General features: G+C 42.7%; 4 protein-coding genes across 5 annotated transcripts; 1 reads left to right on the top strand and 3 right to left on the bottom strand.

Annotated features, from left to right (window-relative positions):
- Positions 1-9,967: 9,967 nt before the first annotated feature.
- On the bottom strand, positions 9,968-16,832 carry MEIG1 (meiosis/spermiogenesis associated 1). Of its 2 annotated transcripts, none has more exons than XM_059817149.1 (3): positions 16,764-16,832; positions 12,326-12,488; positions 9,968-10,119 (listed from the first exon to the last, which is right to left on the bottom strand). In XM_059817149.1, exons 2-3 carry the CDS (start codon positions 12,461-12,463, stop codon positions 9,991-9,993), a joined length of 267 nt encoding a protein of 88 aa, XP_059673132.1. In that variant the 5' UTR covers positions 12,464-12,488; positions 16,764-16,832; the 3' UTR covers positions 9,968-9,990. The 2 variants fall into 2 exon arrangements, with proteins under 2 accessions (XP_059673132.1, XP_009812336.1); XM_009814034.2 differs by lacking the exon at positions 16,764-16,832 and adding an exon at positions 14,370-14,473.
- Positions 16,833-17,040: 208 nt separating this feature from the next.
- Positions 17,041-30,278, top strand: DCLRE1C (DNA cross-link repair 1C). Its single transcript, XM_059816997.1, has 14 exons — positions 17,041-17,149; positions 17,241-17,292; positions 19,295-19,379; positions 22,271-22,330; positions 22,936-22,991; positions 23,624-23,725; positions 23,988-24,060; positions 24,225-24,365; positions 24,911-25,012; positions 25,634-25,770; positions 25,935-25,989; positions 27,433-27,521; positions 28,377-28,477; positions 29,287-30,278. Exons 1-14 carry the CDS (start codon positions 17,041-17,043, stop codon positions 30,276-30,278), a joined length of 2,154 nt encoding a protein of 717 aa, XP_059672980.1.
- Positions 30,279-32,113: 1,835 nt separating this feature from the next.
- On the bottom strand, positions 32,114-43,347 carry SUV39H2 (SUV39H2 histone lysine methyltransferase). The gene is made up of 6 exons (XM_059816937.1): positions 43,299-43,347; positions 41,932-42,077; positions 40,265-40,936; positions 38,325-38,471; positions 36,629-36,758; positions 32,114-35,285 (listed from the first exon to the last, which is right to left on the bottom strand). Exons 1-6 carry the CDS (start codon positions 43,315-43,317, stop codon positions 35,176-35,178), a joined length of 1,224 nt encoding a protein of 407 aa, XP_059672920.1. The 5' UTR covers positions 43,318-43,347; the 3' UTR covers positions 32,114-35,175.
- Positions 43,348-44,589: 1,242 nt separating this feature from the next.
- HSPA14 (heat shock protein family A (Hsp70) member 14) lies at positions 44,590-61,372 on the bottom strand. The gene is made up of 14 exons (XM_059816743.1): positions 61,316-61,372; positions 61,031-61,111; positions 60,860-60,942; positions 59,789-59,837; positions 58,869-58,962; positions 58,660-58,750; positions 57,558-57,662; positions 56,596-56,757; positions 55,541-55,696; positions 54,139-54,241; positions 51,044-51,259; positions 50,487-50,660; positions 46,840-46,910; positions 44,590-45,253 (listed from the first exon to the last, which is right to left on the bottom strand). Exons 1-14 carry the CDS (start codon positions 61,370-61,372, stop codon positions 45,175-45,177), a joined length of 1,521 nt encoding a protein of 506 aa, XP_059672726.1. The 3' UTR covers positions 44,590-45,174.
- Positions 61,373-70,420: the final 9,048 nt, after the last annotated feature.

Below are 70,420 nucleotides of genomic sequence, written 5' to 3'. Positions count from 1 at the left end.
TAAGCTCGTGCCCTAGCCAAAGGTCCTTGCGTGCTTCTCTCAGCTTATAGCAACTTTCTTTGAGTCTCTGCCTTACAGCTTTCAGAGATTTTCCCTTAAACAAGGATTCACGCATTATTTAGTGTTAATGGAGGACTCGGTGGCAGTGGGACCCAAGGGGCAGGTGCCACGCGGGGGAACACAGCACTGCTGGAGTGACCAGCACCGGCACCGTGGGGCTGGGGCTGACACGAGCAGCCCGTATCCACCAGCTCCCTGGACGTTATGGTCGTTGCTTGGGACATGGGGAGGAACATCAGTCTGACAGGAGGGGAAAAACCGATCACGGCCTTTTATCGTTTGCAATCCAGGAGAGGTTTGGGGGAGGCAGTCAGCAGAGGGAGGCATGAGCTCACGGATTCAGTGCGAGTCTCGGGCCGTGGCATCCCTTCGAGCTGGGAAATACAGGCAGCAGGCTTTGAATGGGACCGCAGAACTATTTCATTCTACTTCTTCCACATTTATGTTTAGCTCTTGGAGACTGGATAAGAGATTGAACAAATGAAGAAGTTGAAACGTTCAGAGTCGGGGATGTGTTGTTGAAATTATTCATTATAATCTTCCATCTCCTGTGGATTTTCTAGCAATTTGAGTTTGACGAGGATTGTGGATTCTCTCTCTTTTACATTATCTTATTTAATACATTACAGAAGCTTTCCCATCTGCTCCGTCATGCTCCAAAACCTCAACTGAAAGAGTCACGACTTGATAGAAGATTTAGAGAAAAAATATCTTCAAGATTCTTTTTGGAGAAAAAATATCTTCAAAAAGATAAATGTTTCATTTAAAAATATATTTTTTTTATATGTATATATAATGAAAATTTCCCTTCTGAGCCTCTTACACGTGTATAAGCAATTTAGCAACATCCAGTTCTTCTTTCAGGTTGGTGGCAGACTTTAAGTGGGGCAGCACCTGTGAGCCCGCTTCAGAACACCCCTTTGAAGAGCAGGGGAAAGACGCTCAAACTGCCACCGGTCCTTTCCGTCTCTGGAGCCTGCGCAGCCGCTGAACGGCGAAACCAGCCCTCTCATCTGCTGCGCTTGCCAACTAGACATCACTTGTCAGCCCAGGGAGGGCGGCAGTAACATCACAGGGGAATCTGGATTGTTAGTGGATTTTCAAGAGGGAAAAAAAATGCTACTTTTAACAAATCACAAAAGCACATAGAACAACAGTATCACCTCCCGATTCTGCAGGTTTTCCATCTTGTCATTTAAGCTTTCCACAGCAGGATGAATAGAAAAGAAAAATCTCTCCCTCCTTGTCCTTCTTCATTATGTGCATATGGTCCCCCTGGCACCGCCACCTCCTTGAGATATGGACTTTTGTGATGTTCTCTGCGGAGAAGTGAGATGAAAGACCTTCCTCGCCCACAGCAAGCATGCTTCGCCGTGCCAGGAGAGGCCATCCCACCAGCAGCCAGGGTCTGCGTGGGTCCTGCATCTTCCCAAGTCACCTCAAGGCTACCTGGCAGCCAAGCGCATCCAGGAGAAGGAGGTTTCCTTCCCCGAACTCGGTGTCCCTGAGGCACACACTCCATTAAACGATGGTTAGCCATGGGATGACTAAAACACCTGCCTCAAGTCCAGACTGCTGCCTCCTGTGCTGGCACTGCCAGCAAACACAGGCTTTTTCCTCTCCGTGGGCTGTGCGATTCAAAACCTGCGGCAGCCACAGCCTCTGAATTGAAAAGCGAGTCGTTTAAATCCTGTTTGCACAGGGGAGCTGTTATCTTACTAAAAGTTTATGGATTTCACAGAGGCTGAGGGTGGAGGGCTCCATCCCACGTGAGAGGTATGAACCTCTCGTCTCGGGGTCTCGCACAGCACCAGTCACTGCTTTTATTTTGGTAACTCTGGGCTGAGATGGATGATAGTGGTTAGAAACTGTGTTACTCCTCAGTCGATAAAATAAGATGTTCCAGAAACAAAACCTCCGAAGCACCTATTTCTTCATCTTTCCTGTGGTTCGTCGCTGATACTTCAAATCAGACAAGATGCATCTGATCAGCTGAGCACAGAGGAAAATACTTTCTAATCCCTTTTTCTTTATTGACAGAGTCCTATTGTAACCACTTCATTAATGTATCTCTCATTAGAGTCTGTTTACCCTGTCTAGCATCAGTCCTTTTCCTTTTAAGTAGCTGTGCTGGTTTTGGCTGGGGTAGAGTTCATTTTCTTCATAGTAGCTGGTATGGGGGTGTGTTTTGGATTTGCACTGAAAACAGTGTTGATACACAGGGATGTTTTAGTTACTGCTGAGCAGGGATCACACAGAGTCAAGGCCTTTTCTGCTCCTCACCCCACCCCACCAGCGAGTAGGCTGGGGGTGCACAAGAAGTTGGGAGGGGACAACTGACCCCAACTGACCAAAGGGATATTCCATACCATATGATGTCATGCTCAGCATATAAACTAGGGGGAAAGCGGGCTGGGGGACTGCAGCTTGGGGACAGGCTGGGCATTGGTTGGAGGGTGGTGAGCAATTGTTTTTGTTTGCATCACCTGTCTTTCTTGGCTTTGATATTTTTTGTTGTTGTTGTTGCTATTTTCCTTTTCATTACAATTTTCATTATCATTATCATCATTATTATTATTTTGTTTTATTTCATTTCATTTATTAATCTCAACCCCCCGAGCTTTCTCACTTTTACTTTTCCGATTCTCTCCCCCATCCTGCTGGGGCAGGGAGCAGTGAGCGAGTGGCTGCGTGGTGCTTAGTTGCCGGCTGGGGTTAAACCACGACAGTAGCAGATCATGTTGACCCTCCGTCAGTCCTCTGGCACCTCTACAATTTCCCAAAGTTTGTTAAGATCTAAAAATTAGTAAATTAGAGGGTCCTGACCTACTGGTCTTAAGACTGGGAGTGTACCTGATCCCAGACTTCTCAACTGGAAGTGTTTATATTGAGCAGGTGATGCTTCACATCCTCCTCGGTTACAGATGGTAAATTATTTCATCTGGTGTGGATGGATCCTCCTACGTTGCTTTGATATAGTAAAGCAGGAATTGTGAATATTTGGTGAGGGTTTTTTTTTTATCTGATGGATGCAAATGGTAAAACTGTAAATAACAGAGAAGCTCTTCCTGAACTACGATTCCCAATGACATTTTAATGTCTTCTTACTGTCTGTGGCATACTTAAGTTTTTATATTTCTTCTATTTCTTTTGCCTTGCATTCTCAATAATCTGCTTGCAATGTGCATACTACCAATGAATATCTCTTCTAAACACCTCTTCTGAACTCATCCTTCGGATACATAAATCTTACTTCTCTGTTGAAATATTATTCTGGTCTGACAAAATATTAATCCAATGACATTTTAAATAAATCTCTGTGTTTGTAGTTGCAAGGGTCGGGATCTTTCTCACTTTTTGAGACCAAAGTTGTAAGTGACAGGTTGTCAAAGAGATATTTCATGTTTTTAATGAGCGTCTCCACAAAACAGTGATCTTTCAGCCCTTGGGACATAGACCTCCTTCTTTTTGAAGAGTCAATGGAGAGAAGCACTTGCGACTCAAGTTCCTTCTGAATAAGATGAAGATGGATCTGTTGGGGGGGTTAGGATCAGAGTCAGCAGGCTCTACCCACCGCAGCCGCAGAACAGGGCCACAGACCAAGAGCTCCACTGTCTGTATCTTTAGGAGACCGGAGCCATGGAAAGAGGCAGATCTGCAGGGCCACCATGCTCTTCCCTCCAGAAACACTCCCCCACACATCCCTGCATTGAGCATGCCTGGCTCCAGCCCATCTCTCCATGCACAGCACCCTAGCACCTATCTCCTAGCACCCACAGCCCACCTGCTGGCTCTTACCCGCTTGCATCCCAGCGTTGGCTGTTCCTCAAAAACATCGTGTATTTGGCACAAGCATGTCCCCCAGGGCAGTGCAGAGCAGCTGACATCCTCTAGACACCCTGGGCAAAAATGAAGAACCTGCCACGCATCCAGTCCGCCTACCTTTTGCTCCATCCCCCTTGCAAAACTAAGCAGCTGCCAGCAGCTTATCCACCCAAGCAGGACACCTTCCCCTTGGCTCAGGCATTCGGGTGCTCCTGCCAAGGCAGGATGAACATCTGCAGCAAGATGCTGGGACCGCATCCCACTTCCCCAGCCAGCAAGAGCTGAGCTACTGCCAACAAGGGAGGAGGTTTCCGTGGGTACCAGATCGCTGGCAAAATGCTGATGCATCTGCGTGATTGACTCCCTACACACGCTCGTCCTTCCCTGGACTCGTGTGTCCTTTTTCCCTCCCTCCCCCATCCTCCTCCTCCTGTTTTTAGGCATTCCCTTCCCTTTGTCTCCACGTCCTTAGAGCTGCCACCTGCCTGGGCATCTGCAGCAGCAGGACAAAGGTCCTGCTGAGTAGGTGCCTCTACACAGCATCATCCTTCACATCACAGCCAAGCCGCCTGCCTCGGGGAGGTTGGCGTGAGGACATGTGAAATATGAGAGCATCTGGTTCAGTACGTTATTTGGTTAAGGACTATTCTGTACCATAGAAGTAACAAATAATAAGGAAAATGCTAAATTAAACAGACACACAAACATTAATGAGTAGGTGATGAGAGAGAGAATAATGGAGCCCAAAGCCTGCCAGGCACTGACTGATGGGCCGTTAAAAGAGCTACTCCAGCCTTGGAGAGGGTCATCCTCGATTTTGTAACAACTGGTAAGAAGGAAGAAAGAAACATGGTTAGCATGAATATTAAGGGATATTTGAGGGGGTTTGGGGGACTGCACGAAACTTACTCTGGGATGTTATGGGGAAGGACCTCAGACACAGAAAGGGGAGGATCAGGGTGGAACAAGTATGAGAAGATGGTGAGGAGGGAGGATGGTGGGGCCAGACATGTGTGAGCAGGCTGTTGGGCAGGACGTTCACCTGACTGAGCCCTGCCCCTGGTCCCTGCAGTCTGGCCTGTCTTCTCATTAAATCCCAGTCTTTTAATTACCTTTTCTGTGTCATCTCACTGCCTATCCTGTGTGCCAGCCCCTGGCACATAGTCACCAGCCACCCTCCCAAATGCTGTTTGCGAGTGTGCTGAGCTTCAGACTTGAAGTAAATGTAAAGTCTCAACTGTAGCAAGAAAGAAAATGTGTTTTATTAAGTAATTACAACTCGTCAACAGCTGCTCAGCACAGGCAGGCTACTAAGAAAGCAGCTCCTACAAATAAATACAAATCCAGTGGAACTAGGGTAGTAGGAGAGAATCTGCAAAGTCCATAAGGCAACTCCATTCAAGCTGCTTTCAGACAGACTTCACTTGTACCAGACAATGTGAGGACCAGTGGCATCAACAGCTGTGGAGTTACAAAGCCGTCTTTAAACAGTTTGAAGCCGGTCAATCATTTTCAACACCTTGAAACAAGGGAACCACGTTTGAAAACCAAAAAGTTGAGGTTCAGGTGTCTTCAGAGCTGGTAAGACAACTGTCCACTCAGGTACCAAAGTGAAAATTAAAATGCTTATACCATTTGTTTGTGCGGTGCTTTGAGCTGCTGTGACTGTAAAGCAATCAAATAACCATAGTATCACATTCAGACAATACTGTTCCGTAATGAATTCAAGTAAAGGCTGAAAACATAGAAAACCAGCCTAGAACACAAACGCAGCCTTCACTTCCCCCGTGTAACTGGATGAATTCAGAGAGGTTGCACCCTTGCCATCTCACTTGTAGCTGTCAAACACAAAGCCTGAAAAGTAGGTCTCAGAAAAGTTTGGTCTACCTCCTTTTATGAGCTTCAACATGCACAGAAGGCATTTACCCTTGTCTTGTACAAAGCCATGAAGTGAATTAGAATTAGCCTAAGTACATCAGACTTGGGCAGCTGGTAAGCCCTTGCTAGCAGGGAGCCTTGCCATCATCCATTTGCTGAGCTGCTGCAAATGGTCACTGAAAGCATTCCCTGATAAGAGGAATACCAACAGATAAGAAAAGTACATTGGAAAGTATTTTCACATAATTACTTTTTATGAAGACTCAAATCAGCAAAATGACACATATTTTCATCTCTAGGCAATAAAATGGAGAGATGTGATTTTATCTCTATCTCTTTAAAGTTACTAAAGTTCAGTAAAAAAAGTTTTTGTAATGGTGTTCAGAAATAAGTTACTTATCTTGGTATGAACTGCTGTGTCACCCTGAAAATGAAGCACAGCTTCCAACACTTTTTCACAACCTAGCGACCTTAAGTTAAGACACAAGCAACCTAACAGTTCTCAACACTCTTAAAACTGAGGTGACAGACATTTCAGTTACAGATTTATCAAGTAAGATAAAATACTGACACATTAAATTCCTTTGACAGCTTTTTTGACTGAAAGAGATACATCCAGCATAACGGTAGCAGAGGAAAACCTGTTAGCACTCACGTATCAGCTTCATGCTCAACAAGCACAGCTGAATACCAAGGCCACTTCTTTGCGAACTTTGAGAGGCTGGAGGAGTGGGTCTGTGTGAGCCTCATGCAGTTCAACAAGGCCAAGTGCAAGGTCCTGCACCTGGGTCGGGGCAATCCCCAATATCAATGCAGACTGGGAGATGAATGCATTGAGAGCAGCGCTGCGGAGAAGGACTTGGGGGTACTGGTGGGTGAAAAGCCGGACATGAGCCGGCAGTGTGTGCTCACAGCCCGGAAAGCCAGTTGCATCCCGGGCTGCAACACAAGAAGTGTGGCCAGCCGGTCCAGGGAGGTGATTCTGCCCCTCTACTCCGCTCTGGTGAGACCCCACCTGCAGTACTGCGTCCAGCTCAGGGGTCCTCGGTACAAGACAGACATGGACTTGTTGGAGCTGGTCCAGAGGAGGGCCACAAAAATGGTCACCTCTCCTATGAAGACAGGCTGAGAGAGTTGGGGTTGTTCAGCCTGGAGAAGAGAAGGCTCCGGGGAGACCTTATAGCAGCCTTTCAATATATAAAGGGGGCTTACAGGAACAATGGGGACAGACTCTTTACCAGGGCCTGTAGTGACAGGACAAGGGGTAATGGTTTTAAACTGAAAGAGGGTAGGTTTAGATTGGATATAAGGAAGAAATCCTTTACTGTGAGGGTGATGAGGCACTGGAACAGGTTCCCCAGAGAGGTGGTGGATGCCCTATGCATGGAAACATTCAAGGTCAGGTTGGAGTGGGCTCTGAGCAACCTGATCGAGTTGAAGATGTCCCGGCTCATTGCAGGGGGGTTGGACTAGATGACCTTTAAAGGTCCCTTCCAACCCAAACTATTCTGTGATTCTAAGAGTTAACTCAAGCAAATGCCCTTCTATTAGATTAATGTTATTTTGTGATCACAGACAAACTTGAACTCAGGCAAGAACCCCTGTACCTGTTTCTTTTTAAAGAGAGGAACCCCTTTGGCTTCATAGCTAAGGCCATCACACAGCTAAAGTCTTTAAAAAAAGAGAGTGGTTTTAAGTAACCTTAGGTTTAGCATGAATTGGAGTGAAATATGGAAACGAACTGAATGTCAAAGGACAATTCTAACTGAAACTGTCACTGCCAATACAAAACCTGCTATTTTGCTAAGAAAGTGAGTGCACTCCCAAATAAAGCATTAGGGCTGACAAAGGCTATGTCTGTAAACTGGTCTCCAGCACTAATTATAAGGCTTTTCTTTCCTTTTCATCCCATTAATCTTTTAAATATTACAGTGAGATTCAACCTTTTAGCACACTGACAATGCTGCAAAATGTAAGTAATAAAATGTAGGTAATTCACTGTCTCAAAGTGAGAAGAATCTGCCAACTCATACAAAATCAGCATTTCGGAAGTGGAACATGAATTCCCATGCTACTTGTTTGAAATGAAAAGAAATCTCCATGGGCTGTATGAAATGCACACTCATTGTTTTAAAACATAATAGAAGAGAGAGAGCGTCCCGCAGTATTGCAAAAACATTGAGGTGTCGTCAGGTAAAATGAGAAAACCCAGAATAATCTTTTACATTTGTTTCAATTTTTAAAAGTCTTTCTTTAAAAAAAAAGTTAAGCTCTAAAAAGTTACCTACAGTTTTAATTCCTGTTCTTTTTTATAGACTGAGAAAATGGCTGTACCAAACATTCTCACTTATTCCGTGTGTGCGGATAGCAGTAATTTCTGTCAATAAATTTGAGATGGCTATACAACACATCTATTTTTGTGAATTTTTCAAATGCTCTTTTCATGTCCACTAAAAAATTTCTTTTTTTAGGAATCTGTGAAGTTAACAAAGTGAGATCCATTAAAGTGACAAAATAGATGCATTATGCTGATAATTGTTCTGTTCTCACTATTTGATTGCAAAGTATGCAAAAAGTCCTCTCTTAAAAAGTACATCCAGAGCAATCCAAATAAAAAAGAAATCATAATGAAAATCTGAAGTGAAATTTACTGTACTGATGCTTTATTTCTGTTATTGCAATAACTCTGTATTTATATGCCATTAAAAACCTTCCCGGAATAAAAAAGCTTCACAGTTGCTTTTGAGTACCTTTCAGTCATTTCTCTAACAGAGCTGATACAAATTTAATCTAAAAATTTCCAAGTAGTCTAAATAAGGTGACTAGATCATCGTCACCTATTGTCAATGAGATCTTTTGAATATTGCATCTATACTACTTATTCCAGCTTGGAGCTGTAAGTCCTCTATTTCACATCTTGAGTTGGCCACCATTTTAGGTTCAAACGAAGGAAGACTATACGTAAGAGCATGGTCAAATGTACACTGCTAATCCATGCCTAAAACTTAGTTTAGACACCCCTTGGTTTGCAGTCTAGAGACAGGAGATAATAACATTTCTTCTGTAACTACCATGAACACACCTGCTGGTTTACACAACAATAATCTGTTCTACTGCTCAATTGTCTAGACTTCTGGCATCTTAAAGTATTTTACTTAAATTCCCTAATGAGTGAAGGCAAGTATGGTACTTCGTGTTTACCATGTGTCTCAGAGTAGCACACGTATGGACAGCTTCTGCAGAGCTGATGTCACAGCAACATGTTCAAAGCAAACGTTACACATCTACATTTAGAAGAAATCAATTGTGTCCAGAAGAGCCAACTTCTCTCCGTTCAGAACAAAGGGTGTCCAAACGACAAGGCCAGGTGTAGGTGTTGACAATGTGACATATGAAGTTAGATGAGATGAATTCTGCCCAGAAATCCCACATATCATCTGCATAAGTTACCTAACCTTAAATATTACATGGTATGGATTTCACGTTCTCCCTGCAGTTTTGTACTCCCTGATCCCACCATATATAAATCCACAATCTTTTTTTTTCCCTCTCCATAAAAGGCATATGCTACCAAGTCAATTAATACTTCCTCCTCAAGTAATTAATACTTGCACCTGACAAAAATACTTTGGGAATACCTTACCTGTTGCTCAGAAAGACATTTTTGTTGTGACTGTTTCTGTCACAATAACTAGTTTTTAAATCTGCAGCTTAGCACTGGTCCTTGCTACTTGATTGTCCGGTGCCCTTCAGTGAATTCTCTGCTTGTTATTCTTGCTATTCTCCAAGGAAACTTTAGCCTTTTGGCCTTACTTTGGCCCTTTGTAGTCTCAGAACCTTTAGGTGTACCAAGAGACTGTGGTTGACATTAGCCAGTGTCAACAAGATTATATTGTTCTGAATAAAGATTGATGCCTTTATTTACAATGGACTTTGCACACAGTTAAACCAAATACATGATGCCCATTTGCCAGCTTTTTAGCTTTCTGATGTCAAAACATTTGTAACTAGGAAAATAAGGGATAATAAAATTTTCATTTATAGCAGGAAAAAACTGAAATTCCTATGTCTATAGTTCCAGGCTTCTCCACATTTCCCGTATTCCCCCTTCTATCCAAGAATGACATCGATACTTAAAGTAAGTCAGATTACACAAATCTCATTTACTTACAGATTCTAACAAACAAACAGATTTACAAAAAATACAAACAAATTAGAATAATAAAACTAATACACATAAATTTTCACTTTATGGACTTCTTTGTCTTCGCATTCTCTTTGTTTATTGTAATAAAAGAATGTATTATCCCTTCTCTGAAGTTTCTTGACAAATCCAGTTTCTGGCCAACACTCTACCTATGAATAGAATAAAAAGGATATATATTCACCTGAACATGCTCACATTGAACAACATTTGTGCATTAGATTGGAAAGAATATAGGATATACCTCCATGAGAAAACCTCATTTGCAACTGAACACTACTTTGCTATTAATTTGCTTAGCTTTTAAAAAAAGATTAAAAGCAAGATGTCAGAAACCAGTTTTCTGGTCTAGTATAAAGAATTTTGTGATCAGAAAAGTCTAGAAATAAGGATCTAAGAATATTTGATAGACTAGAATCATTTAAAAAGTGGACTAGTCAAAGCTTTTAAAATACATTGTTTAGGTGTGCTGGTTTTGGCTGGGATAGGGTTAACCTCTACCTATTAAACTGTTTTTATCTCAGCCCACGAGTTTTCTCACTTTTACTCTTCTGATTCTCTCCCCCACCCCACCTGGGGGAAGTGAGTGAGCGGCTGTGTGGTGCTCAGTTGCCAGCTGGGCTTAAACCACAACATTAGGAAAACAACATCGACGCTATTCAGTATTCTGAGAGGCTAAAAGATTCCACTTCTGTAAGACTGACACACACTTTCTACGGGATCCTTCTGACCACAAAAAATGTGTACATTGTGCTTTTCATTAGCAATTTCATAAAAATAAAGTGAGCTACATGTATCATAGTCTCAAATACAGCAGGATCAGTCCTGCAGGAAACCAGCACCATCCTGGTGCTCTTCAGTGTGAAGCTTTAAATGAAAGGCTTGAGCATTTGTACGTTCAGCAGCTTTATGGCTTTAGTAGCTATCTGCAGCTTGAACACCTATGAGTACTTCTGATCAAACTGAACCTTAAAAATTAGGTAATAAGAATCTTATTTCTCTTCCAGGCAGGGTTGACAATAGGATGTCAAACTACAGCATTCTCTAATTGCAGAGTCCCAGAAGTGGTAGTTTCATCACTTTCCTTATTACTTTAGACATACAGCTGATTTATTTGCATTCTCTGTCTAAACATAACAGCCTTAATATTCATTCCACCATATGATAATTGCATAATTAATAACAAATGCATTATGGAAACATAATATGGAGTAAACAAGACATTTCAAAATGTGTAAATTGAAAGAGAACCACTGCCAGATCCTGGCAAGTTTGAACAGAATGCACCCTCATTTTACATTAAGTAAGAGGTGTTCTTTAACTTTTATCAGGGTTTAATTGTTTATGGTTATGCCCTGCCATAAATCTTAAACAGACTGATCCTACCACACTAATTACAGGATTTCCTTTTGCACAGTTAAAGGAATTTACACCACAGCTTTTACAGCGTTATCTGAGCCCACAACAAAAGAATAAACTGCATCTTATTATGCACATCAACGTTTTGCTATATTTCGTGTTAACTGGATGAGGAGTGACTTTCTTAAGAACATTCTGCACTTACGTGCGCAGGAGATTAAAATCTTTTAAAAGTAGATTTTTCATACTATATATGCTGCTTTGGAAGATAAATTACAGACCTCTAATAAAGAAAATATGTTGTTTGCGGTATTAACCTCTTGGTTGCTATTTTGAATCTCTAGTAGCCACTGAATACCTGGCCATTATTCATGAGCTCATTTGATGTGGTAGGGAGCATTGACACCAACTGTAGTGAGCAGAGGACCAAGTCCTCGATGTTCTCAGTTGATAAATGCCTGTGTCACAACTGCCTTTACCACAGTGCGCATCAAATATTTCTATTGTGGACAGTTTCAACAGAAGCCAAATTTTGAGTGTGCACCAAGTCTGATTATGCTACCATGCAATTCAGCTGTAAAACTGGAGTCGGTAGCAATGACACAGGATGGGATCCCTGGACAATGACTGAGTTTCCTGTCAGGTCTATTGGCAGAGTAATGGGGAAACTTCACAGAGAACTCACTTTGATAAACTCCTTTCCTCAAAACTGAATTTTCTTTTAGGTAGCACCATTCGAAGAGATCTATAATGCTTCTAAATGCATAAGAGAGGGGGAACAAAAACACAGGCTGGGTAGTGTTTCTGTTTAACTTCTGTGAAATAAGTTATTCTGCACAGTTAATAATAGCCCAAGAATTCAAGTCAGACCTGGGAGAAAAAACTGTATCAGAAACTAACCTAAATGAAAGGAAATAAGTGGCACCTCCATTTCTATTTAATTGTTTAACATGAGACAGACGTTTAAAGTCATAACCCTTGCAGAGTTCTAAACCTTACCATATCAACTTGTTTTACTTGTTTATATTCAACCTCATCTCTGTATCCAGCTTGCTGAAATCTGTATAAGTTCTCTACATCATCTGACCATGTTTTGGCGTGATGTATAAATTTTGGTTTGATGTCAGCTTTAGCCATGACTCCAGAAACTTCAGACTTTTTCCTGAAATTAGATTTTTAAAAATTAAATAGGGAAGATGGAAGCAAGCAATTTTATTAGGGACATATAGAAATGGGTAGAACAAAATTTAAAAACAAAGGAATTACAGACAGTACAATATTATCTTCCCCTCAAAGTCTGAGGTTAAAAAAGAAAAAAAGTTATAAGTAGTTGGAATCAAATTAAATGCACGACTTGATCTCAAACAAACCAAACTCATCTGTACTTCTATATACACCTCTACACCTTGACTTACCCTACCTAAAATTTATTTGTGCATATTGATGCATTAAAAAAAAAAGCAAAATACAGTAATTTTTTTAATTTCACATCTTCACAGTTGCTATCCCTTTGGGGCAGGCAGTTTTTCAAGTTTTTTTTTCTTCCTACGGAAGGGACACCAAAATGGGAACCACAAAATGAAGAGCTGGGCTGTTGCTGAAGAACAGCAAACACTCAGGATGGAAAGGAGGTGAAAGGAGAAATGTACTGCCAGTCACATGGCCACAGTGGAGATGACAAAGAATAGGTCTTAAGAAAGAAATCGGATAAGGAGGCAAGGCACACAACCTACTAAAATTCATCCTATTCTACCCTTGCCCCACTGAAACCTGCACTGCCTGCCACTGACTTCCTCCTCCCACAAAACCCATTTCGTCAAGCTGCTGAGAAACAGTAAATAGGTTAATCAACTGCTAAACCTGAACAGAGCAGAACAGGGACAAGATGAAATTCAAACTGGGAAAAAAAAAAAAAGAATAAAATAAGCAATTAAAAAAAATAAATTGTGGAGTCAGTAGAAACTCACCAGGGATGGATTTGAACTACATTTCAAAAACATATGAATCATTTGACTTCTGCCTTGTATCTGAATTTCACTGCATTTGCTTTCTTGAGTGTATCTTATTCTGCTACTAAAATAGAACTTTATGCTGCTTCTGCAAGCAAAACACACAGAACACTATCACGCCTAGCAGATATGATCAGAAACGAGTCCTTTCCTAGTTTTGTAATGTCACCTAGCTTGAGCTTCATAATTAGGAAAGTATCTTCAAGGAAGGAGAAAAAGCATCTGGATTTTGTAGTCAGAGGATGAACACAGCCTCATTCTCTGTGGGTAGTATGCCACCACCAAATCCTGTGCACAAAGTCAAATTTCCTTACTTATCAAGTTCCTCTATGAACTGAGAGCTTGAAAAATTGAATGCTGATATCTTATCAAATGCACAAATGCCCTTAGTCTGTTAGAAAGGCAGAAAAGAAGAAAAAGAAAATTGCACCACAGCATACAAATCTTTGGGAAAATGATATCAAGAATTATTGTTACCATAATATGGAAATAGCAGAAGTCTGCATCTCTGTTGTCTACCTGCATGAGAGCCATTAGCAAATAAAGAAAGGGCCTTTCATCTTTTACTGCATACACTTTAATAAAGATCGATAAAAATATGCACAAGGTTTCTTTTCTGGCAACACTAAACTACTTCTTGCAGCTCAGCACTTCCAACATTCTTTTACCAGGCTCTGCAGCATTTTGTAATTGAAGGCAGCCATTTACCAAAAAAAAAAAAAAAAAGGCAAGCTAATTCTCCCACCCAGTTATTATGACGTGTCACATACAAATTAACATGATAAGCATATATCCTTATTGTAAATATTTAGTGTAGTCTTTGAGAGATTTATCTCAGCATATTTTTTTCTCCTTCACTGTAAAGGGCCCTTTTGTAGCTATTACAGAATTTTTCATGCCCTGTATATGCTCATCAACGTTTGATGACAACTGTTGTCAATCTGGGACTTTAGATAGTCAGTATTATTAGCAATAAATTTAGATCTTAATAAATGCTACACTATTATGAATTTAAGTGATTTATGATAACTTACATGTTATTAATGTTAAGTACTTCTTTATAGGATGTACTGAATTCATCTAATGAGTGTGCGTCTTCAAGACGTCTAGATACGCATGGTACTTCCTGAGTCACCATTAATTCAGATAGCCTGTCCACAGGCGTTCCTGCTCAAAAAATACATATCAAGGTCAAATATTTAAAGTGCCAGCTTGGTGACTTCACATAATAAAAGCACCATCCTGATATTTTTAGGCTGCTATTCAAGCTCTTTAAAAATTGTAGTCTTTGTCTATTGTAGTGCCTCTGGGTTCCAGGCACAGAGCTGGTTTCATTGTACAAGAGCACAAGACGAGCTGTACTCCAGACAGCCTGCAATTTAGGGAAAAGACAAAAGATAGCACGCAGATATAGGCAAATGAAAAAATGCAAGAGAACAGTAAGAAAATATTCAGAATACTACTAACATTTTTTATTTAAAGGGAAACGTTGAACAGTGAAGTGGACTTTGCTAAGACAACAACGTTTGCCCACTCTTAATTTAGGGGAAATATGAGATTTTATATATCTGTGTTTTGGATTTGGGAAAACTTCCATATGGTAGTTTCCTTAATGCTTATACCAGTTGTAAGGGCATGTGGGAGGACAGTGTCTGCTCCTTTAAGGGTATCTGGTCAAGGACCTTTTTCAATGCAACAAGGGATAATAAGAAAGGGAGGAAGCCATAAAACAAGAACATATGGGGACACAAACCTGACCAGCGAATTATGAGGGAGGCGGTGATGAGAACCAAAGCTGGTCAGTCACACTAATTGATGGGGGCATGTGGGAGTTTGAGAATGTTTATTCCAGCAAGGTTATCTGATCTGGGACCTTGTCAGTTGGGAAACTAAGGGAAAAAGAGGAAACCAGAAACAAGGACCTGACAAAACAAACACAGAGACCATGACAAGGAACAAACCACACCACTCACACTAATTGATGGGCTATCAAGAAACTACAGGCCTGCTTCCAGGAAGATCAACCTGGACCTTGCAACTGATAAGACTGTAAACCAGAGGGACCCCAGACTCGGAGGGGTGCGGGAATTGACAGAGCTGTACAAACCCGTGAGGGATGTGCAGGGGAAGGGGAGCAGGGAAGAATAAAGATGGGAATAGACAGAAAGGAGTATAAAAGAGGCCAGTTTTGTGTAAAACAGGGCCAGTCAGCATGCTTGCCTGGCTGAGCCCTGCGCCTGGTCATCACAGTCTGCCCTACCTTCTTATATCTGCTTATTAAATCTTAATCATCTCGCTGTGTAATCTCACTTTCTAACCTGTGCGTATGCATGCTGCATGGACTAAGTGCCAGCTATTGGTGAGACCTGTGTAAGAGAAAACTGGTGCCAGCTCCTGGAGTCAGACCAGGGATATGGGTGCCCTGCAGCCTCTGGTGTCAGCTGCTGGAGTGAGTGGGCATCCCAGCATCAGTAGTTGGAGGGGTTGTAGTTCTCTGGATCTAGGGAGGGTCCTACAGACTTTGTGCCTGGAGTGTCAGCTACTGGGAGAACTGGCGTGACTGGATTTGGTGCCAGCTACTGGAGTCAGACCAGGGGTGTGGGCACCCCTGGCCTGTGGTGTCAGCTACAGGACTAGCTGGTGAGTAGGGGGACCTTGGGTCCAGGGCAGGATATCAAAGCAGACGGGGGGGGGGGGGGGGGGGTGTCAATGCTGGTACACCCAAGAGGACTTGTGAACGTGGAGTGCATGAGGGACAAGTGCGTAAATACATGTTTGCTAGTGAGTATCAAGCTGGACTAGTGGGCAAGTAGGGGGATCCATGAAGCAGGTAAGGGGGCCTAGGATCTGTGCAGGGGTGCTGGGCAGACAGAGGAGCTGTGCTGGTGCTCAAAGGATCCACAAATGAGTGTGTGCTTGTGAGCCTAGAGAGTGGTATGTGTGTGGCTGCACTAGCGAACTTCTATCACCACCAGTCAAAGAGGAAGAAAGGGACTTCTCTGCATTTATGTTTTATGCAAGTCCTGTATGTAGGTGCTGTTGAAGGCAACACCTCATCTGCGGCAGCCTGTATGACCAACCATGTCTGTAACACATGCTCAGTTTTGTTACTGGTCGAGTCTGCAAACAGGAAAGCAGCAGCTGCATCCCTCAGCCCAGGTCCCCGGGCGGGACTGGTTCTGGGCCAGAGCAGCTGGAGGAGAAGGCCACGCTTCTTAGGTCACTTAACAGGAGTCGGCATTCACAGGACCTATTTGGGGTCCTAGAAGAGTCGGTAAGAGATTTCCAGCAGACTTCACATGAGAGCTTCTTGTGTTTGCCAAGGTGTTCAGGCAGACGCCTAGGCCCTGGCCCGAGTCACCCTGTAACCCCACCCTGCTCCCACCGCCATGGCCACAACCCGGCCGCCCAGCCCCCAGACGACCCACCTCGGTGCGAGGGCCGCAAAGGGGGTCCTCTTCGAAGGCGGGCGGCGCGGAGCGGACGCGGAAGAGCGATGGCGGCGTTCCTCGCGGCGCCAACGGTCACCGCCGGCCAGCGTTGCTAGGCTACCGCCCTCCACTGCCTCTTTAAGAAGCCGTTCCCGCCTCTCCCGCCGCGCGTCTGATAGGCAGGCGGGAGGCGGGGCTCCCTAACGATTGGCTGAGGGCCGGGGAGGCGGGGCCGCCGGGGGAGCGTGGCGGAAGCGGCGCGCCATTCGCCGCCATGAGCCGGTTCGGGGGTCGCGTGCGCGAGTACCCCGCGGTGTCCATCGACCGCTTCGACCACGACAACCTGCGCGCGCGCGCCTACTTCCTCTCGCACTGCCACAAGGGTGAGCCCCGCACCCCGCCCGTCCCCATGGCAACCGCCGGTGCCCTCCCACCCGTGTCCCCCCGAGTGACGGCCGTGCCCTGTCTCCCCAGATCACATGAAGGGGCTGCGGGCGCCCGCCCTGAAGAGGAGGCTGGAGGGCAGGTACGGGCTGGCGGCGGGGCTGCCTGAGGGGGAGAGGGGATGGGACGGCGGGGCCCCCTGCCCTGCTGGGGGATGCTCCGGCCCGGCCCGGCCTCAGCGGCTGCCAGCCCGGCCCGGCCCGCGCCGCAGCGTGCAGGGCCAGGAGCCCGGAGGAGGAGGCAGCTGGTTCAAAGCAAAGCGTGAGCAGAGTAGGGTAAAGAAACTGCTACGACCGCAGAGTCACTGAATCAGAGTGGTTTGGGTTGGAAAGGACCTTTAAGGACCATCTAGTCCAACCCCCTGCAATGAGCAGGGACATCTTCAACTCGATCAGGGTGCTCAGAGCCCCGTCCAACATGACCCTGAATGGTTCCAGGGATGGGGCATCCACCACCTCTCTGGGCAACCTGTGCCAGTGTTTCACCTCCCTCACTGTAAAAAATTTCTTCTTTATATCTAATCTAAACACACCCTCTTTCAGTTTAAAACCTTGTTCTGTCACTACATGCCCCAGTACAGAGTCTCTCTCTTATAAGCCCCCTTTAAGTACTGGAAGGCTGCATTAAGGTCTCCCTGGAGCCTTCTCTTCTCCAGGCTGAACAACCCCAGCTCTCTCAGCCTTTCTTCATAGGAGAGGTGTTCCAGCCTCTGACCATTTTCATGGCCCTCCTCTGGACCCACTCCAACAGGTCCACGTCTGTCTTGTACTGAGGACCCCTGAGCTGGACACAGTACTGCAGGTGGGGTCTCACCAGAGCGGAGTAGAGGGGCAGAATCACCTCCCTCAACCTGCTGGCCATGCTGCTTGTGGTGCAGCCCAGGATACAGTTGGCTTTCCGGGCTGTGAGCACACACTGCCGGCTCATGTCCGGCTTTTCACCCACCAGCACCCCCAAGTCCTTCTCCTCAGGGCTGCTCTCAATCCGCTCATGCCACAGTCTGCATTGATATTGGGGATTGCCCCGACACAGGGACACTTGGCCTTGTTGAACTTCATGAGGTTTATGAACTTTATGAGGATCCTCACCGCTATTATTCCCTGGGAGTGTGTCGGTGCGTGGAGACAGCGCTGTGTTTGTGCTGTGAAGGAGGCCAGCTGCGCTCTGAGCTGTATGAGCAAGCAGGTAGCCACCAGTTTGAGGGAGACAGTTATTCCCCTCTGGTCAGCACTTGTGAGACTTTGTCTGGAGTACTGAGTCCACTCATTGGGTCCCCTGGACAAAAAACAACATCGGTGTTTTGGAGCAGGATCACCAAGCTGGTCTGGGGCTGGAGCATGTGCTGTGTGAGGAGAGGCTGAGAGCTGGATGTCTTTAGACTTAAGGGTAGGAGACAACCATGTATCACTGTTTGCAGGTAGGGCCAGAGAAGATGCAGTCAGACTCTTCTTGGAGGTGCATAACAATAGGGCAAGGGACGCCTTTTCTTTTTCATCATGAGGATGGTCAAACACGGGAATGGGCCCAGAGAGGTTGTGGGCTGATTTCTAGGCACAGTTTAATTTATTGGAGTAGATGTTGCATCTCCTCAAATGCGAGTAGAGAATCTCTCTTTGCTCATCAGGTTTCTTTGTGCACCGTGCAAAAGCTAGAGCTTTATAGGAAGTATTCCGTGTTCTGCTGAATGCTAACTGTCCCAAATGCCTGTTGCAGGGAAAGCATGCACGTCTGAAACAGACCTTGGTTGGTATAGAAACAAGCAATGATATGTGCACTTGTGACCATGTACCGCACACTTTATTTATTTCTGCATAAAAATGCACATGCACGGGCACACATAGGTATATGTCTTTGGGTTTGCTGTGTTGAAGAAAATCCTTCTCAACAAGGTGGAGTAATTCACCGTGATCCTGTGCAGGCTGGGGCAAAACTGCTCCTGCAGGCTTACTGCTCTGCAGGTCTCTTCAGATGAGAGAGGGGTCTGAGGGCATGTTTTGATGTACTGGGTGCCAGGTGCTGATGCCTCGTTAGAATGTTCCCTGCCTCTATTTTAAAACACTCGTGTGTGTTTCATCTCCTCACAGCTTGAAAGTTAAATTATACTGCTCACCGGTAACTAAGGAACTGCTGCTGACTAGCTGGAAATACAAGTTTTGGGAGAATCACATTGTGAGTTTTTGTTTATTTTTAAATTATAACTTTCCAAATAGTGATTCTAGGGAAGAAGCAGCTTCCCTGCCTCAGAAATGTCTAAATGTTGGTGTTGGTGGTGATACAGTGTTTCAGGGCTTAAGTACTGACATCAGTATGCCCTTCCTTGCTGCCTGCTATGTGGGATTGGTTTATTGTTGTTTACTGTTTAATCTTATTTTTCCCTCCACAAAATTTATCCTTTTCTCTCAACTTCCGCTTTAAATGCCCTCTGTCTGTACATTGATCATTTGTATCGCTCCTTCATTTCCTTACCTTGCTCATGTCTCTTTGTTCCTGTCCTTATTTCATTTCCCTTTTGCTTCATTTAAAGTCTTGTATTGCTTGGAGTATGTATAGTCTTTTAGTTATATTGTTTTCCGTTTGCTTTTTGGAAAATGGAGTATTTAACATGAAAATGTTTTAGTGATGTAAAATCACTGAAGAACTTAGTTTACTTGATTTCCACTATTTGGAGCCAAAATTCATTTGATCAGTGGTCGTGTACAGGTGTGACTTGTAGTTGTTTATTTCCTTCCCTTTGCAGATGTGGGCTTTGAAATTGAACATGTTTCTTTTGACATCTTACTGTATGTACATACATCATCACATAGTGTAAGGATTTTGCTGTATCCCCCAAGCAAGGACAGGAGAGTTTTCTAGTCAACTGGAAGGTCAAGAAGGACTTCAGGCAAGCTGAAACTTTTTTTCCTCGAGGGAGTTACGGCTTAGAGTTTCCTTAAATAGGTTGTAAGTGTGGGTCTTAAGCTCCATATCCAAAGAAACTCGTGTGAGTGAGACCTAGGAGGTAAGTCTGGGTAAGAGAAAAAAGAGAAGTAGGGGACTTTTCTGTTCAAGGTTCTAGTTTAATTGTGAAGCTGAGGGAGAAGATAACCACCTTTGTGTGAAGCCTTGAGAAATGGAAGGATTTAATGATTTTTACAGGGCTCTGTAAAAAAGACTCTGAACATCCCTTAGGCACGTTTGATGTGTGAAGGAGCACAGTGTGCATAGGTGACAACTTTTCTAAGCCTGTAATCTTCTGTGACTAGCAAAAATAAAATGTGGTGGGTTTGTGGGGGCTTTTTTGTTGGTGTTGGTTGTTTTTTTTTATTTTTTTTAAGCTTCTGTCTATGTGCTTCCAGTATCCCTTGAGTTTAACCTAGAAGAAGAGGTCCCTTGTGGGGAGATATCTGTAAACTATTAGGAGTTTGTATGAGCAGTAAAAGGGAAGTAGGCAATGCTAGTCCTGACATGGCTTTTTGAGAAATTCTTAATCTGGGAAGTGATGCCAGAGGTACCCGTGGTACAGTCTAAGATGAAGCACAATTAACACAAATCAACACAATTAAAAAAATACATAGATGTTTGCAGCTGCTGCACCCAGGAGTGACTGCTGGTAATGGCATGAGCTGCACAGGCCCTAAATCAGATAATAGCTGTTGGATGTCTTGTTCACAAGCTTTGTCTTACAATAAATAAGCTTTCTACTTGTAGCTGACTGGGAAATGAATTAACAGCTCTTTGATATTCACCAGACTGAAAGAAGCAATCACAATGTCAGCTTCCAGACAAATGTTTTTATGATATCCAGTCTGACCTTTATTTGTACGTATGGCATGTGAGGCTCTTTGAATTTGCTGCTGGCTTTAACGTTTAAACTATCAAAGATGAGGGGAGAACTCTGCTGGAGATATTATCGTTTATGGTTATGAAGTTAAACTGTGGCTGTCAGTGAAGAATTCTTCAGGCAGTTTAGATCTAAAACTTGACAGTTGTTTCGCTGCAGTAGAAAATTTGAGAATTACTGAGAAATATTGAGCATGCAGCATTTACATTGGCCTCGAGTTTATGCAGCTTCAGAAATTGTAGGTGATAAAATTAGTACTGATGTTTAAAAAATCAACTCTTGCTAGCGGCTTGAATTCTTAGTATAAAATATTTTTTGACACACATATCTGTATTATTGAGAAAGCTCTGAGTTTGATTGGTGGTGTGGGTCCTGGTGGAGAAGCCAAATATTACCACCTTTGCATGACTACCAGCTGAATGGATCTCATGGAGCTGCTCAGAAATTTGCAACGCGCTGTCTTGTGAATCCATCTAGTGCAGTGAAACCCAAGGTGCTGAGGAGACTGCTCAGCTGAGAAGCTGGAGGAGGTTATACCTAAGGAGGATAATGACAGGAGAGTTTCCTTTCACTTCGGCTTTTTTGGGTAGGAGAACTATATACAAATATTGTCTGAAACAAAGGAAAAAAAAAAAACAACAACCCAGGAGAATGGGAGAGGAGCCTGCATAGCAGCGCTAACCTTGCAGACTGTCACAGAACATGTATGTTGCAGGACTCTTTTGGTAGAGGATATGGCAAAACGGGATTAATTGCGGTCTGTAGATTAATCACCCCTACACAAACACGGAAATATGTGCTGCATGTGATTTGTGGGCTCTACTTCTGGTAATAGGGAACAGCGAGAAGTGCTGCAGCACTGAGATCTGTCCTAGCAAGATCCTCCCGTGTGTTCTGGGGCTGGGATGTCTTGGCCTTTGCAGTCATCCAAAAGTAAGGCATATGATCCAGCCACAGAAACCGGAGCTGTTGCTGTTACAAGTCCAACATGTTCTATCCTTTTTAGGCATGCACACCTTGATTGAGGTATCTCCATTTGATTTTTAGACAACTTTTAAAAAACTTTTTTTTCCACTGGAAATGGAAACTCACCACTTACTACAGGAAAATGGGCTTAATTCTACAGGCTTAGCATTAGCCGCAGTGGGTGCTAAAGATGTCTGCATAATAAATACTTAGCCATAAGCATGAAACAAAAAGTTCAGTAAATCCTGTAAAGCATTTATTCATTTTGTTACAGGTTGCATTGGAAGTTGAAACTCCGACTCAAATTTCTTTAGTAGATGAAACATCTGGTGAGGTAAGTTACAAAAAAAAGATACATATATTTGTAATGAGCAGTAATAATGTTTAAATGAGCATGGGAAACAGCTCTTACATATGGTCAAGCTATTTTTGAAATATATGTTCCCCTTCTCTCCAAGATGTGCAGCCACATGAATTCGTCTTCCCTGCTTTGTCCTTGTTATCATAGCATTTCTTTGGTAATGGTGTTAGTGATCTCCAATTTACCTCTTTCCCTTGTGGGTTTTTTCACCTTGTATTTCCTGACTTATTTTAGCAAGCTTTAAGTGCAGGACTTAAAGGTCTGGTAGAGCATCTCCAGGCAAAGTGTATTCCAGGGTGTTTCTGTGGTGCTTGTTCACCAGGAACCAAGGATGTAGGACTGTCTTCTGGCTGAGTGGCTTTCGTGAGCACTGTACAATATGCAGTCATCTCTTCTGGCATGACAGGCTGGTCATTGCTGTTCAGGGCTTGTTGGAATGGGAAGAGACTTTCTCTTTGTTCAAAAGCAATGCTAAATGCTGCAAGAGGCTATGGGGAGTAATGCATTGCTTTCACTATGTCAATGAAAGTACTGGCAGTAGTTATCAGTGTCAAAATAATGCTAACCATCTCTTCCAGAAAGAAGATATAGAAGTGACACTTCTACCAGCTGGTCACTGTCCGGGATCAGTCATGTATGTCCTTTCAATACTCTAAATATCTCCTGCTGAGGAATTTGTCCTATAGAGTTCTCACTAAGTACTGGGGGTTTTCTAACTAGAAAAAGCTAGTGAATTTAAAATTCTTACTGGGAGATAATACTGTTGTGGCAGAGCCCACCAGCTTTGGTCAAGGTTGGAAAACCACTGTACTGTTTGGGATCTGTCCAGACAGAAGTTTTTGCCTTGGTGGGGAGATTTCTTTTCCCCATGCCTATGAATGACAACTTTCTTGATTTCAACTGTACTTAAAAATGACATACAAAAGTGTGATTAAAAATAAGTCCTCCATTTCTTAAGTATGACATTAAAAAGAAGGTGCCCAGCTTCCTGGTACAGGTGCCTAATAGATTTCCTTTGGCTGCAACAGACAGATGGGCTACCCTCACAGAGTCTGTGAGGCTTTTGTCTTCAACTCTGGCCAGCCTAGGCACAGGTTATTTTCTAGACATACTAAGTCTGAATTACTGGGTTTATCTGAAATTACTCTAGGGCCAGATTGAGCCCAGTATTTCTATTCCATCATACAGTAGTCACGTAGACTGCTCTAAGCAAGGTAACAAACCTGGTGTTTAATGCTTTACATTGTTGAGTGTTTCTGTTTGTAGGTTTTTGTTTGAAGGTGAAAATGGCACTGTGCTGTATACAGGGGATTTCAGGCTTGCAAAAGGAGAAGCAGCCAGAATGGAGCTTTTGCATTCAGGGACCAGGTGAGACTTCATGAGATTTAGAAAGAATAAAAGATCACACAGGCATGGACAATTCAGAAATAACGTACTCTTTTTTCCCCTTTTTTTATTCTGGATTAAATATATTTGCAGTCAGGCAATACTGCAGTTACAAGCCCCTTTTGACTTGCTCTTTGTAGTGAAGAGGAAGAATTGCCTCCTTTTGAAGAGAGGGGAAGGGGAAGTGGTACATGTTAGTACTGTGATACACTGCTCACTCTGGTATCACATTTCTCTCTTTCAGAGTAAAAGACATCCAGAGTGTGTATTTGGACACCACTTTTTGTGATCCCAAATTTTACCATATACCAAGCCGGGTAAGTCTAAATCAGCTGTGAGAAGAAAGGTCCTAAAGCCACTAATTAATTAACCACCCCTTTGTTCAGTAAATCTTGCGAGGTAGTGCCGTTTTGCATTACCAAATCACAGCACTTTGGAAGTATTTTCAAAGATGATTCACAACACTTTCTAAACTTTTCAGGAGGAGTGTTTAAATGGAATCTTAGAGTTAGTGCGAAGCTGGACCTCACTGACTCGCTATCATGTTGTGTGGCTGAATTGCAAAGCTGCTTACGGATATGAATATTTATTCATAAACCTCAGTGAGGAACTTGGAATCAAGGTAACGTTTCTGTAATTGTTGCTTTAGAACAGATCCTCAGGAATGATTGCGGCCAGTCACCGAGCTGGAAATGCCTGTTCAGAGGACTGCTGTGTGTGAAAGATATGTGTGCTTTCATTAACTGCACTTAAAAACCTACAGTTGTGCCCAAAATGAGTTAACTAGTTGATTTCAGTCGGAACATCTGGGCTTTCCAGGGAGAAGTTAATCCCCAGTTTTCAAGCTCAGTGTTTACCTCTCTCCCTTTTATCTTGTGAATGATAAAAGCCTTCTCATTTACTTATGACATTAATAGTTAACAGATATATTCTGACTTTCTTTGATGAACATTCATCCCTCTTCAGCATAGGAGGAATGTTCTGCTTGTTCTAGATGTCCGAGTTACTTTTGGCTAACACTTCTCCGCTTGGACATTATTAGTGGGTAGTAATTGTTTAAATGCCTAGCAGCATTTGTTGAGAGCAGAACCACATCTGTGTAGTTGCGCCAGCCGCAGTCTGGTAAACACCTTGAGCTAATTAAGAGTAAACTCTGCCCTTCTCTAGGTGCACGTGAACAAACTTGATATGTTCAGAAACATGCCAGAAATCCTCTACCATGTTACTACAGACCGACGCACTCAGATTCATGCCTGTCGACATCCTCGGGTGTGTATCATTTCGCAAAGCCTCTGCTAACTTTGCTGTGAAAGACTGGCTATAAGTGCTGATGTTTTGGTCCTATGGTGCTAATGAAGACTTGGGCCAAATGGTGGCTTAATGCAAAGGAGAGTGAGAACTTTAGTTAGTGGGTTAAAGTTTTTTTTTTAAAAAAGAAAAAAAGGAAAAAATATATTAGCTGATGCTAGAAATAGTTTAATTGTATTTGAAACTTGAAAATCATATTTTAAAATGAAGTAAGACAAGCAGCAGATTAGATCAGTCAGGTATTATCCATTTAAATATATCAAAAGCAGCTCATATGATGCCTCCTGCAGCCACACACCATGTGCCTGTAGTGTATGGCCTTCCCTTTCCAGGACGTCTGTCAAGCTGACGGCCCCAGCCTGGAGGAGCACAGGTAGAACTGGAGATGGCACATTGGGGCATTGGTCTCTGTGATTGATTTACTTTGTCAGCTGTGCTGTGGAAGCAAGATGCAACAGCAAAGAGTGTTTCAAAGGAGTTGGAAGTGAGATGAAAGCTTGGTCTGGCTAGATACTATGTTGCTCAATTTCTGGGGGGGAAAAAAGATCAGGATTACACTTAATTTTATATTGCATTTGACAGGATGATGACTGCTTTCGAGGCAACAGACTGCCCTGTGGGATGACTTGCCAAAGTGGTACTCCCTTGCACATAATCAGCATCAAACCCTCCACTATGTGGTTTGGAGAAAGGATCAAGAAAACCAATGTAATAGTGAGGTGAGCATTTGGGCCGTGCAGAAACCAGTTGTTTCGGGTGCATATCTTGTCTGACGCTTGTATAACTGAATCTCAAAATGGACTTTTTAAGAGTAAGTTATGCTTGCCTGTTGGCTGAGGATGAAGAGCAGTTACCTAACTTTTGTGCCTCCTCTCTTTTTTAGGACTGGGGAGAGTACATACAGAGCTTGTTTCTCTTTCCACTCTTCATACAGTGAGGTTTGTATACTTGGTAGTACTGAGTGTATGTTGATTAAAAAAAAATCAAAGTAGTTTTGATTATTGTGGAGTGGATGACGTGACTTGTCCCAATTAAAAAAAAAATCTTTTCAGTAATAAGGCATAAGGAGATAGGAAGTTTTGGATGCTGAAGACAGAGAAGTCTGTTTCAATATAGCTGCAGAAGAACATGTCAAGGTAGGGCAGGATTACAAGCCTATGTTTTTGTTCCCTTTTCTCAAAGTATAGGTCACTGCTACAATTGTTTTGACTGCCTTTCTATTTTAGATTATTGTGTAACTATGAAATGCTTAAACCTTGGAGTTCTGGTTTTCAATACATTGTTTATCTGTTGTGACTCAGTTTTGGGTGGGTTTGCCTTCTTTTCCCTGCCCACACATTTAAACAGAATTTTCTCACATTGTAGCTGCCGCTGTTACTCCTATTTCTGTGTTAAAGACTAAAAGGAAATTGGTCATGGCAGCATTCGCTTCAGAATCACACACTTTCATTTAATATGACTCGATCCAGTTCTTAAAATACTCCTCTCTCCTAAGAAACTGAACTGAAACTGGATCAGTGCTAACAACCAGTCACAAAGCCTTGCACATACAAAATAGAGATTATTCAAAGCCCTAGGAAGGCAGTCCTGTTTTTAAGATCCTGATTAAGTTTTAATTATTTGCTCTGTCATGAAGAATTTTAAATGGAGGTACTAGGGTAGTACATAAAACATGGCAGCTTTGCTGGCAGAATATGGGGGGTAGTGTATTGTAACGGACTGAAACCTCCATATGCAAAAATTGATGGGTCCTACTGGTCTGTATAGATGGGAGTGTAATCTGCAAACTTGCAAGTGTTTTCGGTGCTCAGCACTGATAAAGCCTCAGCTGGAGTGGAGTGCCCCAGACTGGACATGATTCTTCAAGAAATTTACTGTCTGGAGAGCATCTAGAAGACAACAGTATAAGGCTTGGAAAAAGTGGCGTGTTGTCATGATGGATTTTATAGTGAACTGAAGGGAGACTTTAGGAAAAGTCTTTGAGGAAGGGAACACCTGATATGTACAACTAGGGACTTGAAGTCCATTAAGAAAAATGCAGGTCTGAAAACATCTACAGCAGTGAGGGCAGTGAAACACTGGATCATGTTCCCTAGGAACAGGTTTGTTTAGCCTGTTCTTTGAGAGATAGTGATGGCCGGCATAGTAGTTGGTAATTGCTGTGAGGTGGTTAGGTGAGGCTGCGGTCTCGGCATCCTTTCAGACCTGTTTTCCTGTTACAGAGCTATCCACTTTGACAGAGTTTGGCTCATGGGTCATATCAGTCTTTACATGAGACAACTGGTAGTACTTGTGGGCTGCTTTGACCAGCGCTGCCATTAAGTGAAATTATTAACTGTTGATGTAACTTGTTAAACTGCTGCTTCTTTTCTTCAATTTAGATTAAGGATTTCCTGAGCTATATCCGCCCTGTGAATGTGTATCCCAATGTACTGCCAGCGGGTGGGACGGAAGACAAAGTTATGGAAATGTAAGTGACAAGTGGCAGCTGAATGGAGGTGATCTGGTCTCTGTTCCTGTAAGGACAACCCCCCGCCTGAATCCCAGCCTCTCAAGCAGGCCACTGCCTTTTGCTGTACTTGTCTGATACTTCAGATTTTTTTTTTCTATATTCAGTCCTGCAAATTTCAGCTTTCTGAAGAACACTTATATGTTGTGCTAAGTCTGAGAGTTTGTATTCCACACGCTACTTATACGTATGTATAGAGGCTTTGCTGCTGTTAAGCTGTTTGGGTGGATCTGAACACAGGTTCATCTCGCTTTGTTCTGTGACCGATTTCTATTTGTCATTGCTACTTCTCAGAAGTTTCTTTTAAAGAGGGTTTCTCTGGGGACTTGAACTTCTGCCCTCTGTTCAGCATCACAGAGGCCTGTTCTCTTGTGCTGTTACAGTTGTCGGCAGCTTAGAAAGCAGTCTTACGGAGCAGCAGAGCAGTGGTGTCACTCTGAACAAAATGAGGACTCGTTTCTTTGTTCCTTTTTCTATTCCTCCTTAGTAAGAAAGGAGATACTTTACAATTGTTGAATAAAATCGCAGTCAGATTTTGAACCCTGTCATCTTGTCTTCTCTAAGCAACTAAAAGTTTCCAAATGCTGTACATGTTTTAAGGTAAATATATAGAAATGACAGATGTCTATATTTAAGCTGCCTAAGCTCACGTATGAATTAAGAACTTCTCCCTAGCTATTGCTGCCTTTTAACACTTGCTGCAGTGCCTGTGCAAGGCATGAAGCAGTGCACTTAGACCAAGTTAAAAGATTTACTTTTGCTCCTGGAAGTATCTGCTGAGTTCTAAGTATTAATTGCTTTTCTTATTCGCCTCAGATTAAAGCCATTATGCAGGTCGTACAGGAGAAACATGGAACCCAGATACAAGCCCTTAGGAACACTGAAGAGAGTCCACCAGAGAGACTTATCTGATACAGGTAAAGGTTCTGCTTATGCTACTGTGCCTTAAATGAAAGTCTGAGACTAAGCAGAGGTGCCAAAAGCCATGGTGTTCACGACCGTCTGTCTGTGTTCAAAGCAACAGTTAGAAATATAAATTAAGTGAACTTAGGCTTTAGGAGGGTGAGGGAGCACTAACTGTGTAAAAGTGTACTTGTTTGCAATCTTAAAATGTACTTAATGCTCAACAGCCCTTTAAGTTTCTGGAAGAGTTCCATTCCACAGTCCTAGACCATCCATAGTAAAGCTGCTTCTAACAGAACTTTACTTGTATCACCTCCTGTGTTGTGGGGGACAGAGTGCTGTATCAGTGGAATCGCTCCTCTTCATTATCTCACACTGCCGGCTTTTTAGCACCTAGTAGCTTTTTTAATTTATGATGGTAAAGGGATGCTGTACATAGCCTCTGGAAAGCCACTTGAGAACCAGAAGACAGCTTTGGGCCTGCTGCATTCTCTTTGGCTATTTCTGAAGTGCCAAGTATGGAAGGGTGATGTGGTCCTGGCAAAACATGTCAGAGGCCCAAATGATCGTGTCTACCAGGGCTACATCTGATCTGCTCTATCTTATATGGAGGATGGCAACTAGCAGCTTTCCTTGCAAGGCACTGTGCTAGACAAGGCAAGGCAAACACTGTCATCACGTCCTGCTACGTCTCCATCTGGGTTAAAGAACTTTTTCCTCTCTTCATACTAAATGAATTTTTATCCAAACTTTGCTCTCAACAGAATTTTATCAGAGATCGGAACTTTTCCTAGTGGTTTTTTTCCTGTTCTTTTCTTGACAGATGAAGATGATCTCTTTGATTCAGAATTAACTTCTGCAAGGCCCAAGATTCCAAAACAGCAGAGAGAAGAGAGCAGGCCCTGCAGCACCAGACAATCTGAAAATGCTGAAGGAAACTTTAATGAGAGCTCAGAAAGTTACAAAGTGACCACAACTTACACCTCCCCCAAGGTAGACTTTATGGACTGTGAGGAGTCGAATGATGACGATGATGATGATGAAGATGACAAAGAAGAAGAAGAATCTGAAATAAATATAGTTCAAGTTCTTTCCCCTGAGCCAGATGCCACTTCCACGTCAAATTTCAAGGGAGTCACTAGTGACCAACAGGAGTCTAATGCCGACGTCCCTTGCTGGGATGCATTTTTTAAGTGCAACAAACTAGAAGAAAGCTCTGAAAATGAGGACAACCTCCTATCTTCAGCAGATGCCGGTGGGTCCCAGTCACTCTTCAGTGATTCAGATGGAGTAAGTGACTCGACACACATCTCCTCCCAAAACTCTTCTCAGTCGACACACATATCGGAGCAGGGGAGCCAGGGCTGGGACAGCCAAATGGACACTGTGCTCATTACCTCCCAAGAGAGAAATGCCTTGGACTTCAGCTGCTTCAGCAGAGGTGGGAGCAGAACGGTTGTTTCGGTATTGCAGGAGACTGCCAAAGACAGTCAACCTGACAACAGTAGGTGGAAGCCACTGGGTCAAAACAGACCTTGTGCCTACGATGTTGCCTGTGACTTGAAAAGCAAAGACTGGGAGAAAGATGCAGAAGCTGGCACTGCTGGCACTGCTCACGTTCAAGATGTGCTGGTGGAAATAAGCGACAACTCCAGGACTCCTGATCTAGAACTGAGGAGGGACTCCCAGGGCTCCTCTGACTTCGAAATTCCCTTGACGCCTGATGCTGAAGTGCCTCGGCCAGATAAACTGCACTGCTTGTATAAGAAGCTGGCAGCAGGTGAAAACATACTCAGTGAGAAAAAAGTCTCCTGAAGACAGGTGTAACTGATTACATCATGCCAACAAATACGGACATTTGTTTATTAAACCCTGAATTATTTTTCTCTTTAGTGCTGATTACTATCTGCAGCTATGCTAATTCATGACATTTTTTCAGAAATACGTTACTGTCAGAACTAGGAATTTGCAGCCTATGTGACTTTATTGTTCCTTCCATGAAATGCTGAAAAGGAATTGTTCCTAGGAGGGACTGTAAAAGCCTTCTGCCTCCCAAGGTTCAGTTCTCCAGGACTGTAAGTAGACAAAAAAATGGACCAGACAAAACTAAGGGTAGAACATTAAATGAAATTTAGTGTTTCTCTTTATCATAAGCTCTAAGAGTTTGCCTTTGACATATATCGTAGAATGGTTTGGGTTAGAAGGGACCTTAAAGCTCATCCAGTTCCAACCCCTCTGCCATGGGCAGGGACACCTTCCACTAGACCAGGTTGCTCCAATGTGATCTCAGGTTTTAATAAAATACCACATTTTTAACTGTAGGGAGGAATATGACATCTTTCAGGAACGACCATGCAAACAATGCAATAGTTGCACTTTGACTTTAATCCTGAGTTTTCACTGCAGTTATTTTTAAAAACAACTGCAGAACAGATTAGAGAATTGCTCAGAAGTTTTAAGAATCAGCTTGTTCTTTTCAAGCAGTCTCTCTTTACACTGAGCAAATGTTGTCACGCAATTTAACTCCTGAATGAGGTACTACTGTCTATGGTTTAGATCTAAGTCATTGCAAACAACTTGTCATCACTTCCTCCGTGTTTTTATTTGTTCCGAATGGTTTTTCAGAACAACTTAAAAATAAGCCTGCTCTGGAGGTTAACTCACAGCAACAGAATCTAACCTGGTATCCTGGACAGGTGGTTGTTACTCGAGGCTCTTTCTTATGTTACCAGATTTCACCTCCTCTGCAACATTCTGTTGACTTCACTGAGTTCAGACATACTTAGATTTCTTTTTTAAATCAAGACAATAGGTCTGCCATGCATATGTGCCATCAGAACTAACTCTTTGCCAAAATTCTTAGCTTCTGAAATGGAAATGTAATTCAGGTTTTTGTTAAACTGCAGTGCCTATAAAAATGCCTAAACAGCAGAAGTCATCTAAAAATCCATGAGGTTTCCCATCCATGTGGTCATGAGTCCCAAAGAATTAAACAGACTTTTAGTATGATAGCTCTCCCCTCTGAGTAGGTCTTCAGTCTTTCTGCCTTCTTCAGCAATCTGTGAATGTTAAACCAGCCAGCGTTCGGCTCTTGGGAACAGTGGCAGGAGGGGAGGGGAAGAAAAAAAGAAGAAAAATTGCTATTGTCTGTGTATGGTTTTAAGGATATTCAAGCCCAGGTATTTCTCCACTGTCACCCCTTGCCCACTCCGTTCCTGGGATTTGTTAACATAGTTTCCAAACGTGCTCTATCAACTGGCCTTTTGCTTAGCAAGCTTGAGCAAGTGAAACTGCTGTTGTAACTACCTCCGTCAATAAAGTCATACAGAGCAGAATTTCTTCTGTTGGCTTGTTTCCTTAACTGTACTATGCATGTAAGTAAGTTCAGAGCTGCATTTACAGTGTGCTTAAATATACAGGAACCCCCAGGCAACAGTATAAATTTATACCAGTTCTTATCAGCCATAAACTGAAGAGGAAACACATGACTTCCTTGCGATTGCTCTACTGAAGTCCCTGTAGTGCTAGGAAGTTTGAGTACAGGACAGGAATGAAGAGGTTGCAGTCTTAAAGCAAATTCTACTGCTCCAGCTACAGCTAATGTTGACAGGCTAAAGATTATTTTTTTTTTTGTTAAGAATGACAACAACAAGAGAAAAACTAAATTTAATTTATTTTATCAAAAACTATAGGAAGATAGCAATACTAGAGATCACACATTATGAAAAGAAAATGTTCCTGAGCTTACAAACTGCATATTCTAATGTACACAGTCCTAAAACATACATTAGAAATAACCAAAAGATTGATTGAACTTTGAGATTAAATAAATACAGACAATAGCTTTTCTTACAGGTGATCTTACAGCTTTAGTTTTGCTACCAAGAAAAAAAGTTAAACCCAACAAAAAAGAACAGCTAGAGGACAGACCACAGGTTACCAGTCTCAACGAAGTGCATATACACAACTGAACTGGTGGCTGTGATGATGCTAACAGACCACAAAGGAAAACAAAGGCAGAAGCTAGGCTGCTTTAGGCTCCTTAAGAAATTGAAAATAGCTTTTTCTCCTTTTCCAATTTGGCAATTTTCCCCCAAACTCATAAAAACAGCAAAAGGAGTTTTAAAAGTGACACAGTGTCCCATTAAGCCAATTCACTGACTGCAATCCAAATGGACTGTGAATATGTAAATACAAAATACTGTTCAAGGCTCTAAATTGGAAACTGGATACCTGGGTTCACTTCAAATAAATACAAAATACTGTTACCTCCCAGAACAGAAATTGTCGGTCCTTTATTTATCGCACAAGAGGTAACACACACATCCTTAAAGAACAGCAGTGTTATTCCAATGCTGGTGGTAACGTACACTGCCTTGGGAAAATGGCAGACGCTGAACTCAGGTACAACTTCTAAGATTTTTATCTTTTAAAATGCATTTACTTGCCATTTATAAATCAAACCAGACATGGACATAGACAAAGAGAGTGTCAAACCAGCCCTGTGCCATCTTGCACAGGAAAGGCCAGGGAAACCGATTTGGTAAGGAATCCATTTCTTGCCGCAGCCACTCTCGCCATCCTGTACCAACAGGGAAGGCTGCGGACTGCAGCGGATTAAGGAGCTGGAGATTGCAGATGCCATCCACGTGGAATGCACAGCTGAATCAGGCTACATGCAAGAGAGCACTAATGACTCCAAATGATGTCAGATCATCTAGAGTTTGCTAATGTTAAAGCTCCAGATTCCACTTAAACTTTATATAAAAAAAAAATCATTAGAGTGTGGCATGATAAAAATTTACTAGATTCAGCATTTATTTGGATAAATAAATGTGTGTGGATACAGGTGAGCCTGGTGATGTCAAATACTTTTAAATATAAGCAAACTTTCTCCTATTCATTAAACCATATAAAGTATCTATTTCAACATGTATCTCTCTGTATTGCAGATTACGAAACTCACACAGCACTTTCAATGGCCCATGCTTGTCACCCCAGCTGTGAAACTGATTTTGGCTAGTAGCATATAAAATTTCACTTTCTGCCAAAGAGCTGGATCACCTTCCGTGCAAATGCAACCATGCTTCTTAATGAACAAACAACCTGTATTGTCCTTTAAAACACTCTTCTTGGAGTGCTAGTCATTAACATGAAATTTAAGGCATTTTCTAACAAATTAAGTAAACAGTTATATGCTGGGTACTCGACTTCATTCACCTGAGCCAACAGCTGTGCACCTTATAAAGGTAACTAGCTGACCTATGATACATAGCTAGCATCCATTTCGGGAGCATCCATTTCGGGAGCAACATTATTCTGCCTGACCCTGTCGACATTTACATGATTTGTAACCAATATGCAAGTTTTACAAGCTTTTAATCCATGAGAATAAAGTACTTAAACCACCCCTGGAGCATGGACCTTGGCTGTAACTCCACTCAAAACCTACTTAGACTGCTCTTCAGTGTTTCTGAAGCCAAGCAAAACTTAGCATACATTATGAATAGATTGAGACAACTTTAAGATGATCAGGAAAAAAAAAATAAAGAAGACTCAAGCAGCTGAAGAACAGTACATTTCTCAGCCTTTACATTCAAGAACATCTTACAAATGTCTACAGCAAATGGGTAAACTCACCCCTAGTCTAACTTCACTGAAGTCAACATTTTTGCAACAAGAAAGAACAGGCCTAGTATCTTCAAAGTCTGTCACTAGAGAAAAAAAGTCACAGTGTGTAAAAACTTAATCAAAACCAGTTGTGAATACAAACAAATTCCCAGGGTATTTTTGCACCTAACAGATAACCGAGCATATCTCCGTAACGTATCAACTTCGTTAGACAACGGGCTGCTCTCCCTATTCTTTTGTTATCTATTTCCAAACTGTAGCCAGTAATTTGTTTCAGCAATGACTGCCAAATTTCTGCAACGAAAACAAACAGCGTATGTTACTACCGACAACCCGGTATTTACAAATTCTCTGTAGAACTGCAGACCTCCTATAGCATCCTAACTAAAAATCAGAACATAACAATTGAAAAAACTTCTATACGTAAAACTTCTAAATAACGTAACATCAGCTAAAAACATTCGAGACCTTGATCTTACATCTGGAATCCACTAAAACCCAATTGCTTTACTTGCGTGGACATCAATGGACATTTTACAATTTGCATTCCTGTGAACCTTCATTTAGACACAGTCTGATGGCTGACCTTAATCCTTCACCCCGGTGCCCTAAGTGTTACTGCTAATCTCTTGAAGCTTTTCTTTGTACAACAAAAAAGCAAAAGAACTGTCAGCTATGACTTAGGACTTAAATGGCTCCAGACTTTTAAAGGTATAGAAAATATGTAACATCACTTCATCTCACTGAAATCAGTTCCTAAAAGGCCTACAGCTGTAAGCTCACACTGGAATATTCAAATCAAGGTACGTTTTAAAGAGTTTTCTTAGCATACATTTTACTGCTTCCTAAATAACAGTTCTAGAAAAATCAACTTTTAATCCCCGTTATCAGTTCCGTATTTGCCGGAAACACTAAATCTCTTTCTTTGGCCAATGCCATTTCAATTACAAATGTAATGCCTTGTTTTCATTGTACTTATTTACATTAGATGTAAGAATACTAGAATATATGTGTGAAAGAAGAGTCGTCTTAAAACACATTTAAAATAGAACAAAGTATTTGTGACTTTGGATACCCGAACTCAGTTGAGATAACCTCTGCAACACACAGCTCCGCATTTACAGACAGTTCTGATCCTCTTTCTGGATGGGCTGAGACCATCAGCAGAGTCTGAAGTCAGATCTATTGAACCTGTGACACAGATAAACACGAATAAGGACGTTTTAAGAGACAGACTGAAACTGTGCTAGGCATTCACATGGCTTCAAAAGCCTTCTACCACCCCAGTTCTTAAAAGAATTATGTGTGAAGCTATACTCAAATCTACCGACACCCACACTACAACCACTTACACAACACCTAGCATACATATCAGAAACCAAAGCTCAACAGACTCAAGCCTTGTACCCTCAGGGCTGTATCCAAACTGGTCAGCTGAGACTGCAGCCTGCCTTGAACGTTAGTGTCACAGACACCACAAAAAAAGAGGAGTTTTAAGAATTTAAATAAGATCAATTTGTCAGTACTAAAAGAGAGCTTCTGCAAGAACAAGGTACAGCTCTGGAGTATAGAGATGCTCCTCTGAAAACTAAATAGCGGGGCCAGCAATACATTGCTGTTGTGGATAAAGGGTTTGCACGCAGTTTGACACACACAACACCCCTGCCAGCAAACCTCAAGAAATTTTTATGGTATTGGAAAAAAATGAAGTCACAGAATGGTTTGGGTTGGAAGGGACCTTTAAAGGTCATCTACTCCAACCCCCCTGTCGTGGGCAGGGACATCTTGCACTAGATCAGGTTGCTCAAAGCCTGACCTTGAACACCAAATGGAAGATCAATTATCAAAGAATCATCAAACAGCCCAGGCTGGAAGGGACCTCAAAGGATCATCTGGTACAACCTTTCATGGGAAAGGGAGCCTAGATGAGCTTATCTAGCACCCTGTCCCATCGCATCTTGAAAATCTCCAGCAGTGGGGACTCTACCATGTTCCTGGAGAGGTTGTTCCAGTGAGCGATGGTTCTCACCGTAAAAAACTTTGGACCGTCCTTCTTCCGTCCTAAACAACTGTCCCATAGGACCTGCATCCACAACTGAGGCCTACAGACACCAGAATCCAAAGACAAACCTATGGTGCCTTAGACCACTCAGCTGTTACAACTGTCTTTATAACTACCACTATCAGATTACTTAGAAAGCAGTTTACCTGAAATGCCAATCTGAATAAAGGAAAGCTTTTTTTAACGGTAGCCTGACCATTCCTTTGAGCATTCTTGTGACAAATCTTATAAATAATTTGCCTTGTCAGACATTCCAACCACAAGCCCTTGCTGTGAGCTAGGAATGCTGAAGGAGGTAACGCACCAGAGGTGTCTGTTCTAGAGCTTCAATGAGCTAATTCTCTTCTAGAATCCAGAGAGCTGTGCTAGGGAGATGCAGTGCCTAACCTGAAACGCTATCATCAGTCAGGCTGCAACAAAACCCACCGGTGCCCTGAACCTCCCGCAAAAGCAGTGTTAAAAATCTGCAGACCTTTCATCTGATAGTCAAAGGTTAGCTCTTCTCCAGCCTTGATGGTTCGTGTAGAAAACAGCGCTATTCGAGGAAGACGCAAGTCGAGGTTATCAATAAACACATTGAAGACTTGAAGATTTGGATCACACTGTAAGGCAAAAATTAATGTCGTTTCTGTTAAGAAAAACGCACAGTAAGTTTCACTGAAGTGTTTAAGTAAACCAAGGTCGCAAGAAAGGAAGAACTCGTTCTTCTCTCAGTGACAGAAGTCTCAGATCAAGTTATCTTCTGAAATCAACCAATGACGTTCTTAAAATAGTGTTAAAGGAGAACAGTCATAGCTTAGAGTCAAGTCTTTTCAAGAAGGCAACCTTCACACAGTACGCAGGCTACACTAATATGCAAAGGCCCATTAAAAAAACCAATGGTACCTTCAAAAGATGACAACAAAAAAAGATGGCAAAGCAATTAAAGCTACATTCTGAGGTTAGTATTTACCTACAAAACCCACAAAAAGAATTAAAGTTAAAAGAAAAGAAAAAACAACCTAGCATTTCAAGCCACACACACTCACTACTCTGTATTTAGGTTTAAGCATTGCTTCCAGGCCAGAAATAATATTTTTGTACTATGAATAAATTTCTGTTTTCAATTGCTAACCTGCTTGGCTTCTGAATTATCTGCTCTGGGTCAAGGATACTAAGCAGGAACTAGAAACCACTTTATCGTTTCTTCTGGATTAAGTGTCAGAAGTCAGTGCCCACGGAGGCAGTCTGTAAACTCTGCTGGCTTCTTTGCTCTTTAGCGGTAAAATACATCCCACGTTAAAGAATCAGAAGTGAAGTTAGACATTTAACTTTACACTGAAGAGTGAGAATACTTCACTCCCATTTCCAAAAGTGAAGAGCAATTGGTTGTATCTAAAACTCTTCTTCATCCTTCTCCCTGGCAAGCCCGCAGGAAATAGAAATGTCATCAGCTCACAAGTCTAAAGACATGAACTTACTGTATTTGTAGAACACTGACTGCATACCTCACAAACATTACATCAGTAAGAACTTTTAGTTCAGGAATGATACATAATTCCTTTACAGATGCAGTTCAGTCTTCTTGCTGTCAGTACTCCAGTTGAACAGGAAAGAAAACACTACAAAAACTTCCTGTTTAAAATTTACTTTTGAGTTCTCTGGCAAGTTTAGATTTGCTATGAGGAGGGAAAAAGCTATCAACAGGGGAGCGATACCAAAGAAAGCACAGGAATTTTCATTTTTTCCTCTACCAATGTTTGAAGGATGGAATTCAGCATAACCCCCCATCCTGCCCTGCTACAAAATAATGCATCAATTCCTATTGTCTTGCAGTCTTCACTAATTTTATTAAGTACTTTTCACGTGTTAGGTCTTTTAGTTACTTGGAAAAAACCCAAACCAACCCTATTTTGGTTGGTTTGCAGCAGATTCAGCAACAACCCCAGTCCTACCAGATGCCCACTTCAGGCAGCATCTCATTCCCAGATTTTTATAGGTAGCCCTACTCCGAGTAAGGCTAAGTATTCTCTTCTATGTATTATGTCATCTAACTGACTGGACTATGCTGGGATGAAACATAGTCCAGAAAAACCGTGAACATGGTAAAATATTTACAGTAGGAGAAGGTATTTCTGGCACAATTAGGATAATTCTCCAAATCCTTAGTACACAAAATAAGGTCTTACGCTGTGATTCACAAAGTGGGACACATTTCCATATCGAGCTGCATCTACTGTAAATTCATCTGAGTCATAGTCCAAATCAAACAAGTATGTATTTCCCTGGTTGTCATAGAGCTGGCCTCGTCTCTCTGCTTCCTCACTTGTAATCACCTAAAAAAAGAGAAAAAAGAAACCTGCATCATATTATTAACTATTACTAAATTAAAACAAAAATTACAATCAAGTTAGAAAGAAAACTTTACTTTGTAAAAAATACCACATTAACTTTTTGATGTCGAAATAGCATCCCATCTCTAATGAATAAAGAACATGTACATACAGCTAAGCTAATTAGTTAGTGACTGAGGCTTCTCTGGATGTAATTTGTCAACAGCTGATGCACAGCACTACCTTGTCTCAGGAAAAAAAAATATCAGCACCTTCTATTAGAGTTTCGATGATGACAGATGCAATCAACTGTTTCTACTTGAAGTTTCTATACACACAGTTTTTTCATTAGACCCAAAAAGCATTGTTTACTTCACATAAAATAAAGTTTCAACTTTCTCCCTTTGCACAGACGAAGATCAACAGGTATCCGCCTTTACAACCCAGTCACGTTCACAGTCCAGTATTCATCTCCTCCCTCCCTAGAAGCATCTCTTCCTGCTACTTTTGACTGCAATGAGAGATCCTATTCATGACAACTCAAGAGATACATCACTTCACAAAACTGAATCTATGCAATTAGGCTAGCAGGTACTAGCACAAGGGAGAAATCCAGAAACTCCCCAAAGGAAGAGAACAACTACGGTCGCTTTTGACAGAAGAAACAGCTTGGACAACTTCATCTGCAGCCTGTTACGTTAAATGTATTCTGTTGTGCAGTCTCAGCAAAGAAATCACAATTTGACAGCAAGACAGATACAAAATGTGGTGCGATAGGACAAAAAACCCCTCTAAAACTTTTCAGACAGATCAGATTTGAGAACTTACTCAGCAGCAGGGAACAAGTAGGTTCAGGTGAAAGGGTAAATGCGCACTCTTTCCTTTAAGCAACAACACTACATAATCATCTTTCTGCATTAACCCCTCAACAGAGATAATCTGAGCGACTGACCTCTTGTATGTTTACAAGAAAGCTATGACCATGAGAAGTTAGAAGACTTGGGGCAGGAAGGATGGAGGAAATACAATAAAGACCATAAACATTTGTATGAAGGGACAGAAGGAATTATTTTGAGTCAAGCCAGTAGCAAGCCAGATCTGTGGCAGCAATGCAATAGACTGGATCAGAGAGGCTGCCAGGAGCTACTGATGTAGAGAGCCCTGAAGCAGAGCAGAGGTTGAACCAGATAAATACAGGGCAATACAAAATCTCAAGAGTAACTCAAGGTCTGCATTTTAGAACATGAAAGTTCTGTTTGAAATAGTATGAGATCAAGTAAACAGATAATGTCTATATTGCAAGTCTTATCCCTGACCTTAATCACAAGTAGTAAGTATGTTTGGAAATACTACCTTAAAATTTCAGACAAAACAGAAAGGGACTGACAGACGGGGTGGGGACTTTGGTAACAACTGTGCCTGGGGAAGAGCAAAAACTACAATAATAGAGATGATCAGGGAAGAATGAAGAACACGACTGCCGTGAAAGAAAAGAAGGACTTGCCTTTAGAAATACTATTGGGGAACATATCTAAAATAATTCTTTAGCGACACACAGGATAAGTATTCTCTTTACATGCAACCTTTTACAATCGCTCTGGAATAGATAGCATTCTGGACAATATAATTTTTCTGTCATCTAGAATGTCTATTTATTGTATTCTTCTACTCAAAAGTAGACTTATCTATTATGTAGCAGAAGTCAAGAAGCGTTAAAACTGAGAGAAAGCTCATCAAGGTTTTCTCCAGCATTTCCTTTATTGTAAATAATTCATCTATATGAGATAAATACATACCTCTCCAACGTACTCCATCACAAAACTGTTGGTTTTAATTTTCTGGAGGGTTTTTACTCCCCAACCACGGCCATTGTTAGTTCTGAAGATGCAAAGGGAATACGGTGTACCTTTCTGCACTATCCTATTAGGGCAGTCAGGCCCACACCTACAAAACGAATTGCATTCATAGATGGGCAAGCCAGGCTGGATTTTCAACTTCTTTCGTTTATTGTAAGCCAAAATAAATCCAGCCTCCTTTGGACAGCATTTCTCAGCAGGGCAGTCAGCACATTCACAGCCAGTCGTTATTCCATTTAATACATTTATTCCCGGAGCAGGTTTATACTCATTAATGTAGTAGAAGTCGAATGGAGGGCCTTCAAGATCCACAGTGTTTTCTACCAGAATCATGGCTTTATGATTCTTTTTCCGGTTGAGTTCTTCTTTCCATCTCTGCAGAGCTATTCTTTGCTTAGCCTTCTTTACAATGTAATCTGCAACCGCAGGTTTCAAAGCTTTAACATGGTTTCTCACTTTCAGTGCTTTGCCTTCCCTCACCCGAGACAAGTATTCATCCTTGTCACTAAGAAAGTTTTGAAGCAGCAATGGGCATTTCAGATTTTTCTGAGGTTCCCAAGTATTTGAAGATTCTGGCCATCCTTTCCATTTCACAAGATAGTATTCTGTGCCCTTGAAATACAGAAACAGATACAGATTTAGCCACATTTCGCCATGCTGAAATCCAGCATCACAAAGTACACAGACAAGCACAAAAGTGCTCTCGAGTTAAGAAATGGCATACAGTGCAGAAGGTCTTGATGTCCCCATAATGATTAGAATTGGGGAGAAAGAGAAAAATCAAATTTTCTGTTTGCAAATTAACATACAGCACAACTTTGGCTACTTTACATAACATCTCTAAGGGGCAAAGAAATAAACTGCTGGGATGAACTCTGATCGCTAACGGTATACCTGGAGGAGACTAGTTTGTTAAGGCAGTTACATAAGTTATACTAACTAGTTGTATGACTCGTATGCACAAGCAGAAAGTAGTCATATCACATACAGAACAAAAAAAAATAAATTCTAAACTTAGCGAAAAAATATCTAAAAACCACTATTTGTCATCTCAACCACCCTCCCAAAAGAGTAATCCATTCAACACACGTAATACTGTATTTATAATCAAGAAGCATACATTTTGTACTTATTTTAAAAAGGCCAAATAACTGTAACAAGGCCAAATCCTGAGACTGAATTTCACTGGCACGATCAAGCCGTAGGAATCCAGTTGCAGCACATGGCCCTAACTCTTCATCAAACAGACTACAACAGTCAAGAGAGAAATATAGACTGTTACCTGCAAATAAAGGAGAAGCATCATAAAACATACCAAACTACAACCTAAACGCATCAGCATTTTGCTTAACTTCTAGATACGCAAAGGCGAAACATTTCATATTCTAGCATCTCTGTAATTTCAGAAAAAGACCTTCCTTCAACATACCAAAAGCAGTAGTTATACCGCTTTCTGTTTACAGTTCAAAGTTCAAAAGATATTTCATTTGATGTCAGCAAGAGCTTTGACCTCACAGCCTGCTACTTTATATTATAAGCAAAACTACCTTTGACTCGCTTCCAATTTCAGCTGAAAGAGTGATCAAATTGGTCTGTGTTTCTCTTACCTCTTCTACCTTGTAGTCACACAAATATTCCACCTCATAACTCTTTAGATTCCTGTTGGTGATTCCAATGGATTTACATCTGAGATTTTCCTTCCTACATAATTCTTGGAGGGTCTCAAGTGAAGCTAGACATGGCACATACCAAGCTACAATAAGAAAATTGGTAAAAAATCCTATTTAATGTCTCGGCTAAATTGAAATCATTATGCCTTATCCCAGAGTCCCCACATTACCATTTGTGATAGCAGTCCACAAGTCTCTTGTACAACTACAGTGTCTCACAGAGTCAAACTCAACCCTTCTCTAACGGGTAAAGTGAAACACATCAACGATTCCCTCCCTGCACCTTCATTCTGTACAGTACATACATTCATAAAGAACAACAAATATTTTGGAGGGCAGAGACTTCCACAGGTGAAAGCTGCACTAAGAACCGAATAATTTTCCTACAATTAAAGCATCCCGTAACTGAACTACGGCGACAAGGAAACCTCCATTCTTTCCTAAGACCGCCAAATAGCTGTAGTTAGTCAAGTGGAATCGAGCACTTGCGATGCAACCATGGTGACTGGACGAGGAAAGATGCACAGCACTCTTCCAGAAGGATCGCAGGTGCCTTGTCAGCCAGGCGGATTTAAAGGGACGCGACACTCCGCAGAGCGGCATGGCGAAAGGGCCAGCTCCCTGCCAGAGCCCGGGACACACCGCCGGGGTGGGATGAAGCGTAGAGCAGGAGCCGCGAGTTGCGACGCGGCGAGGGCCGTGCCCCCCTCCCCTCGGCGCCGGCCGGGGCACGGCGGGGCTCTCCTGCCGCAGCACCCGCCGGCAGCGCGCAGGGCCCCCCCCGCCCCGGCTCCCGGCCCCAGCCGGGGAAGGGCCGCCGCCGAGGAGTTCACCTCCGGGGCGCACCGCCAGAAGTTTGGCGAGGCGGGGAGGGGGCGGCGACCGCCCTTCCCGCGGCCGCCCCGGGCCCCTCAGCGCCTCTCCCTACCCCAGCCCCCCCCGCCATGAGGTAAATACCTCAGGCGCCTCCCCGCCCTCCCCCCGCAGCCTCCCCCGGGCAGCAGGCAGAGCCCCCGCAAGGAAGCGGGCAGGGTCCCCAGCCCTCCCCGCCCCGCCGCCGGGCCCCGCTGCGGCCGGGTGGCGGAGAGCGGGGCGGGCGGCGGTGGCAAAAGTCCGAGCGGAGTTGGGCGAGGGGGACCGGCAGCGGCTCCCCCACCGCCGAGAGCGGACGGGAGGCCTCCCCGCGCCCTCCCTCTCGCCCCCCCCCGCCCAAGGAGAAGGGAGCGAAAGCCCGAGCGAGGCGCTCCGGTCGGCCCCGTCCCCAGCCCCTCCCACGGCCCGAGTCGCCGCCGCCGCTACCTCACCTCCTCGCCAGCCCTCCATCTTAGAGGGGGCCGCGCTCGCGGCGGGAGGCGCCAGCCCCGGGTCCAGGCCCGCGCGGCTCCGCCCCCCTTCCGGAAGGGGGCGGAGGGGAGAGCGCGGCGCCGGCGCGCGCACGCGGCTCCGCCCCCGCGCGCACGCGAAAGGCTTTGGCGGCAACGGCGGCCGGCGGGGCCGCCCCAGCGGGGAGCTGCCCGCCCCAGCCCCGCCGGCCGGGCCTCGCCGTGAGGGGGGCGCCCAGCGGGAAGGGGCTGGGAAGGAGAGTAAAAAGCGGCGAGGCAAAATTTAAAGCGATTTCTCCTTGTTCTTTTATAGCCGGGCCCGGGGCAGCGCGAGGCACCAGGCAGACTTCCCCCAGGCCCTTCACCTCGCTCTGCCAGCTGCACAGCAGAGCAACAACCTCGAAGAAAGGTTTCAGACACTTTATAAAAAGAAAAAAAGTTACCCTCTCATCACAGCACACTTCTCAGAAGTGTTTCTGATTAATACAGCTTTCAAGTTAGCCCCAAGCCCCATAACCCCCCCAGTTGGTACTATTACACACAACAAAACATCCCCTCAAGATGTCTGGCCACTCCCGAGTGCTTAAGTGTCTATTTACTTGTATTTATGAGGGCTGTGGGGCTCTACTGCCCCAACGGAATCAGACTTCGGGTTTTTCCAAGACCACTTTTAAAAGTTTTCACGCAGGAACTGCTAACTATATGCTTATTTTCCAGAGATCAAAGATGCAGGGGTAAGGGAGGCAGAACTTTCCCCTCAAGGAAGCCTCAGAAGGTCAAAGCCCGTGTCTAGGCTGGTGAGCCACACAATACAGACATTTGTTCGGATTGCAGCAAGATTTCTATCTTACATGTAGTATCTATTGCTTTTGTGAGGTAGGATGAATATTGAAATACATGTTCTGCAAACGCAAGACAATTTGGGAAGCCTGTAGAAAAAAATGGTAATGGAACACAGGTCTCTACAAATCCAGGCAGGCATCCCTTGCTCTAGTTTCTGCCTCTGATTTTGAGGCTCTGCTGTGTCACTTTGAATGTTTTTACAAGATAACATCTGACACTCAGGGCTGAACTGTTGCCCCTTAGCTGCACATTAGGCTGAGATCCTCAAAGCCCGTAACTACATTTGCCTGCTCTGTCTCCTTATCACTCCCCTACCTAAATTGAAAAAAGCTGCCAGCTTGTATCAAAACAAATATATGATGACATACAGATTAGAACAGTGCCATACAGAATGGAGGATGCCAGGATCTGCATAAAAAACATACTTTATTAATAACACATAAATAAGCACATATAACCCTTACAACACATTTTTCAGGTAATACCACAAAACCATCTTACAGTAACTTCAGAAAAAAAAAAATCCCGCTCAAGAGGCCAGCGCAAATGGGCATCACCTTCATGGTTTCAGGCAACATCAAGACCATGCAGGATTTCAGTACACTTTTGTACAGTTTTTAGAGCGGATTTTCACCAGTCTAGCTCTTGCTTGGTCAATGCTATGCTGCTGAGCCACAGATACACTGGTTGAATGGGCATACGACCTGATTAGTCCAAGGAAAAATCTTTAGACTACGTAATACGCTTGTTGCTGAACCACAGCATGAGGATTTGCCCTTTGCATTTTTTAAAACAGGTGCTGATAATTCAATGCTCTGCTGTCTGGATGTCTTAATTAACATTCTGCACCACGCTTTCCACTCCAAACAGAATTGGTGGAAAATTAATGTTTTACCTCACTTTATTACAGTCCTGTAAGAATCATTAAAGACATCTCAGAGAGAGTCACCACTTGGGCAGAAAAGCCAACAAGAGACAAAAGTCAACTTCGAAAAATGTTGCCTTCCAAAAGAGACTATGACGCCACTTCAACAGTGATGATTTCACACTTTCCAGTATCTTGATCTGTGCAGGTAACGTGCAAGGACCCATCCCTAGATAAAAGAAAAAGGTATGTTTAGGACTATCTCAACACAACACTTAGCATGTTACTGGACATTCCAGAGAGTATAAACAATAGTCTTCATGCAGACGAAAGCAAGAAAGATGAGCATCAAAATATCCAGGAAAGAACATGCTTCAACATTGATGAAACTGATTTACGAAATTCAGTTTACTGAGTATTTAGATACGCACTTCTTGCTCTCCATTAAAGCATGTATCTTCTCTACATATGGTAGAACAGATTCAGGAATATGTTTAAATATTGTAACTAAGTTTATTTAGTACAGGTTTGTAAACAGAATATGCAGTAATATTATTCAAAATATTCATCTTGAGAACTCTGAGTAACAGCAACGAACAGATAAGAACGTTTTTCCAAAGTATGAGAACTTGACTTTTTAAAAGTAGAAGTCTTCAAATACCAAGGATCTCCTTCAAGGAGGAAAACCTTAATTTTCAAAATCCAAGAATTAGAGACAATATTGAATCCTACTTTATCTAGACATACAATAGTCACATAATATTTAGATAGAAATAGATGTGTTCTAGTGAACTTTCCCTAATCTTTTTAATCTAAATATTACTAAAACCCCCTTTAAAATAATGCAGGTTTTCTGCACTACACAGTTGCATATATAATCCCTAAGATGTTTTTCTTATCAATGCTAAGTGCAAATCTCTGTATGACTAACAAGGTATTTTCTGTGAAGTCTATTAATAGAGCATTAATACACCTGAGTTAACATAAGAAAATTAAGTATTTTGAACTCAAATAGCAAGCAGGGATTTAGTTTTTCAGCAACACCTAGACAACTTTCATACTATTTAGAAAAGCAGTATGAACTTCTGGACAGTCCTCAGAAGACAAACATACTTTGACTACTTAGAATTCCACCATGTGATATCTTTATAAACTATTTGGACTATTTCAGCTGACCCCAAGCACTCCTATTAAGGCTTAAGAAAGTCAGAGAAATTTCTTCAATATCATGTCATCCCCATTCCCCACCCTGCCATAAGATACTCCATATTTTCCCACAATAAATGGCTAATTCCGTAAAAAGTAGATTTATGAAGCCTGATTTCCTGTGGCATTGTTTCTCATGCTTAACAACCCTGCCTCTGAAAGGACAGAGCCACAGGTTTTCATCACAAATGCTGCATATGAGAAGTGCTTCATGGATTCCTTAGCAACTAACGAAGACATGTTCTACTTCAGTTTTTCCTCAGAGCGTGGGCATTCAACAGAACTACCTGACCCCTGTCAATGGGAAATTTGAGATCCTGACTGCTTTCAAGCATCGTTACAGCGATCAACAGTTCAAAAGTTGCTAGAAGTCATCTATACAATTGTGTTAAGTTTTATTTCTTTAGCTATCAAACAATGAAAGCACAGAAGGTACTGCATAAAAACCATATACGTACAGAATTTACTCCTGCTAGGACACAGCCTTATAAGCAATGAAATGCTGAAATTTCTCAACACAAAATTGAACATTCTGTAACAGGAGAAAAGACCACTTCTCAGAAGTGTGACACAGCAAATTAATGGCAGAACAACAAGTATTTTGGGTACCTTTTCATAGTGAGGACAGTCAGTATATCATGTAGGCCATCCTCCTTTTTATCTAAATCCTGGAGCACAATCTATTTAAGAAAAAAGATGTTAAGTTATAAACTTCTCTAAATCCTTGCACAGCAGTTTAATGGAAGTGACACACAAGCTAAGGTGTGCAATTCAATCTGTTTAGCACCTGTGCTGGTTTTGGCTGGGATAGAGTTAATTTTCTTCATAGTAGCTGGTATGGGGCTGTGTTTTGGATTTGTGCTGGAAACAGTGTTGATAAAGCAGGGATGTTTTAGTTACTGCTGAGCAGGGCTCACACAGAGTCAAGGCCTTTTCTGCTTCTCACCCCACCCCACCAGCGAGTAGGCTGGGGGTGCACAAGAAGTTGGGAGGGGACACAGCCGGGACAACTGACCCCAACTGACCAAAGGGATATTCCATACCATATGACATCATGCTCAGCATATAAAGCTGAGGGAATAAGGAAGTGGGGGATGTTTGGAGTGATGGCGTTTGTCTTCCCAAGTAACCGTTAGGCATGATGGAGCCCTGCTTTCCTGGAGATGGCTGAACCCCTGCCTGCCGATGGGAAGCAGTGAATGAATTCCTTGTTTTGCTTTGCTTGTGCTTTACTATTCAACTGTCTTTATCTCAACCCATGCGTTTTCTCACTTTTACCTTTCTGGTTCTCTCCCCCATCCCACTGGGAGTGGGGGGAGTGAGTGAGCAGCTGTGTGGTGCTTAGCTGCCGGCTGGGGTTAAACCACAACAGCATCTCATCCTAATAATTCAACATCAAAGCATGCCCTAGTGGACTTCATTCATCTGTAGGGCAAATCTATGCATTTTTAGCTATCTGCACTACTGTTTCAGTCATTTTGTTTCAGGATCTATCACTAGGATAGCTAGAGTACCTGCAACTCCCACAGACTACAGTAAGAGCTGAGCATGTTCCTTTACTTAGGATCAGGTCTCTGATTATTAGGTAACATCCTTTCCCTGTCCCCTTAAAGATCTTTGGGCAGGACTAAGGTGGAATAACAATTTTCTCAAGCATTTAATCCATTTCAGCCACATCTGCCCCCTCCCTGGTGCTGTAAGGGCACTGAAGCCACAGTAAGCACATCATCCCTGTTTCAAACAAGCTGCGTTCTCTCAATAGGTTGACTGCCAAGTAGTATCTTCATATCGGGTGAGGACTTAATCATAACATCTTAACACTGTGAAAAATCAAATGTGGTATTTAAGACCAAGATCCTGTCCTATCTAGGAAGATCAAAAAAGTAATCAACAATACATACACCAGCTACATCATTACCTCCAGCAGTTTTATTTCTAAAATGTCAGAGATCTGTGTACTACAGGGTTATGATCTCTCATCCCAGGTGAGCTTACTACAGTAGTGTCAAATGTCAAACACAGCCAGCCATTTAGAAATTAAAAAGGGAAACTTCAATTTCTTTAAGAGCTTCAATACTTCTTAACACATTTATAGAAGAATGCTTAAAGACCTTTTCCAAAGAGATGCATGTAATTCTAATTTTGTAACAAGAAGTTTTTGTAGGGGTAGGATTGGTTTTGGTGTAATTTTTTTATTTTTTCAGAGCCACTTGATTTCCAAGTGGTTGCCAGAAGATGAGCCAGTGGGGAAGACGACCGGCCTGGCTGAACAGAGAGCTTTGGATGGAACTCAGGAAAAGGAAGAGAGTTTATGACTTTTGGAAGAAGGAGCAGGCAACTCAGGAGGACTACAAGGATATTCTGAGGTTTTGCAGGGAGAAAATTAGAAGGGCCAAAGCCCAACTAGAACTTAACCTGGCGACTGCCATAAAAGACAACAAAAAATGTTTCTATAAATACATTAGCAACGAAAGGAGGGCTAAGGAGAATCTTCATCCCTTACTGGACACGAGGGGAAACATAGTAACAAAGGATGAGGAAAAGGCTGAGGTACTTCATGCCTTCTTTGCCTCAGTCTTTAATAGCAAGACCAGTTGTTCTCCAGGTACCCAGCCCCCTGAGCTGGAAGATAGGGACGGGGAGCAGAATGAAGCCCCCACAATCCAAGGGGAAACGGTTAGCAACCTGCTACACCACGTAAGACACCCACAAGTCTATGGGAACGGAGGGGATCCACCCAAGGGTGCTGAGGGAGCTGGCTGAAGTGCTCACCAAGCCACTTTCCACCATCTACCAGCCATCCTGGCTAACCGCGGAGGTCCCAGTGGACTGGAGGTGAGCAAATGTGACGCCCATCTTCAAGAAGGGCCAGAAGGAGGATCCGGGGAACTGCAGACCCGTCAGCCTCACCTTGGTGCTGGGGAGTATTATGGAGCAGATCATCTTGGTTGGTGCCATGTGGCACGTACGGGAAAACCAGTCAATCAGGCCCAGTCAGCATGGGTTTATGAAAGGAGGGTCCTGCCTGACTAACCTGATCTCCTTCTACAACAAGATGACCCACTTACTGGATGATGGAAAGGTTGTGAATATAGTCTACCCAGACTTTAGTAAAGCCTTTGACACCGTTTCCCACAGCATTCTCCTGGAGAAACTGACTGCTCATGGCTTGGACAGGCACACTCTTCGCTGGGTAAAAAACTGGCTGGATGGCCAGGCCCAAAGGGTTGTGGTGAATGGAGTGAAATCCAGTTGGTGGCCAGTCACAAGCGGTGTTCCCCAGGGCTCAGTACTGGGACCGGTCTTGTTTAATATCTTTATCGATGATCTGGATGAGGGGACTGAGTGCACCCTCAGTAAGTCTGTAGATGACACCAAGTTGGGCGGGAGTGTTGATCTGCTGGAGGGTAGGAAGGCTCTGCAGAGGGATCTGGACAGGCTGGATCGATGGGCCCAGGCCAATTGGATGAGGTTCAACAAGGTCAAGTGCCGGGGCCTGCACTTGGGTCACAACAACCCCATGCAACGCTACAGGCTTGGGGACGAGTGGCTGGAAAGCTCCCCCGCAGAAAAGGACCTGGGGGTGTTGGTCGACAGCCGGCTGAATATGAGCCAGCAGTGTGCCCAGGTGGCCAAGGCGGCCAACGGCATCCTGGCCTGTATCAGAAATAGTGTGGCCAGCAGGAGCAGGGAGGTGATCGTGCCCCTGTACTCGGCGCTGGTGAGGCCGCACCTCGAGTACTGTGTTCAGGTTTGGGCCCCTCACTACCAGAAGGACATTGAGGTGCTGGAGCGTGTCTAGAGAAGGGCGATGAAGCTGGTGAGGGGTCTGGAGCACAAGTCTGATGAGAAGCAGCTGAGGGAGCTGGGGTTGTTTAGCCTGGAGAAGAGGAGGCTGAGGGGAGACCTTACCGCTCTCTACAGCTACCTGAAAGGGGGTTGCAGAGAGGTGGGTCTCTTCTCCCAAGTGACAAGTGACAGGACAAGAGGAAATGGCCTCAAGTTGCACCAGGGAAGGTTTAGATTGGATATTAGGAAAAACTTCTTCACTGAAAGGGTTGTCAGACATTGGCACAGGCTGCCCGGGGAGGTGGTTTAAATCCCTGAAGGTTTTTAAAAGACGTGTGGACATGGTTTAGTAGTGGACTTAGTAGTGTTAGGTTTATGGTTGGACTTGATGATTTTAAAGGTCTTCCCCAACCTAAACAATTCTATGATTCTATATGAAAAGCGCATACGAATGTGTATATACTCACCTGCGCAAATTTACCCTCTTCATTCATGGGACTTTTCCCCAGTGACTCGTATAGCTCAAGATATACAGAAGTGGTGTTTCCAGGAGCATGCAGGGTGTGCTGCCTTCGAGCTGGTAGTGGTGTCCCTGATGGAAATAGCACTGTGAATTTGTCAGCCCCTGATTCGTCTACTCCCTTTAAAAAGAAAAAACAAAAGTTCATGCCTTTCTCTAAGTACTTTAGTGAGCTGGAAGTGTTACAACAGTGCTCCACGAGAAAAGAAATCCAAGATTCATTCTCTCTGCAACATGTACCATCACAGCAAGTAAAAATAAAATCTATATTCTCATAAACAAATGAAAAATTCCAGCTATTACAACATAGGAAAGACACAATCTGTCTCCCCTTAAAATAAAGCAGTTTTTCCTGTCAATAAACCTAAGTCACTGCTGATCTACAGCCAATCTGTGGAACTAATAATAAAAAAATACTATTTCTCTAACATCAATCATGCATAAGCAGTGCTGTATATTCATTGCAGCAGTAAAATTTTTTAAGTTAAATAATTTTAGCCTTACCTTAAGAAGAATATCTTTGGTGGAGCACTCAATAAAGAGTGCTTCTTCTTCTAACAAAGGATTTTCTTTCCCTAGCAGAATTCCTGCCTCTATGGCTGCACCAATGGGAATAACTTCATCTGGAGGAATTGAATTCAGTAATTCCACAGTTGGGAAAATGTCTTTGATCAGCTGCTGTAGCTTCGGGATTCGAGCAGACCCACCGCATAGAACTACCTGGAAAACATGCCTTAATGATTTCAAATCTTTCTTCTGACAGATAAAACAGACAGGTCACAACCTGCAATACAGAAATGCAAACTGTGCTGGGATATTTTATCATCCGTAGTTGTTAAAACAAAAATTGATGCCACCTTTGATTGACTTCTGTTGCTTTTGTATTTGAAATTAAAAGAAACAGCAAGTTTGAAATGGTGTCTTGAAAAGTGTTTCTTATGGTAAGCATCAGCTAGATGAAGTAACATTTTAAAAAAATGAGGAATTAATCATAAAATAATGCCAGGTTGGAAGGGACCTCCAGAGGTCATCTAATCCAACCTCATGCCCAGAACAGCTCCAGTTACAACAGGCTGCCCAGGGCCTTATCTCCATGGATATAGATTCCATAGACTCTGTGGGCCCTTGTTTCAGTGTCTGACCACTCTCACACTACAAATTATTTTCCTTGGTATCTAAAATTTCCCCATGTTGTAACTTGTGCTGCTTGCCACTCACCCTTCCATCATGCACCTATAGGAAGGACTAAGTCAGGGTTTATCTCACGTATGTCTTCCTATTAGGTAACTGTAGGCACCACTAGTCTCTTGTGAGCCTTCTCGTCTTACAGGTGAGCAAACCCAGATGGGCTCTAGTAGGTCAGTACCTTTTGTCTCCTGTGAAGCCCCAAAATGATGAGATTGTACCTGGATGCTCTGTCCAAGTGCCAAAGAGCATAACAAACGCTTTCCTACACCCATGGCTACACCCTTGCTATTACAAGCCCAGCATACAACTGGCCTTCCTTGCTGCAGAGGCACGCTGCTGACTGCTATTAAACTTACTGTCTATTAGAATCTTTTCCTGCAAAGCTGCTTTCTAGCAACTGCTAGCCTGTCCTGCTGCCTGAGATTATTCCATACCAGACTCTGCATTTGCCTTTGTTGGTCTTTGTGATGTTCTTCTCCATACATTTTTCTTGCCTTTTTTAACCCCTCTGAATAGCAGCCTTGACCTACAGTGGTATTGATTGCTCCCCTCATTTTGGTACTGCCTGCAAACTTGCTGAGAGTACATGCTACCCCATCATCTGTGTTATTAATAGAGACGTTAAATGGTATTAGCCCCAGAATCAAATCCTGAGGGATGTTATCAACAACCAGCTATCACTTACTGATCTTGTGCAAGAAAAAACCCTTAAAAGCCTTCTCTTATTACAGTAACTTTGTTGAGATCAACCAGACTGGGAAATAAAGCTAATTCCCACTTTTCTTCATGTAAAACATAAGGGGTGTAAATTAGGTTCATTTATTTTTACATTTAAAGTGCTCCCCCCCGCCCCCAAGCATTAAGGCCTGAGAGCACAACATATTGGGCACTTAAAAAATACTCTCACCAGAAAACAAAAGACATTCTCAGAATCACAGAATCACTAAGGTTGGAAAAGACCTGTAAGATCATCAAGTCCAACCATCAACCCAACACCACCATGCCCACTAAACCATGTCCCACAATGCCACATTCACACGTTCCTTGAACACCTCCAGGGATGGTGACTTCATCACCTCCCTGGGCAGCCTGGTCCAATGCTTCATCACTCTCTCAGTAAAGAGATTTTTCCTAATATCCAGCCTGAACCTCCCCTGGTGCAACTTGAGGCCATTTCCTCTTGCCCTGTCACTAGTCACTTGGGAGAAGAGACCAACACCCACCTCTCTGCAACCCCCTTTCAGGTAGTTGTAGAGAGCGATAAGGTCTCCCCTCAACCTCCTCTTCTCCAGACTGAACAACCCCAGCTCCCTCAGCCGCTCCTCATCACACTTGTGCTCCAGACCCCTCACCAGCTTCGTCGCCCTTCTCTGGACACACTCCAGCACCTCTATGTCCTTCTTGTAGTGAGGGGCCCAAAAATGAATGCAGCATTCGAGGTGCAGCCTCACCAGCGCTGAGTACAGGGGCACGATCACCTCCCTACTCCTGCTGGCCACACTGTTTCTGATACAGGCCAGGATGCCGTTGGCCTTCTTGGCCACCTGGGCACACTGCTGGCTCATATTCAGCCGGCTGTCAATCAACATCCCCAGGTCCTTTTCTGCTGGGGAGCTTTCCAGACACTGGAACAATGGCCTAGGATACTTCATTATCTTACCAGTGAAACTCAGATGTGACACAGCGAACACTAACAAAGAGTCTGAAATAGCATCAAGTATCACTAAAAGCGCCAGCTAACTTTTGCTGCAGAATTTATGTGCCAATTCCTCCAGCAATAAATGCAATGCCATTTGCCACACACAGGGGCACAGGGGTTGAGATGAAGTTACTCTCTCATACCAAAGCAAAAAAGACATTTGACTGAAACTAGTAATGTTTCCTACTTTACTCACCATCTTCGGTATTAAAGCACTCTATGGTTTGTCATCTAATGTGTTCCTAAGTTTTTTAAGCTGACAAGGAAGAACACAGGCACCAAGCAGACACTAAGCAAGTTGTTCAACTCAAAAAGACAAATAAAGTTGAAACTCGGGCTTTCTTCAGAAGTGTCAGCAAACCCCATCCAAAGCTCAGTGAAGGCAGAAGAAAGTCTATGTACTAAACTTAAAGAAGGTAATCCTCAGCTTTACCAAGAGTTACACCAAACAGAGACAAATCCTCTACCATTTACTCAATAAGCAGCAGTGAAAACACAGTGTTGACTGACTACCTTATACTTAACTTCCAGTAACCGAAATCAAAGCAAAGATAGACTCAAGATCTTGAGAACTATGTACTTTGTTGGATCTGAGCCAAAAATGCTTAAACACTTCATGAAATAATCTCAGTCTGCAAAGAAAACAGGCCCCATAAATATTCTTCTTGTGGAGTTATAAAGCATACTACAGACAAATGATTTCTATTATTACCTTATTAATGTCATCTGCTGTAAATCCAACTTGCTGCAAGAGCTTTTTAATTGCTTCTACACATTTACTAAAAAGGGAAGAACAGATAAGTTCAAACCTGGCCCTAGAAGAAAATAAAATTAAAAAAAAATATTCAAGAAGTGTCATCTCATCCATTAGAGACAGATACCTGAAATGCAAGAACAATAATTTTTAGAATATACTTTGGTTCTCTAGCTATACCTGGTACTAAGTGATTTTTCTTTTTAAAAACATCTTATTTCCCAATTATTAACCTCAAATAAGTTTTTTGCTGTTGTTGTGGAAATATCTGTGATATTGATTCCATCATTAACACCTACATGGAATGCACTTTCATTCTTCTTCAGCGTACTCTAGAGAAAAAAACACTATTGTTGTCTTGACAAAACCCAGTATTATCGTCTTGACTCGTATGTGAAAAAAAGAAGGAAAAATCCTGGAACTGCATCATCTTTAAAACGGAGACACAAAGACTCAAATGCACCTCTTGAATTTTCAGAGGCAAGTCAAGCTGTCCTGATTTGCAGGCAGGGAGTAGATACTTAAGCAAATTGAAAAACAAACTTGTGCTTGCTTGGGACTCTTTCAAGCAAGGAAGTTTTACCCTGTTTGAATACTGCAAGTCACATTCGGCATCACTAGTCCACAGGACTAGCATGCTTACTCAAAACTGAGCCAAACAAGTTACACAGTATTGCTTCTCGCACTTGTGAACATACTGTGCCTTATTTTACCAGATCCAACTGCTGCAGCAGTGGATGCACAGTTCTGGAATTGGAAAGTCTATTTCATTTTGCTAAAGCTGCTGCTGACTGGAAGAGAAATCAAAATTAGCTAAACATCTCAGTAAGAGATCATGCCACAAGAGAAAAGACAAGAGTAGGACACAGCAGTATGAACAAAAAGACAGAAAACATCTTTCTACTCCAGCTGTCACATAGAGGCAACATCAAAACTTCCATGACTCCTGTCATTCTGGAGCTCATTTAGATGAAAAAAGAGTCCAGAAGTCTTCTTTCCTTTAAGGAAAAAGCAACAACAAAAACAGTAATGGGGGGAACCGCCTCCCACCTTGAGTAATTACAGTATCTATTCCCCTTTCATCAATAACCAGACTCCAACGACGGGGTCTCCCTGCGCCTTTTCGCACTTTGTTTTCTAACCGTTAGGGCAACATTGTTAGCGCTACTACCCTAAATACTACAGATCGCATCGTAACAGAACCATCAATATGAAACAAAGCAAGTTGGTCTTCAATCTTACTTCTGTTTCTAAAATCAATGCCACCAAAAATCAAAGCTTTTTGAACATCCTAAATACCAACTAGAAAGATTTCAAGCATAGTTTTATATAAAAGCAGTAGCTTCAAGACTTGTTTTACCTGGACACATTACAATCAAAATCCAATCCATCATACAACGAATCTACAAAACAGTTTGCACTTCCCAGGCTTGATAACGAGTGCTTTGCAACATCAGCGCTGTTCATTAACTTCATCATGGCTCTGGGATTTCCTCTAATATCATGTTTACAAGACCTACATTTTAAAAAAAGAAGGTATCAGTTTAGAAAGGCAGGCATTTGAGTGATAATGCTAACTTTCTGAAAGAAAAAACAGGTTAAAGCTATTGAACTTTTTTCTGTAGACATTTTAGTATTATCTACAACACCACTACTGAAAGCTCACAAAGAATAAAAGTGTCTATTTCATTTTTAACTAAAGAACACTGTGCAGAGCCACCCTGAACTCAGGCGTTAGTGTTTATCACACAGATTTAACACAGTTTCTTAGCTGAACAAACGCTGTGACTGCAAGAAACAGCAAGAAAAGGCCTGCAAGTTAATGAATTTTAACCACATATTAAGAAGAAATAGAACACCGAACATTAGATATGTCAACAGAATAGTATGTTTCATCCAAAAAGTCTCCTCCTGTGATAGTACACAACTGACCACCTCAAGATCACTAGAGTCAATGCTATTGCATTTGTTCATTTTTATTAATCACAGGATGATGTGCCATACAGACTTCAGTCTGATGACCCAAGCCCCGCCACGGTCCTTCATGCCAACAAGAAAAGACAAACAAAACTCACACAGGTGAACTCCCTGCCACCCCAAAAGCTTGTGACTGAAAGGATGCAAGCAGCCTGTAGCTACATGTCGCCACGTACATCACTCAAAACACAGAACAATTCATAGCTGAGCCCTTATAGTTCAACACTGACTTCAGGCAACATCTACCCCAAACCAAGTATTTCCCAACCTTCCTCTTTGGCCCCCAACGACTGACTGTTCCTTTAATATTTTTATTTGAGCCATTTCACTCACAGTCTGCTAGATCTGACAACCTAATATGAATTTTTGTTTTTTTTTTAAAGCAAGCATCAGATAGCAAAGTTCCTAACAGCAACATGCTTGAAATTCAAAACTGACCTCTGAAATTCAGAAGCTAAGTGTTGTGCTAGAGCTTCTGTGAAGCAAACTCCACCAATGCTATCGTCTGTGTTTGTAGCAAGCACACGATATATTCCACTGTTTACTTCTATGACTGTGATAGAAAGCGATGTTCCTCCAAGTTTATAAACCAACACATTGCTGCCATGGTTAAAAAAGAAAAAAGAAAGAAAGTAGTATTAATAAGCCATCTAAAATTATGTTTACTTTGACACACTTTCTAAAAAGATGACCACCATATAACGTATTGCAGGTTTTAAACAGTCTTGTCAAGAGAATTTGATTTGGAGTGTTTCTATTTAATGCATCTTAGTACCACTTGACAATGTTCCCTAAAGAACATTAGTCTATTTCATACAGTGAGAGTAGCCAACATTTTTCCCACAAGAGAACTGAACATCACATTCAAGTTTATAGGCAAGAATTATAGGAGAAGGGTAAAAAAATTATCAACCAAGAAGAAAAAAAGACATCTGTTTGCACTGACAGCAGTCTTTGCTATTTTGAAAATCCTGTGAATTATTTGAATATTCGTAACAGAAACCCAATGCACCTACTGAACCCAGGAACCCAGCTTTAGTTCTTCTACTGTATGTAAAATGACCCCATCTCCCACAATTAAAAACCAGCTATGCCAAAATCTGTTTAAGATGGGATGCATTTTTCTTCAAGCCAATCAGCTTATTAAAGAGCAAGACAGAATCTGGGGACAAATCTTTAAAGACAGTTCTAAAAACATAAAAAACAGAACAAAGGGTTTTAAAACACTACAGATTTACAACTTCTAAATTGTTATTGGCTTTACTGAGAGAAAGAAGAACAAGCCTCAAATCATTAATTTTGTATTGACTGCTAAGGCAACACAGCATTCCTTCATTTAAGATTTCTCAAGATTCAAGTACAGCAGGTTAAATTTAAGAAGTAAAATATTAGGATTTTACCTTTTCCCAGTGGGTGAATCTTGGCCAATTCCATAAGCCAGGAGAGCTGCAGACGGTTCATGAATTAATCTCATAACATTAAATCCAGCAGCTGCAGCTGCTTCCCTGTGATAAGGCATAACAGCATTTCATTTTACTTTAATGATTTCACTATAGTCACGCACGCTATTAAGATTTCATCTGAACTACATATGTCACCAACTCAGAACTTTGTTACAGTGTGGTATTAACAAAGCAAAGTGACTGGAAAAGAAAGGTATCAAGAAGTTCAGTTGCTACTGTGTTCTTCGGGTACTTGGACCTGCTGTGTGCTTACTGTCAAAGAAACACTAGTATATCAGTCTACACATCCCATAAAAAACAGCAAAACCCCCTACAACTACAAGATGAAAAATCCCACCCTCAATCAAACTTGGTAACTTATCTTCAGGTGTGGTATTAAAAGTTCTTGGTACATTATTTCAACAGGTATCATGCTAGGAAAATTGCTTTTACTTCCAAATCAAGTTACCGCATCTCACTTCTAACGTTTTCTTTAAATGTTTTCTTGAAACTTCAGTAACCCTGGGACTGCCCCACAAGTAATTTCCCCCACTTTGAAGTTATTTTGAAACTCGTATGCCAAAGCAACAGAATGTTTGATTATACACACTGCAAATACCCAGCTCACCAACTTTAAGTGTGCTTTAAGCATTGCATGACAGTTCAACATAAGGGCTTCTACATACCAGAAAGTAGAAATGGATGCTGCCAATTATGCACAGCTTTAAGTCTATATATGTTTTCATATGGAAGAACTTTTACAGCTACACTTACAAGTAGAAAACTGGTGTGTATTCTGTATCTGATCTCCGATAAAACAGTCCTCAGTAAAGTCATGTAATGCCATTTGGGTCGGTGAATATTGTTGTATGAAGGGATGGGGAATTATGGAAGAGGGCTGAGAAACTATTTGCATTTCACATCTTCCCAATTCAAATAGCATTCCAATGTCCTGACTGATTGTCGCAAGCTGAAGTCCAGCAGGAGAATTCCCATTGCTGATCTGCCAGGCGGTCTGCTTTAGGCATGTTAAATAACAGAAAAATCTTAATCCTCTTACCCAAGGGCATTTTTCTGATTCTCTCCAAAATCAAATGGTACAGTGATAACAACGTCATTTACATCTGAACCCAATGCAGACTGAGCAGTTTCTGTTTATAAACATAGGCAGAACATGTTGATTAAAAGCAAAAAAGCCAATACACCACATCTTAAAAATATGAGGACAGCTTAAAAAACTAAAATGTTAGGATTTTACTTATTATTTACCTTTCATTTTACTGAAAATTAGTTTTGCCACATCTTCTGGGTTAATAAATTTATTATCTATTTCATATTGAAGTTTTCCGTTCTTCTCAATTATCTGTAAGCAAAACAACATACCTTTGTTAGATACGTAATTTGGTTATTAACAAAAAGTAATGTTTAATTTAGTTTCTGTTCAAAGTAAAAACAATTGAACTGTATAAATACTTTCTGTATTAGTTACAAGAGGATAAATGCTTCCAAGATGCTTATCAAAGATCATCAAAAAACTTGTATTATCCAACAGACATGACAGTGACATTCATATGGGCTTAAAGACTCCAGACTTTCTTTTTCTATTAAGAAGTTTTCCTTAGTACAAAAGCAACGTTTAGAACAAAAGTACTTGCCTGCTTACAAAAAAAGATAACACCTATTTACATAAGCCTGTCAATACGAACAGTCAAAAACCAGAGAAAAACTCGTTCCTCCTTTATGAATGTATTTTCCAGGATAATTTTTCTCTTGTTTTGCAAAAAGGTTTCTAGTAACAAGCACGATATTATTCAAATTAAATACTGAGATTAAATCAAGTGGTTAAGCATTTTTATCACAAGGTGCTGTACCCTGAGCATCTTCTACCAGCGCTAAGAAACACCACAACGCTATTACCCAAATGTATTAAGAAACATCCCTTTTGAGAATGGCCAAGAGATATATAATTTTTCTGTTGGACTATATTACGATGGCTGATCTCAGAACACAGTGAAGTTCTCTACTTTTTATAAAAAGAGAAACATTCTATACAACAGCAAATGGACCTCATATAATGAGAGCTGATCACTACAGAACAAACATGGTGTGGCACAAACCATGCCAAGAACAACAGTATAAAATGATACAAGTTATTCTGAGAAAAACAGAAAAAAATAGATCATACGCACTGAACATCTGCTTTCTGCAATATATTTCTCCGCCTGTGGGTCACCAGAGCTGTCCAGACAAATTCAAAATAAAATAAATTATATGCTCAAGGGTAATTGCACAAATTCATCTTGCTGGTATTTCTTATAATGTCTACAGCATATGAAGCTATACTGCAACCAAAATCCCTGTTTCCACTCTATGGATACATTTATACAGGAGAACAAACAACAGTTCTGCCTGCTGGTATCTTTCAATCCCCTTTCCCCAAACTAATGATAGAGAAAATACCTACTAGTTAGTGAAAAGGGAAAACAAAACTCAACACATTGTTTTAACCTGCTATCCCCAATAATCATTATAAAAGATTTTAGTGGCACTTTTGTTGCATTGACTGAAATAACATGACAGCAAGAAGCTAACTACCCGTAATCCTCTACTATGTAAAGTTACGCATCTGAAAAGTGCTGAGGAATACATCAGAATGGACATAATCTTGTCAACTCCCTTCAGTGAGAGAGCTGTAACACACAGCTAGGTTATCACTGAAAAGTTTTGTCACATCTCTGATGTTAGACCTAAACCAACAAGTTTACTTCCAGCACCACTGTAACTGCCAGCACAAATCGCCACAGCTCCACTAAGTGAAGAATCACAACAGGCATTATGTCAATGTGTTTCACTATTGTAATAAAAAGCAATACAAAGCTTCATGCAACTAAAATCACAGTGGATTTTAGCCACAGGAAAACATCCAGGTAACAGGAAAATGTTTTAGTTAAGAAACTAAAGTATGTATCAAAAGCATGTATGCAACTTGTTACCAAATTTCACAATTTGATTTCGCAGACAAATTCAGACATAAAATACTAAGCATCTCTTTACTCCTGGAATGAAATGTAGAACAAGAAGTTAATAATTTAATGAATTTTTAAGATCTGACATACCCTCCTGTCAGCGCCAGGTTAACTTAAGTACTATCACACTAGATTAAAATGCCTTCAATATTAGCGTTGAGACTACGTTTCACAGACCAGCTTTAATGGGGAAAACTGAACTTCTCACCTTCCCTTTCACACCTATTCTCTTACCTTCGCCCAAGGATCTGCTTTACTTTCACTACAGTGTTTGAAATATTTCTTATTCTACTTTGCTTTGCAGCTAAGCCAACAACCTGAATGAAAAATAAAGAAAAAAGAAAAGTGAGCAACAGGCAGAGCTCCCCTCCTCTCCAAACCCCCACCACAGAAGGGAAGCCTCACCTCCTCGCTTTCCGAGAAAGCAACCACCGCAGGAGTGACCCTGTCCCCGGCGTCGTTGGCGACCACGTCGGCGCGGCCATCCTGCGGACAGAGACACCACCCGTGAGCCGCCCCTCAGCACACCGCGCCCCGTCAGGGCTTTACTCGCTGCGTGACCCCACAGCGCCGTGAGGGAACGGAGATGACCGCGGCCCACCCTCTCCTCCCGGCAAGGACTCCCGGGCAGCCACGACGCCTCCAGTCCGCCCCGAACACAGCAGGCGGAGCAGCCCCGCGGCCCCTCACCTTATAGACGGCGGCGCAGGCACAGGTAGCACCCAGGTGGACACCGATGGCCGCCATGAAACCCCAACGCTCCACGCGCGCCCGCCACCCCACAATGCACCACGCGCCCCGCTCTCCCAACCAATCCCGCTCCGCTCTTCTCCCCGGCCGCCAATCAAAGCTCGCGCCGCGCTCTCCGGCAAACCAATCGCGGAGAGGCGCACTTGGGTGTGCCGTCATCGGTGGAGCAGCCAATGAGAAAAATTGAGAGAGGACCGTCATCAAGCATGGCAACGGAACGGAGCCGGTGCGCGAGGCGCGGGCGGTGTGGCGGTACGCGGCCGCTGAGGGGCGTTCGTGAGGCGGAGCGCTGGGCCTGCGCGGGCTCCGGTTTGTTTAACGCCGGGAGGCCCAACCGCTGAGGAAAGAGAGATTAACACGGAGAGAGGCGAACGGAGCTTTTTCATGCGTGTGGTGGGGCGTGCGTGTTTTATGTGGGTGGCTTCTCTCATGGTTTAATTGCGGGCAATGAGCACATGGAGGCGGTGTAAATATTGTTTTATCCAAGTGCTGTAGTTATTAGCGAAGCAGTCAAGCTGAAGCGCCGATTTTGCATAATCTAACCAGGCGTAACCCATGTCTGGAAGTAAAGCTGAGTGTCTCGTTGCGTTGTGCTTCTGTTGGAGAAATCCATCTTGGCCTTACCAGGGGGGAAAAAAAAAAAAAGGCGATTTCTAATCAATCCTGGGGGAATTTAACATCATTCACACAGAATTCACGTCATCACGGCCAGAGCCGCCGTCGTGCTGAAGGCTCCTCAGATTTCATATGGCCCTGTAATGGGCACAGCAAAGTTCTCTGTGTGCTTTAACGGGGAGCAGGTCACCTCGTGTGTGTGGCCTCTCCCTGTGAAGATGACAGCGCTTCTGCAGGTTTGGGTGCTTTGGGTGCCTCTCATTTCCCTAGGATGTCTGAATGGCGTGCAGTACCGTCTCACTGCATCATTCAGAAGTACAGATTGTCCTTCTCTTTGCTTTATATGTGATCTGCTGAAGGGTTAAAGGAATGAATTAAGATCACATAGAGGTTAAAGGAGCTATCTGGAGTCGCAAAGGGATTTTGTGTCCCAAAACTGATCCTGGGCTTCCTAAATCACTGGAATATCTTCCTCTCAGCAACCAAGCTTGCTGAAGTCTGACCAAAGGCGGGAGCTCAGATTGGCGGCAGTCTGTCCTCAGGAGGTGATCGCAGTGTTGATAAAGGCAAAACTTGTACAACTGAAAACAATGCCTTTGAAGTGTGTCCATACTGTAGCTTCTTTCTGCCTCCTCTTGTAAACGGAGGAATGAAAAGAGAAGGGTAGAGGTGAGCAAGAGAGACCTGTGGGGACTGGAGAAAAGTGTTGTAGAAGAAAGCTATGATAGAAGTGATGCTTTTGTCAAAAGGTAAAGATGGAGGCAGTCTGAGAAGAGACACTGAAGATAGGAGGGTAAAGAAGAACAGAACCCCCTAGTACAGAAACCAAGAATATTTTTCCTGTGCTGTCCCCCAAATCCTAATACCAGTTGCACCATTTTATGGCAATACACTGGTAATTAGAACCTAAACCGGTACGCGTAATCTGTGCATCAAAAGTGCTTGTGGCCACATTGCTAACATCTCCTGCACAACTAAGCACATCCATGTTTATTTTCCAGGTGTTGTTATGCCATGGACAAGTTGGGATGGACACACAGGAGTTCTGCTTATCTTTTAACTAAAGCAGTTAATATTCCTTCCCAGTGTAAGCAAACATACGCAGAAGCAGGCAAGAGGTGCCTTGGCGGGGGTTTGCGGCAGCCAGTAGTGTTTGTTGAGGAGTGAAAAGACCTGCCTCTCCGTGCCCTTCCCATCTTTTTCAGTGGCGTCCTTAGTTAATGGGAAGCTCTGAGGTTGCGCTGAGCTTGAGTGAGCTGAGAGATGAGGTGAACAACCCACTTCTAAATATAAGAGGGAGAGGCTGCCCTACTTGCTATGGCAATTCTGTAAGTAAGTGGAAGCCTTAAAATGTTGTGGCTCATTAAAGGTGGGGTTGAGGAGGCAACCGGCTCGTTCGAGCAGCAGTCTAGTTTCAGGATGCAAGAGAAGTTAATCTTTCACACCTCCAGGAGAGCTATCCCTCTGAGTCAGAAGGAAGAGAAAAATCCAGCCCCAGTCTGACTGAAGTCCTGCACATCTCCAGGTACCTACATCAAACAAACAAGCCCACCACACTCCCCCTGCAACAAACTCACCTCTGATTTAGCCAGGTGCTCTGCTGAGACCTCCTAATATTATTTCCCAGCTGAGAAACCAGTGGCACAAACCTTCACAGTATCAGAGCTGCCCCTTCTCTCTCAGACTGTGGCACATCTCTCAGCCATCCAAAAACCAGACCAGCCACTGTCAGACCAGCTGTTAGCACAGTACGATGCCCAAGCTCCTTCTCTGAGAGTTCACAGGCAGCCTGAGAGGCTTGAATGCAAAAAAAGGATCCCCCGGCACTGTCCAAAGCAGGCTGACTGCAGGAATATCACAGAGATTACAGCAAAAAGGCTGTAACATCTGCTGAGTTATTTAAAGTGGAAGCAAGCGTCTCTATTGAACAACAGACTGTTTTGCGGCTGGTAGTAGTATATACTCTAAATAATGTCCCTTGGGGTGAGGAAAGAAGGATGAGAGAACTTATTTTAATTATCTTTTGCGTGTTCTGACTTAATTCTCAGGAAATTAAGCTCCAAGGAGGCTAGAGATGGCAGCTGCAAGACCATTGCCTGTCATCATCTCCAGGCTGGAGATGTGAACAGGGCCAGTGGAGTCGATTCTCAGGAGAGCTGCAGGAGAGCCCAGTTGTGGAGGGGCCTGGGTAGTGGCCCTCCAGGTGGCACTTCCCCCCTGGCTTTGAAAACAGCCTCTTCCCCAAGACAGCGGCGTGAGACTGTACAGTCCTACTGGAAATGCTGACATCCTACTGTTGGAAAACTGCCATCTCCATTGCTTGCCTTCATAAAAGCATGTGTGAGATTTTTTTTTTTGCATAAATAGAGGCTCTTCAAACTCATTGCCTAAATCCCTCTCAGTAATTACACCATCATTATTCATTGCATTGCTTATTTTGGGCACAGGAATACATGCTGTTGGGTGGTCTGTCTGTATATCACCCCCAAAGTTGCTGGGTTTCAGTGGAGGCTGTAGGCCATTTCTGGGTTTGCTTTAACACTTGCCACCCATTACAAAAGCCACTTGATAAAGTTGATTTCAGTGTCCTCACTGCTTCATAAGTCACAGTCACAGTACTTAAGTGATCAGGAAGAGGCAAGTTTAGTTAGTGGATCAGATTAATTAAATACTTGTGTTAATTATTAATAAGCTGAACAGAGTGTTTTTATGGGTTGAAGGTCAGGGCTGACTGCTGCGGAGTCTTCTCACAGCAGTCCAAAAAAGAAGTACATAGAAAATTTGGCAGGCAAACCTGTTTGAAAGCTGGTATTAATGCCTGTAGGTGGCATAAATGCAGCATGTAATTGCAATGCTACAACTCATCTGCGACGTTTAGTCTGTTTGGCAGCTCAGTAGGTTTGCAGTAAAGTTGAAGCCAGATTTTTTTTTTTTTTAACTTACATGAGAGTGCTTATTAGAGAATGTCCCAAGATTTTTCTTTTTGTTTTAGATGACATAAAGCATATTAAGTGTCTATTTGTTTTTGCTTGTAAGTCAAGAATATTAGGTTTTTTTCTCTCTTCCTGAAAAAGCTTTGAGTGCCTGCAAAATAAACCATCCTTTATTGCACTCCACATCACAAACTTGAGTCACAAAGTAGGAAAAATCCGGTTGTTTTACAACCCGAAACAACCAAACCTCCAACCTGTACCTGGGACACTGATCAGTGTTCACTGGATGAGCTGCTGACCCACACTGAAGTATCCCGAGGGAATCAGCCAATGACTCCAGCTGATGCAGTTTGTCTGAAAGCAACATTGTCCTGAAGATACGAACCCCTTCCAAGTTACTTGGGTACAGTTCTTCTCTGCCACCGTTCAGCTAATTGCTGATTATTCTCGACAGGAGTAAGGAGGCACTACGGGCTAATTAAACACATCAGGCATAGTTCATACCTAGAACTGAGAGCTAGCACAAGTCACCTTTGATGAGGCTTTGTTGGCTATTATGAAAATCAAATATGTATGATTTTCTTTAGAGTAAGAATAAGCATGTGCCACAGATAATTGCACGTACAGTCTGTTAATAAAACATGTAATATGTAATATTCTCATTGCTGTTTCAATAATTGCTGTAGACTGTATCAGGTGCTATCATCTCTAGGCCCATCTATGATGGTCATGGTTGGCTGAACAACTTTATTACTCTTGTCAAGTCTGAAAACTTTTAAACATACATACAAATTATTTTTTTTTCCAAGGAAAATGATAGAAAAATCTTCAAATAACTTCCTTTTAAATGTTCGGCCTTTTTCCTCTCCATGTCCCAGTTTTTCCATCTCCTAAATGATGTCAAATTCACTTCGCAGGAATGTTGAAAGGTTTTAATAATAGATAGGAAGTGTACTGAGATTCTTGGCTGCAGGATGCTCTGTAAATATAAAATGTTATGGTTAATAATGCAGATCTAAGTTATGACATGAATTACAAAGAGTGCCGTGAGGCAATCCCAGAGCTTTCCAAGCAAGCTCCATGGTAAAATATGCCTGAAATTCACTTTTCTGCTCTGGGTGGAAAACCTTGTGTTCGCTGAGCGCTGGCATGAAGTTTATACTCTGCAGGGAAAGTTCAATACAAAACTGAGCGGTGTTTAAACCAGCAGTTTAAGAAGAGCTGGCTACCAAAATAGGTCGTGATCAGCATCAGGTTAGTTAATGACAGATGTCTTAATTTGGGGCAAATAACTGATTTAGGCGTGAGGGTGCCAGCTTGAAACAAGAAGTTCATTCTGCGCACCGTCAGGGATTTACTATGTGACCTGGAGGAAGTAATTTAATTTTACTGTTTCTTGAGTTCTTCATCTGAAAAAAAAAAAAAAAGAGTAGCATTTTCCCTTCCTCCCAAGGGTGTTATGAGGATGACTACACTAATTAGTTGCCTGCTTACAGGTGAGTGTAATAGGATGGAGTAGCTAGAACATAGCTCTTCCTTATCTCTGCTGACCAGTCCTGGTCAGGATTCTGTCAACTAGATTGATTTTTGCTCAAGGTGATTAAACACAATTAAATGTCCATGTTAAAACCAGCTCTAAGATTAGCTTTATTGAACTGAGATCAAAGTGGTGATAGATTCTGAGCTCCTTTTATTAAAAAAGTGTTAATGGAATCCATGCAGAGCTGACAGAACGATTTCCTTTCCCACAAACCCACCATTATCTATAAAGCTAAAAGATGAAATTAGAGTTCTTTTTTTAAACTACAGAGCAGTCTTTTTTTTTTTTTTTTAAGTGTTAATGATCCCTGTCTTTAGCTAACTTGTTAACATTCCTTTGGCAGCTTTACCAGTTTCTGCTGTTCAACTTAAGGTTTTTATTTTCTTGTTGCAGTATGTAAAGAATTTTTGGACAGATTTTACAATTAACTTAACTTAAAAGAAATTCAAGTTTTGCTGTGGACACCATAGCGGGTCAGCAGCTGTGGGGATGCAAAATGAAAAGAGAAGCATCTGGAACCATTCTCCTTTGTTTTAAGTTCTGAGAAGGTTCTAGTTAAATGACAGAATTTCTGTTGGATAAAAATCTCTGTCCATCTGCACTCAACAGGCATTAATTCAAATCCAGTAATGACAATAATAATGATAATTACGAGTAACAGAGGGCAGTCCTGCGGCCTGTGTGAAGCGAATTTGGAGGATCTGTGTTTAATTTTCAGCGTATAGGCTGCATGTTGTTGGACAGCCATTGAAATCAGTGGGACTCTTTCCAGCATCTTCCCTGGTCATTGGCTGGGGCCCTAAACGGCCTGTTACAACAAGGGAAAATTAACATAGTTGTTGGCAGCTCGTCAGCTGATGACTGAATAGATAGACTGAAATCCCCGTCCACCTTTCCAGACTGAAACTGGGAAAGGCCAGGGGTGCAGAGGAGGGAGGCTGCGCTGCTGATGAATGGACAGCCTCACTGTTTTCCCGTAGTGACAACTTCAGGGTCTTCAGAGCTATTTCAGGCACCCAGTATTTTTTACTGTGTGATGTTCTGGTTTTAATGACCGGGGTCCAGATAGCAGCCTCTAAAAGAACAGCTCACTTCTGTGGAAAGCTACACGTGTTTATGGAGACTGAAAACCTTCTCTTTCAGGGCAGACCTGGGCTCCAGGCAGCTGGGACACAATCGACTGATCCTGCCACAGGAGCTTTGTGCGATCAGGTGGTTTGTGATGTAAAATCTCTCCACGCGCTGATGTTGATCAGTCGTGCTGCAGGGACCCTGCACTTCTTTGGAAGTGGGAGGGGAATCCCTGAGGTCTTCGCAGAAGAGCTGCTGCAGAAGATGCACTGCTTTCTGGTAGCTCCCAAGGGACAAGTCCCACTCCACCAAGAAGCAGTTTTAGGCCAACTTCAGCAGGCATACCTGCAGCACCAATCTCTTCCATGGCCCTACCCTTTGAAGAAAGGCATACACTGCATTTTCAGCTCTGGATTTTCCCAGGTTATCATTTGGGGATTTTCCTGGCCTGTTCTCATGCCCAGAGGTTATTCCTCTGAGTGCTGCTGTTCAACCACAGAGCAAAAAGACAAGATCTGCTCGAAGAACTTGCAGTCATAATAAAAGTGAAGAAATGAGCCAAACCAACAGGAATTACCTGGGGTGCGGAGAAACAGTGAATCAGTCTGGCCAGAAGATGTGCAGAGGTTTCAGCGGATCAGCCTCCTCCTCCTGTGCTGAAGAGTGCGTATCTACCATGCGTTCTGGTGGGACAGATTAGAGGTGGAAGACTCTCATCCTTGATTTAAAAACACAGGTGATGTGTTTACCTTCTCTACACTGTAAAAGCTAGTAGGAAAACCCCACTGCTTTCAATGGGATGCATTCTACCATGAAGGGGAGTGCTTCACTGGTGTATCACCTTACTCATTAATTCATTTAATTGCACATTCATTATGTTTACTCATGTGACAGACGGACACAATCCAAGGCTTACCTTCAGGATCTATTATAGGTACAAAATTAAACAAAACGTTGCCAAACAGTAATAACGTCATTCAGTATCACCTTGAAAATCCATGATTTGCACATTATCAACATCCTTTATGAGCAGGTCTGGAACTGCTGTGCCCTGCACTTTGCCATGTGTTTTACCCCATGGAGGAGGGAGTCTCATGATCTTAGCAAGTGGCTTGCAGCAGCCAACATCCCTGACTTTTGGGTGCCTTCTGCTGCCACAGGCTTCTGGGGGTGCAAAAGCATTCCCCACTTTGCAGCATCCCCTCTCTTTTGTCTTCGCATTAACTCCCTGTCCTGTGTTTTTCAGTGCTGTTACTGTGGAGCCACCAGTAGCATACCCACAAAAATTGTTGCCGAAGACAGTTGCATGGTGGGTGCCCACGTGCCCCTGCCAAAGATCTGTGAAAAGTTCAAGATGGCAGATATTCATCTTGGTGAACTCAGATAAGGTAGGTTGAGGTTTTAAAGCAAATTGCTGCGCTTTGGGGGCTCATTTTCTAGTTGCATTCGTTTATGCCTCTGGGTCCCTGCCCGTTCTTCAGCCTTTCTAAACCTAAGCAGAAAGGGAAATAAATAGTTCTGTACTCCCTCTCTCCCTCCCTCCCTCTTCTCATCTACTTACAGCTTAGGCCAGGAAAAGTAAAGAGTTTGGGGCTTTTGCTTTCATCCTAGCCAGATCAGTCTTTGTTAGAGGCCTGTCCGGGTGACTCATGCATGTGGATGGGCACTTTCCCAGCTCTGCTGTGAAGGAGGAGCAGTGTTGACTCCTTCAGAGAGAGTTTGCTTGTTCAAGTTGAGCAGCTGTTAACAAAGACTGCAGAGTTTTAAATAACTCGAATAAATGAAATCTCTTCTCCCTCTTCAATTAATCAGGCCTTGCTTTCTTTGTACGTCAAAAACCTGCTTGCTCTCCTCTTACCCAGACGGTTTTTCATGGCAGATAAAAACTGAATGTAGGACATAAACAGCCAGTCCCATGGACTGAATGAAGCCTCAATTTCCAGTGGCTTCATGTCTTGTGTTTCTGCTGCTTTTGTCCTAGTAAAGCACAAGTGTTGGCATAAGCTTTTCTCATAGCTGGGCACTTCTCGTGATTCGTTCTCCTGTGTGATTTCTCTGGTGTCTAGTAAGATTTATTCTACAGCCTTTCTCTTGGGGAGGGGAAGGCTGTGGAGATCCTGAACTATGGGGAAGGAAGTGAGACAGAGGAGCTGGTGCCACTACCTCTAGAGATGTCATGGACTGGCAAAGCCCTGGTCCTTGGCTTTAAATACTTGGAGCTGCAGACAGATCACTGGAGGGCATGGGACTGCAAGCCCATGTCATTTGGGGTGCAGCAGCTGCTCTCCCTGACTCTGCCACCCCCTGCATTACAGCAATCGTTCTGCAGCATTTGCGTGATCTGGGTGATTTTTTCCTCCCCAGCAGCACAGAGGAGTTAAGGACATTGTGAAAACTTACGTGCTCTCTAAAGCATCTCTCAAATTCTTTCCTCTTGCAGAAAGGAAACTGGACTTAAAATCTGTGGAGCTCTCCAGGAGGATGAGAGAGGCTGAGCTCTGGAAGTACTGACAGGCTGGGGAGAAGTGAGCAGGGTCTGTATGGAGAAAGCAGAGCTTGTGAGCCTGATTAAGGAGCTGGTCCTGAAATGTACGTGCGAGATCAGACCTTTAGTTGACACCAGTATCAAGCCCATATTGGTCACAGATACTGTCTAAGGGGATGGTTGGGGGGCTCATTAGGAACTGCTTTTGTAACACCTTATCAGTGCAAGGCATTTTTCAAACACCTTCAGAAAAGGATTCTAGCACACATACAATCATTAGTTATTTACTTTGCAATAGGTGAGCAGAGGTCTCAGTATGCCAAGACCTGTACATACACATGCATGGACACACACACTCACACAGAGAAGCTGTTTTCCTACATTATTCTCAAATGGGAAGC

The sequence above is a fragment of the Gavia stellata genome, chromosome 4 (assembly GCF_030936135.1).
Source record: "Gavia stellata isolate bGavSte3 chromosome 4, bGavSte3.hap2, whole genome shotgun sequence".
Classification (NCBI taxonomy): domain Eukaryota; kingdom Metazoa; phylum Chordata; class Aves; order Gaviiformes; family Gaviidae; genus Gavia; species Gavia stellata.
This window is presented reverse-complemented; position numbering and strand designations above follow the sequence as displayed.

Bases quoted from the DNA above. Each gene is read 5' to 3' on its own strand.
- SUV39H2 (XM_059816937.1), bottom strand. The intron at 38,472-40,264 runs GTATGTATTTAT...CTCTTTTTTTAG, and splicing joins TGATGGAGTACGTTGGAGAG to GTGATTACAAGTGAGGAAGC. The intron at 35,286-36,628 runs GTCTGCAGATTT...TCTGTGTCACAG, and splicing joins CTTTGACTATCAGATGAAAG to GTTCAATAGATCTGACTTCA.
- MEIG1 (XM_009814034.2), bottom strand. From the start codon at position 14,473: ATGGTGACTCAGGAAGTACCATGCGTATCTAGACGTCTTGAAGACGCA. The intron at 12,489-14,369 runs GTAAGTTATCAT...ATCTAATTTCAG, and splicing joins GTACTTAACATTAATAACAT to GAAAAAGTCTGAAGTTTCTG. The intron at 10,120-12,325 runs GTAAGGTTTAGA...TTCTATTCATAG, and splicing joins AAGTAAAACAAGTTGATATG to GTAGAGTGTTGGCCAGAAAC.
- HSPA14 (XM_059816743.1), bottom strand. From the start codon at position 61,372: ATGGCGGCCATCGGTGTCCACCTGGGTGCTACCTGTGCCTGCGCCGCC. The intron at 59,838-60,859 runs GTAAGAGAATAG...TTGTCTGGACAG, and splicing joins AAGCAGATCCTTGGGCGAAG to CTCTGGTGACCCACAGGCGG. The intron at 46,911-50,486 runs GTGAGTATATAC...TTTCTTAAATAG, and splicing joins AAGAGGGTAAATTTGCGCAG to ATTGTGCTCCAGGATTTAGA.
- DCLRE1C (XM_059816997.1), top strand. From the start codon at position 17,041: ATGAGCCGGTTCGGGGGTCGCGTGCGCGAGTACCCCGCGGTGTCCATC. The intron at 24,366-24,910 runs GTAACGTTTCTG...GCCCTTCTCTAG, and splicing joins GTGAGGAACTTGGAATCAAG to GTGCACGTGAACAAACTTGA. The intron at 27,522-28,376 runs GTAAGTGACAAG...TATTCGCCTCAG, and splicing joins GAAGACAAAGTTATGGAAAT to ATTAAAGCCATTATGCAGGT.